Source organism: Dufourea novaeangliae, unplaced genomic scaffold (assembly GCF_001272555.1).
Source record: "Dufourea novaeangliae isolate 0120121106 unplaced genomic scaffold, ASM127255v1 scaffold321, whole genome shotgun sequence".
NCBI lineage: Eukaryota > Metazoa > Arthropoda > Insecta > Hymenoptera > Halictidae > Dufourea > Dufourea novaeangliae.
In genome coordinates, this window is record NW_015374197.1 from 211,568 (window position 1) to 283,656 (window position 72,089).

The 72,089-nt window shown below is 35.7% G+C and overlaps 3 protein-coding genes across 4 annotated transcripts; all 3 read left to right on the forward strand.

Moving 5' to 3' along the window:
• The first annotated feature begins 13,659 nt into the window (after positions 1–13,659).
• Positions 13,660–29,949, forward strand: LOC107192273 (glutathione S-transferase 1-1-like). The gene is made up of 5 exons (XM_015581490.1): positions 13,660–13,815; positions 16,976–17,034; positions 17,099–17,240; positions 23,633–23,800; positions 29,794–29,949. The coding sequence occupies exons 1-5, from the start codon at positions 13,675–13,677 to the stop codon at positions 29,947–29,949; spliced, it is 666 nt and encodes a 221-aa protein (XP_015436976.1). The 5' UTR covers positions 13,660–13,674.
• Positions 29,950–38,312: 8,363 nt separating this feature from the next.
• Positions 38,313–49,576, forward strand: LOC107192272 (glutathione S-transferase 1-1-like). 2 transcript variants are annotated; one of them, XM_015581488.1, is made up of 6 exons: positions 38,313–38,378; positions 43,961–44,106; positions 44,188–44,246; positions 47,685–47,826; positions 47,943–48,107; positions 49,417–49,576. In XM_015581488.1, exons 2-6 carry the CDS (start codon positions 43,966–43,968, stop codon positions 49,558–49,560), a joined length of 651 nt encoding a protein of 216 aa, XP_015436974.1. In that variant the 5' UTR covers positions 38,313–38,378; positions 43,961–43,965; the 3' UTR covers positions 49,561–49,576. The 2 variants fall into 2 exon arrangements, with proteins under 2 accessions (XP_015436974.1, XP_015436975.1); XM_015581489.1 differs by lacking the exon at positions 38,313–38,378 and adding an exon at positions 42,733–42,769.
• An 8,100-nt stretch (positions 49,577–57,676) lies between these two features.
• On the forward strand, positions 57,677–67,092 carry LOC107192270. Its single transcript, XM_015581487.1, has 6 exons — positions 57,677–57,739; positions 59,790–59,935; positions 60,018–60,076; positions 64,659–64,800; positions 64,917–65,081; positions 66,507–67,092. The coding sequence occupies exons 2-6, from the start codon at positions 59,795–59,797 to the stop codon at positions 66,648–66,650; spliced, it is 651 nt and encodes a 216-aa protein (XP_015436973.1). The 5' UTR covers positions 57,677–57,739; positions 59,790–59,794; the 3' UTR covers positions 66,651–67,092.
• Positions 67,093–72,089: the final 4,997 nt, after the last annotated feature.

The following is a 72,089-nucleotide window of genomic DNA, read 5'->3' on the forward strand; positions in this document are numbered from 1 at the left end:
TTTTAATGAAACTGCAATATGTTGTAGTTTATGTGAAATAATGATGAGTTTGTATCATCATTTTGCTGGCTTCAAAGTTATTAACAAGTTGCGGGTTTTTAGTCATACATGACTGTATAAACAAATTTATATTTCGTAAACTATTATACTTAAAGAGAAAATGTTATTTCATTCGCATCGCAAAAAGTAGAACTTTCTAGGTTTATTTTTAATTTCATTGTACGCACCCTTTTTCAATATGAAAATTATAAATACATTTTTATTTTGCAAAGACGAATCTCTCTGTTCACGTTTTTAAAAATCTGAAAAAATATATATTCTTCTTTGAATCTTTCTGAATAAGCGAACCAAATTTCATTAGTATCATTTCATAATTGTACTGAGGGTGCGTGGAGCTTCAAAGACATCCAAGTGCTGTCCCGATGCGCCGCGCGGTCAACAATTGCTTGCCATCTCTAAACTTTCACTAATCTGTTTCACATAAACAACTCTCGACGTCCCCGATTCCTGAAAGACCCAAAGTGGTCTCCCGCTATCATGTATCCTCTTGCAAGACCGCACGCATTCTAGAAATCCTATCATAAATTCTCCAACGCTCAATAAGCGACAGGCCATCTGCTTTCGACACATATGTACACGGTGTCCCACCTAACGTACACACCTTAAATATTTCACTTACTTTTGATTCGCAGAAAATTTATTGTAACAAATTCTTAAGGTGATGTCCATCAGCTTCGACTCATTTTTGCATTAATCCCTTTATTGTAGTTGTTTTATTATTTAGACTAACTCCCATCAATTTGTGGATTTTTCGTTTTTGGGCTAACATGAAAGTCACACTACTATAGGTCATTGCATTGGTCTTGATCTGAACTATTACGCCATGATGATGAAAATATGCTATCCCATTTAAAAAAACATCGATGACTTGGACATTTCGAAAAATATGACTCTGAGAAGATTTTGTTCAAAATGAAATATGTTGTAGTCCACGTGAAATTAGGTGGAATTTAAATCATAATGTTTCTGTTCACGAATTTGTTTACACAACCATGTTTGACTAAGAATACGCTTTTTCGCGATTTTCAACATGTTATAACATGTTAATAACTTTGAAGCCAATAAAATGGTGATATAAGCTCGTCATTATTTAAGACAAATTACAACATGTTACAGTTTTATAAAAATCGACAGACATACTGCCAGAAAGTGATAAATTTGGCGTGGAATGGCCCATGTAAACAGGTTTTACTTTATCTGGGCGCTTATCTACTTCACGGGATGCGTGACGCCTCGGTATTTTTTTGTGAAGTGACTGCTAAGCGGAACGTCATGCCACTGACGGTCCGTGTCGTGACGGAACAGTGTAGACGCGCGCGTAGGGTGTCGTGCCCGAAACGGTCCGTGCCGGACACGCTACGCGACGGTAGTGATGGGCACCATCGACTAAAAACTATCGACTAAGTCGATAGTAACCAACGACTACTTTCAGTCGACTAATTTTTTCCATCGTCGACTACTTTCAGGCGACTAATATTAGTCGCTTGAACTACCGAGCTATTGATCACTATTGACTGGATCTTGATTATTTTCTTCGCGATGCAAACCAATTGCAATTTTTTCATATATTTTTTTATGCATTACCAAGAACTGAGCAAATTATTGCTTATAACCTAATTGATTTTCATAAAAAATTTAGAGTAGTTAATTTTTTAAGTGCCAATATTAAATAGCTTACAAAAAATCAAATATTAGTAATTGTTTAAAAAATCTTGTTTACCACTTATATTTTTGAAATCCTATCTATGAACTAATACATTTCTAAAAGGTAAATACACCAATGGTGCTGAAAAGTTGACGACATAATCTATACATAACCTATAAAACAGTATTTCAGTCGACTAAAAACTATCGACTAAATAGTCATTACTCGATAGTTTAATTTAGTCGATGGTGCCCATCACTACGCGACGGTCTGTGCCGTATAGTGTAAACCAACCTTTAGTCTCCAGCGACGATGGCCGTATTCGGCACGATAATATACTTAAGCGGCAACAAGCGCGGTACATGCTCGCCGTGACGACGCTGGCTTGTGGACGCACACGACGTCATGCCGCGACCCAGCCAATCCTGAACAAATTCCTTCCTCGGGAAGAAATTAAAAAATTTTAATGGAATTTGTTCATGTAAACTTTCTAATAAAATCGAATTAGCAAAATTAGTCATGTACACATGCTTTAGGATAGAATTCACACGACGTGTCTGCTTATTACTTACCGATTCTACTAACTGTGAGTACGAATACGTGCGTATGAGGAAGACTGTCAAAATAAATGTGGAAGTACAATTATATCACATAAACTTACATTTAAATTATAAATACACTAAAAATATACTAAACAGGATACTAAATAATATAGTATAAATATACTACAATATACCACAATATACTAAGAACATATTGTGGCAAATGGTTAAGATATCCCAAATTATCATACTACTACCACTGAACCACTACATTAATTTATGTTACATAATGATTATTGTTTATATGTTCGTTAAATTATTATATGAATTATTCAAGATCTCATTGTATCTTGTATTATAAGCATTATGAAACACATTTATTACAATAATGCTACATACTAGAGTATGCAATTACAGAGATCCACAGTGAGTTTATATATTGTGTATATTTTAATACATATGGAATCTAAATTAAAGTAGATATGGAATCTAAGTTACATGTCCAAACAGCTATATCTAACGCGTGTATGGTAAACAATCATGTAAACAAAATTTCATTAATTTAGTCGATGGTGCCCATCACTAAGTCGCTTCAAGCGACTAATATTAGTCGACTGAAGTTAGTCGACAATTTAAAAAAGAAGTCGACTGAAGGTAGTCGTTGGTTACTATCGACTTAGTCGATAGTTCTTAGTCGATGGTGCCCATCACTAGCGATACCACGTTGCGCGATCTCGGCGCCGTCCAGACCGACACTCTTGAACTGTTTAGGTTAAGATACAGCGTTGGACTGTTTCGTTTTAAGGAACTGTGTGTGGTATGTGTGTGTTTCGTGCGGAGGGTGCGAGCTCGACGTCTTTTTCTTTGTACGACGACGAATTAGTCGAGAGAAATACGTGCGTAAGTGAACTTCGACCTGCAAGGTGCGGTCGAGATCGAGTAGAGTATTGCGTTGCAATTGATCCTGCGAGGTGCAGTCAGTTGCGTGTAGATCTGTTTCTTTTTATGTTCTTTTTCTTTATTTTTAAATATATATGTATATACTGTTTTATTTTTCTCGCGAGTGGTCAATTATTTTATCCCACAATGGAGTAAAGTGAGCCTTTTGGTTTTTTGTTTTCAAGTTGAATTTTAAAATACTTCAAGTTTGTCTGAAGTATTGCTACTCGTAATTTATCAATAGTAATGTTTACATTATATTATAAAATTATCCGTACACATTTTTATTGAAAAGAAAAAATTTTATTCTTCTTTAAACTTTCTTCGGGCCACTTTGCCCCGGTCTCCCCTAGTTTAACATGTTAGAATCGTAAACAATTATCTAAACACACTTCGAAACAAATAGAAAAGCAAGGTTCATGAGTAGAGCGTCGACTATTTCAATTTTCCCGCACATCAGGGGCCCATAGCACAATAATTTACCAATGAATAATATTAAAGAAATTGCAAGGTATAAGTTGTAACTTGTAGACATCTGTTGCATAAGTAGTTTTTACAATTTTCTAAGTTACAAGTTAAATCACCAATATTATTAGTACATTTTACAAGTATTCATTGCACAATGAGTACGATTTTACAAGTTATACAAATTTACTCGTACCATTTTTACGAATCTTGGAAAATTGATAATTTGGTTTACGGATCAATGTTTCTGACTATTGATTATTGAATGTTCATTAATTACGTTAATTTTAGATATTTTAGTAATTATTGAAAATGTTCTACTTACATTATTAATTGCTAAATTTTTCACATAATAAGTGTTGGTGATCTTTAATTTTCCTAATCATGCACAACTTCAGTTTCCGTTGATCTTCACGTTCACCCATTTTCAATAAAGGAAACTAGACTTATTGTTAACTGTATTAGTCAGTAATTCATTTCTATCATAATGCCCGTTACCTCAAAAACGTGAAACGGGACAATCAGCTGACTTGTAATTTGAAATACTTGTAGAAACGCTACTTGTTTTATTAAAAATATTATACATGTTACTATTCTGCAACAGAATTTATTAGTACTAATATCACGTAGCTTGTGATATGTAAAATTTCACTAATAATGTTATTACAATTGTGTAAAAAGGATTCAGGCCTATTGTAGGAGGTACCACAAGAACATCCGACTATGATCCCCGCCGCGATAGCAAACGATCGAATAATCCGCGTCCAGCGTCCGCTCAGAATTTGTTACAATCCCATCGGCCGTTTATCGTAAAATATAGTTGGTGTTTTCAGTTTTAATCGTGACCAGGCTTGGTCAGTGTCGTTCCGTGGTGTCCACGTTGTTTCGCAATTAATACTATTTTCTCTGCCCCCGATCCGTCAAACGTAGGACCAACGAGCCGTAGCACATGAGTTTCGCGCGACACCAGGCAACTTTCTAGTTCCGAGATCGTAACCACCCGAGGGATTGTTTTCATATCGATCCCCGCCCTGGCGGACGCTTTTCCCCGCGAAGCCTTCGAACGCTCGTCGGACAATGTCATCGTTACACTTTGATGTTTATGTTTGGCATTACCGTATCGCTATGGCAACTTGATGTACTATTCAACGATGTGTTTGCTTCACTTCTGAACACGTTTGTGCTCGGCGCGATTTCCTGCGGCGACGTTTGGCAATCGGCAATACCGCGATCGTAATCGGTGAACTGATTGGAAAATCGTATACACTCGTGCTTTTCATGTACTTGGTGCGACAAATTTGCATAATTTCGTAACCAATCGTCGAGTTGTCGTATGATAGAACATTCAATCGACTGATGTCAATAATTTAGGATTCTTGGGTAATTGTCTGTAAGTGTTAATATCTGGGTATTGCAAGGGTGCAGGTGATAGAGACAGTAAAGTCGATGTACACGCCAGCTCGTAAGTATCAGGAAAGATATCGAATATGCTGTAAATATTACGAGGCATTACAAAATTTCAAAGAGTCTATAATAAATATTGTTTAGGGGATATTAAAGCTGGATGGATAACGCTTGCGATTCTTTAATGTAAAAACATTGTCTTGAAGTTTATAATTTCTACGAAATATCACATTTCTTTAGATAAACCAGGTGTCCTAATAATTATAAGCATTAGTGTATGTAATCTAGTGCAGCATGGACCTAGTGTATAATATTATTGCGTTCGAATCAACGTCTTACTAAGAATTAAATTTTCATTGTTAGTATCACATTTCTGGAGAAGTACCAGCACAAGTCTTTGAAGTTTGTACTCGCAGTGTAAATTATTTTTATGTTTATAGGAGTAGAACAGCTTTTTCAATACAAACTGTCGGATCATTTTTTAGGAATTGCGGATTGTATATAATTTCCACGAAAAATTTTTGATAATAATCCCTGTGTCCAAATGTAAAATTAGTATACCGTTAAAGTTAAATTCTATCATAATGAACAGAAGCATGATGTTAGAAAATGTCATTTCGTGATTCATCGTTCAAAAAATTGTTAACCTTTTTAGTTGATATACACAAGTTTAAACGTAATTACAAGTATGTTGCAAACACGCGAAAAACTCTTACGAACATCACAATACAAGGATCACAAAAATTTCACACCTGCAATTATTCAATAATTTCCAGATTGTCTTGAATGACTTATTCATATATATACATAAAAACATATTGTTCTAACATTGAACTAATTGATCTCTAACGTGTTCTCAGCAAAAACGAATCAAACATTTCACATGAATTTCCTTATAAGAGTCCAATTTTGCTTATGAAAATTTATTTCATAATTTATATCACACATAAATCTGTCGGAATCAGTGCTTATAATAAATAAAAACGGTAAGTGATTAGCAGAAATATTACACAAGTCGTATTCCATAACACAAACATTCGAGTTCAATTTATTGTCTTAAAAAGGAAGTCATATTGTATAAAAGAAAGTTCATAGTATATTTTCGATGACTTTTTGTATAAACTAACAAAATAATCGATTTTGCATGACTATTTCAACAACACCTTGTAAAAATATCATTTTCGAGGGTCATTTAAAATCGCTCCCAGAATAAAAAGAATGGCAGGCATGTCTAGCGAAATACTAATTAATTAAAAATAATGAAATCGACTGGGAGATAAGTACGGTAAGTCGTATTCTGCGTTTGACGGTTCCAACCCCCAACGGCTGTTAAATTATCGCAGGAGGATGTCGTTTTTTCGAGAGCTCATTACATTTACCTTTTTTTACGTATTTTACTCACGATTTTTTGTACACAACGAACCCCGAGCAACTGGGAAATTTTATGATTACTACATTTCAGGCTGCTCTGTGCACAATTGAAAATTCGTGTCCAGATCGTAAATACTGAAAGTATAATAACAGCGGTATGGTTAGTGCGATGATTATAAGTCGTGAAATTGAAATTTTCTGAATATAATTAGAATCTGTTTTATTAAAAATAGAAGGATTTTTAGGTTTAATTGTACTTTACTGTATTTGGTTGTTTGAATTACTGATTCGTAAAGTATGTAATTGTTTATTGATTACCTTATGGGGTTAGAATGGCTTGCGGTTCTCTTCATTACTCTACTTTTACTTATCTTAACGTCGCTTCCATTTTTTATCTACTATTTCGCATGATACCTTAATTTACTTAACTCCTAATCTTTATGTTACTTCACTCACTATATTAGTTTAAAAACTATATTTACTAATCTGCCTCGTCACCCTTTTCCACTTTCACCCTCTTTCATCTTTGTATCTCTCTCGCTCGCTCGCTCTCTTGTCCTATACTTACATCTATGCTTTGTTCTATACATACATTTTCTTTTACAGCACTGTCTTCCACTTAGTTTCGCATCCAGATTCCTTCCCTTCATTCTCTTCTTGTCTTTTTCATTCACACTTTCCCTCCCTTTCTCCTTCCCCCGCCCTGCCACACCTCCTTTCTCTATTTCTCCAGATCTTTCATCCACTCATCTCCCTCTCCCTCATCTCCTAAAATCTCTGTCACTCCCACCTGCCAACTTCTCTCCTCCTTTTCTGCACCACTCCCACACGTGGTCCCATGTCTCTGTCTCTTCTTCACATACCCTGTAGGTCCGGTCGTGCTCTTTTAGCCAGTACCTCGCCTCCTTCACCTTGTTCTCTAGTCTGAATCTTGCTGTCCTTCTCTACCTTACCTCAGCGCACCCTTTTTTCAAGTACTTTGGTACCCCCGTTCCCCTCACTACTCTATACCACCTGTTGAATTTGGAGTCTCTTATTCTCTCCCATCTTTCCTCTTCTTGTATTTGTCTATCACAACCCTTCTTCCTATCACTTCTTCCATTCCTATTCCTCTTTCTCTGAAGAATCCCCTTCTCTTCTCCTCCCAGTTTGACAGCTCCCTTTCTTCCCCCTCCCTCATTGTCATTTCCTCCCAGTAATTCATTACTAGATCGCTTCCCCTCCCTTCCCATAATTTCCTTTCTAGTCCCCATGCTCTTTTCCCGGCTCTCGTTCTTAGCTTGTCCCTCTGAGTCTCGTCCCTCACCATGTAACCTGGGATACACCAATCTACTCCTAGCGTCCACCTCAGGTACCTTTCTTATAGAGCCGCTGTCTTCCTCTACTCCCTCGAACCCCATATCTCCACTCCGTACGCCAGTATTGTCCAAATCTTCTCTTTCCTCTTCCCCGTACCCATTTCATTAGAACTCCTGCCGTCCTCACCCTTTTCCTTACATGTGCTTTGTTTTGTCCGTTGCGCATCAGCGTGTAACCCAGGTACTTATATTCCTTGACCTCTTCGATCATCTTCCCTTTCCATCTCCATACTGTCTTCTTCCACTTGCCCCCTCCTCTCCTAAACCTCATCACTTTTGATTTTTCCTTATCATATCTTCCATATGCTCCTCCTCCTCCCCCAGTAGCACGACATCGTCTGCATATGCGAGCGTATCAATTTTCTTCATACCAATTTATACACCACCCTTTTTTCCCTCTCCTCATTTTTTCCTCCATATCAGCCGTCGTCAGGTTGTACAGGTACGAGCTCGAAGGGCACCCTTGCCTAATCCCCCTTGCTGTCCAAAAAGCCCCTGACACCTCTCCATCCCTGCCCCCCCCCTACTCTGCTCTTCGTTTCCCACAACACCTCCTCTATCATTTTCCTTACCCCTTCGTCTTCTCCCTTTTTTTCTCTTTTCCATTTCCAGAAGTCCTCTATGTTCTCCACACTCATGCTTCTCTCTCTCTTGACAGCCACTCTACATTTACCGGTCTCTTGCCTTTTTTCTCTACCTTCTCACACCCCTCTATTACTTCCCCTATTTTTGCCCCCTCTATTCTCTTCCTAACTTCACGTTTTTCCTTGCCTTTTCTTTTCCCCTCAACCTTATCGATTTCTACCTTATCGATCTTTCTTCGTCCTCTATTTTCTTTCTCTCCCCACAGGTGTCTCTGCACCTTAATCCTGTCGATCTTTTCTCTTACTTTCGCGCCTCGTGCGCTCTTAACCTCCTATGTATCCCTCCTTGTCATCCACTCTCCTGCTCTGTTCCTTTCCCTTTTTACCGGCCTTTTCTGTCAAGCTCACTAAACCTTGTCCCTCACTCCTTCTTTCACTCCCTTTGACTATTCTCTCCTCTCTTTTTCTCCCGCTTTACCACTTTTATCGTCACTCTATAAACTCCTGTCTACACCTTATCGCACCGGAACCAGAAGTCCCTACTGATTCGTAAAGTACAGAAATGATTTTTTGCACACTGTGTACCTGTGTTACTTTTTTACATATTAATTTACACAAATTTACATAATTATTTTATTCATTTTCGTTCACTATTATTGAAGCCAACGTCACACCAAAGATACAAAGAACTTGTTTAAAGACGTTTTATTTGTACCAGTCAAATATAAAGTTGATGTATAAATTCCATCAGTTTCACAAAAGATGAAACTATGTTTCGTACACCCTGAGAAACTGTTAAAACATTGTTTGTAAAACATAAAATAGTGTAATGCAGAATTGAAAGTATTCTGCATAGAGTGTAATTATTAACTAATGTATCTTACTATTAGGCAGGGTAAGAATTTCTATAGCAATCTAATACATTTAACCAGGGGTTGCATTATTATCTCTGGATGCTAGAATCTTGATAAATACTATGCTTTTTATTTATTTACCAAAAAATACAAATAAATTTCATTAGAGCAATGGATTGGGTGGGCGAAAAAGTAATGTTGGATTTCTGGAATAGATGAAGCTTTCTTTATTTTAATACAAAGTACTGCTCTTAATTAATAAACTCCATACGTATCATAAAAGCTGACACTTCAACTCGTTGTTTAAAAAAAAATCATTGCGATTCACTTAAATTTTCTTGAATTCACCTTGTTTTGAAATTTACTGACGAGAAGGCGCACTTTCAAATAAGTACGCTATTTTATTTCCAAAACATGAAAAACGCGAAACATACAATAAAAAATGATTCCCATGTACATGGCAACGGTGCTGTAAACAAATCAGAAAAAAAGAAACATAATTGCTCGTAAGTATACCTTTTCTTTGTTCATTTTCAAAACAAGGTCACTTCAAGAAAATTCAAAGCAATCGCAATGGTTTTTTCTTCAAACGGCGCGCACAGTAGTTGGAGTAATATATGCTAGGCGGACAAACCTAATTTTCACAAATTAAACAAAAACTAATTGTTTCAATGTAATCTATAATAACCATATATTAAACCTCTTACACATTAAAAGCTTAAATCTTTTTTTTTAATGTGTACAGACTAGGCAAACCACGACTTAAAGGTAGTGATGGATCTTCGAGTCGGCTCGAGGCCAACGATTCCCCAGCTCGGCTCGGCCGACTTGAGCGAGCCGAAATGACAGGCCTCGGCGAGTGGAGATGTTATCTGATACCCTATAAACCACCGGCGACCGACGCTCGACTTACAATATAACACTCAGAACGAATCACCCATGAATAAAAATTTAAACTTTTACTCCTTTCAGTGTACTTTCCTAAAAATGTTATGAATAAATGTAGGAGATTCTCCTGATGAAAATAAGTCTAAACCCGATATAAATCAGACTATATGTAATAACATACAATTCGTATCGCGACATAACGTATGCATAAAAATTGTTTTCGCTACATTTCTCTGTTCAGAGACTCGCAAAAATTGTGAAAAAATCTTATACATTGCAAATACCGGGGCTTCTTCCGTGAAAAAGTAACTTATACCTTGAATGTTTGTATTTTCTTTAGTAAGTGAGCAGATAATCTTATATGAAATATTTTTATAATACGGTATTTATTATATTGTAAAGTATTTACTTCACTACCAACAGCACTGTTGCTTGGTGCAGCTCTAATTTGATATTTAACTCTATTGTATTTTTCTTTATTAGTTTTTATTCTTTATTAATTTGGTGTCACATATTCAATTTCTTAAATGAACGGTATTGCAAATAAGATGTAAGGATGTTATAATAAGTGTACAGCAAAATGCATAAAATAATATATAGTGCTATCTAACATTAAGACATAAACTTAATTCAATAATTTTCCACCAATTCCTAACATTTGATAGGAATGAATTGGAAAGCGATAAGCCGCTTATTGATCTACTAGCATTTTTCTCGCGGTTCCGTTCGTGTGGATATCGAGATTTGGTAAAATTCTTTTTAAACAAAATTATAATTAAAGAAGTAAGTGGAACTTCTTCTTTTATGTATACAGACTGAACATTATTCAAAACATTATTAATGAATAATTCCAAATACTTTATTCAACTGTGGTTAAAATACAAAATTGCATTACATAGTTACATAAATAAATAATTACGTATACAATCAAATGTAAGATGCTTGCAGCCACTTTCCACAAGTTATCACCAGCAACAAAATAATTTAGTTTCAAGGAATAAATGAACCATCACATCAGATCTCGAGTCTCAGTTGTTTCAAACATCTAATACTACATCAGCATAGTAAAACAATGCACGAATGGCACCTAGTTCAATACTTAAAAGTCATTTTTCATTATCGAATGCTTGCAGATTACAATACTACAAGAATACAGACTCCTCTCGATTATCGTCCCGAACTCGGGTCCGCGTCGGGACAATAATCTTATAGGGAGAAATGCTTCAGACCCTCGCAAATTCGTTTTTTTTGTCTGAAACCCGAGCCTCGGTAACAAAAGCGGAGGGGCAACAATGTATGCACTTGACAGGACAATAATCGTGTAGAACAAGCTAGACGATAATCGAGAGGAGTCTGTACTAAGAATTTTTATACAAATGATAAGATATAAGTAAAATAAACAATTACTTTTACTTCAACGAAAAGGCAAAACTGTGATCAATTATCCCACCTGTTCTCTTACTGTTGCGAATCGAACTACATAAGTAATACTGAAAACAGTCGGAATTATGTCATGTTTAGATTTATTTTCATGAGGAAAAAAAATCTCCTCAATGAATTCATACCCTTTTTTATAAAGTAGTAAATGTTTAAATTTTTATTCATGGGTGATTCGTTCTGTGTGTTACATTGTAACTCGAGCGTCAGGCGACGGAGGCTTATAGGGTATCAGATAACATCTCGACTTGCCGACGCCCGGCGTTCCTGCCTTTGACGGTAACTCGCCGCCTCGCCGCCAGCGTTGATTAGGTTGGCACGGTAATTCCAGCCGGCTTCGAGTCGGCTCGACCCGGCTCGAGCTTTCCGTCTCCGGCTCGGCTCGGCTCAAACGGCTCGATTACCCATCACTACTTAAAGGCAAGAAATAAAGCGGTAGTTAATCGATCACGTTTCAGGCATCGATAGAAATATTTTGCAAGCTTATTAAGGTGCACTTAAATTTCAAATTTATGATGGATATAGCATCTCAAAGTATGTATTTTAATTTTAATATCATTAAATTGTAAATAACTTTTTTGTATTTTTGTAAATTAGACTTCGACTCGAGTAAGTAATTCTTATTAGAAATTTGCTCTATGTAAAATTTGTCAATGCTTTACTATGTGTTCCACGTCATTCCACGCAACAAGAGTTGACTATACGAAAAGTATAGATTTTCTAGTTTCTTGTAATGACAAATTCGATTTACAAAACTATACTTACACGTTAAAATTACTTTTAAGGCTCACATCCGTGATATAGCGATGTATTTAATTCAGCCGCTGATATTTGTGGACCAATATTATGGCATCCTAGACTAAAACACATTTTCCTCACCTCTCGATCATTTTCTTCCATTTTCCATCATAAACAATGATAATATTCACAGTTTCTGCCGTCAAATCTTATTCGTTTCTTCAGTCCTTGAGCGTCCAGTGTGCAGTATACGCCTCTTTATAGTGTCTTTCTTTTTATAATTTTCAATTTTTTTGTTTCTACTGTGGTTATTATTATTTTTTTATATTCATTGTTGTTGTTGTTGTTTTATTTTGTTAAATTATCTGGTTATACATATATCAATACATTTCAGATACATTGATAAATAGTTTTCGTGAAATTCACAAAAAACACAGAGCTCATAAAGTCATGAATTAATCAAGTTATTCGAAAAAAATACGGAAGATAATGGTTTGAAATAATAAGTTACTAGCACGCTGCTGATAAAGATGAGCAACCAGTACGAACTGAATATCGTGTATTGATTATTCGAGTAATGAGTAAGATAAGCATGTAAAATAGTTTAAATAATTATAGTTATAGTGCATAGTTAAGGAGAAATACTGTTGTTTTGTTTTTTCCTTTTACATATTAAATATATTTTTTATCATTGTTTATTTTCTTGTTTATTTTATTTTAAGTTATATTTGTCCGTCTATTTTTTAAGTATTTATTATTATGAACTTTTCTTTTTACTTTATTTTATTTCATTTTATTTTATAGCAAAAGTGCAATACTGTAATTATGTTTTTTTCTTTCATTTAATTAGTCAGATAATAGTTTCAGATAGTTTCAGATAATAAACTATAGTAAGAAGTAGGGTTGTTTTCCAGCAGTACCGTGAAAAAATAGTTTTGTTCACCTAGCATCTAGAACTCGAACCACTGTAGCGGCGGTCAGTTTTCAGAATATGTATATACTTTTCATAGTTAGAATCAGTGTTTTGTCCAACATTACTTTTTGACCAACCCAATATTATAAGGTGAGCATCACTTGTTCGAATGCAAGGAGCTTGTACGTATGGTTGATCGACACACCTCAATCCGCCATATTTCTAGAAGAAGACTCCTATAAAAATCCGAGGTAACCAGTTGATGATCTTCCAATCCATAGAATCGCAAACACAGCAGTGAGATACATTTGTATGCGAACAAGGTACACGGGGATACAAAGCCTAGAAGATTCGAACGTTTCCCTTTACTTTTGGATCTGCTGTATAAAAATCTCGTTTGTACAGTAACGTTACGGGGAGTGAAAAGAAGAGGAAAACCTCCGGAAAAAGGGGAACTGGCGAGGGAAAACCGCAAGATGCCGATTGATTTTTACTACTTTCCGGCCAGTCCACCGTGTCGGTCGGTTATCTTGCTATCGAAAGCCATCGGTGTTCACCTAAACTTGAAGACGATCAATCCTTTGAAGGGAGAACAAATGAAACCAGCATTTCTGAAGGTCTGCCAGGGTTTATACAGAGTGTTTAACGTAAAATTTTTATTTCGACAACCATTCCATAAACATAGAATATTTTGGTATTTTATTTAAACAGAATTTAATGCAAAGAATATGTGAAGTATACTTTCTTCATTATATTTTAAATTATAATATACTAAACATTTTCGGTAGGTTAGATTTTTTAAAGAACGACTAATACCTTTCATTTTGTAGGTTATTGCAATACCTCTTATTACATAGTATTGTTGCGTGGGCGCTGCATTATCTTTAATAATAATGAAAAAGCAGGATTAATAAATTGAAGAATTATTTATTCTAGACAAGGAGTACTTATCTATGATGGGCGCCGTTAAAATTTTTAACTTTATACAGTACGTGCTACCTATCGGGTAACACGTAATAATGTATACTTCGCTATTTTTCGTATAGTAGAGACATTTACAGGTAGCCTCCGTATAACACTGTTGTTATGTTCCTCAAAGTTGCCGTGTTATGCGAATCCGTGTTATACGAAACTAAGAACTACATAGTCCAAAAAATGTGGTTATGTTTCAAAAATGAAAGAAACACAGTATTATGTTTTGATGATATAATTAAGAGAAATTCTTTATTAAAGCAATTTTCATGAAAAGTATCACATAATAATATGTATTAAATAATGTTGTCGTCATTACTATTAACAAGGAGAGTATCCCAGGTAACCGCCCTCGATTGCTTTGGTTTACAGATATGTTTTAGAGGACTGACAAATAAGAGATACTAATTTTTTTATATCAGTCCGTTTTCATCTTTAGGGAGTGAAACCACCCCTCAACGTTTCGACCCAGAAGTACTCTCTCTCAAATCAGAGGAGATATACGAAAACATTTAGTGAGCGAGTTTCATATTTTGTTTAACTTTTTACAACTTTATTTTACAATTTAGAGCATTTTATTCCAAATCTATTGGTATATTTTTTTTTAAATTGCCTCCTACAGTCTCGCAGTTTTTTATTATTTATATTCCACGGGTACGCCTGCTATTTCAGCTTCCGGTTGCTTTGGATTTCGGAAAACATATTAATAATAATAGTCAACTTCTAAAGATCAATTTTGATTTCTCAAAAAATGTCTTTTCTGTGTTTTTTTTGTTGCAATTTATTTTACATTTTAGAATATTTCAAATGTTGCCAATAAAGCGTAAATTGACCTTTGTACTCGTGTGAGGACATTCAGGTTATCTACACTCAAAGCAGTTGTATAATGTTTCTCTAAACCTATTTTCTAATATACTCGTATTTACTCTGATTCACTTTATGAATAACTGCCACCGTGCTGCTCTCTCCCAAATAAGTTAGTCGCTCTTATTTTCTCTAAAGTCCGAATTCCTACTTTTTCCTTTCCATCACAGACGACAGTATATGAGACCGTATGCTATTTCAGAAATACTTTAATTCTGGTTCAGTCACTCTGACGCTTATTGTTATTGTTCCGTTACGAATAAAAACCTCTTGTTGGACTTGTAACTACAGTTTTTGTGAATGAAAATGATTATTAATCCAATGAACGTGATGTTTATCGGATTTGTTAATAGTAATATTTCAAACAATGTACTTGATGGAAATTCCTAAAAATTCCAACTGAAACTCCTACACACTCTAACATTGGAAACTCCTAGAAATACAATTGAAAGAATCTATACAGAAAATGTTGCTTGATAGCATATTTGAATTTAATGAAGTCGAAGATTCAGAAGAGTTATCACTGGATTTTCTGGATCAATTTAAGGAGTATGAAGTTGAAGCTGTTGATGAGGATGATGAAAATGAAAATTCGTCTAAAGAAACATATGCAGGGGTTTGTTCACAGCGTGTCGAATATGTTGATGTTGAGTATAAGCGGAGAGCAACAGCAGGCGTACGCACGGGACATAAATAATAAAAAACTGCGAGACTGTACGAGGCAATTTAAAAAAAAATATCCCAGTAAATTTGGAATGAAATGCTCCTCACTTTTTGTCATTATGTAAATTTCAATAAGTTGTAAAATAAAGTTATGAAAAATGTTGGTGTTGTAAACAAATTGTGTTTTTGACAAATTGTTAGCATTGTATTATTGTACGTAAAAAACCATAAAACTCGTCCATTGAAAGTTTTCGTGTATCTCCTTTGATTTTCGAAATAGTACATCCGGGTTGAAACTTTGAGGGCTGGTTCAACCCCTTAAATATGAAGACGGGTCGATATAAAAAAATACTTATGTGTTATTTTTCGGTCCTGTAAAACATATCTAAAAACCAAAAGAATCAGAGGCGGACATCTGGGATACTCTTCTTGTAAGTATCACTAACCGAAGGCGTTTTTTTTTTGACAAGATGTCATCATCCTGTGAACTTTCTTCAGCATTATCTTGAGTTCTATGCTCTAGTTTTTGCAAAATATCTGTTATTTTAGATTGCTTGCTTTTAGCTAGGAGATCTTTGTAAATTTCGTTACGTAGTGCTTGCAGTTGTGAAGTGTTGTTCGGGGATTTCTCTAATTCTCAAACCGTGTACACGTGTAATATTATCCGGAAGTTACCTGTATATTATTATTTTATTCAAATAGTACCGATTCCTGGAGATGCCGGGTCAAAAAGTGCAATGAAATGAGTTTTTTGGACTGTCTAGTATTTATTGTAGTTATTGCTACAGAAATATGTCATCTGTTTAGCACAAAGCTGTTGATATGTAAATTATTACAAAATAAAACTTTGATGGATTTTATTGCAGTGAATTTCTAATATTTCAGAACTGCTTTATTTTTAAAATAGGCGTTACGCGTTAGAAAGTCCAAACAGTTTATAGTTTGAGTAATTAGTCACTCTTTAATACAATCTAAAAGAAACCGTTTATTTTAACTGAAAAATTCCCTTGTGTCCCCTTAATAACGATTCGTTATTAACGAACACAATGATCAGGTGATTCTTACTACAGTCACTATGTTTCTTCTATGTGCTAGCGAGAAGATTTGCTACAGTATTTTAAATAATATACATACCTTCATGCTGTGTTGCAAAACTTACTTTCGTATTGAAAATAACATATTATAAAATAATATATTTATAATATCTTAAATAACTCCAATGGAAATAATATACTTTAATATACTTTATTTGTATTTAGTTAAAGCATTATCTTTCAGATAAATCCACAGCATACTATACCAACAGTAGACGACAATGGATTCATTTTATGTGAAAGGTACGTAATAACCTTTTTTGATTCCATTAAGATGTAATTTATTTGCATAATTATGTGTCCGCAGCCGTTCAATTATGGGATATTTAGTTAGCAAGTACGCGAAAAATGATTCTTTATATCCAAAGGACACAAAAAAAAGAGGCATGGTGGATCAGAGACTGTATTTCGATCATGGAATTCTGTACGAAAATATGGACAAATGTTATGTACGTATTTCCAATTGAATTGACGGTAATTAATATTATTGACATTTTAATCGAACTGAATATTTCAAGCCACAAAACTTTTTGCTCGTAAGATTAAGACCCATTAGATACTATCGTCGCAAACAAATGATGAATTTGTACATGCTTTTCTGGACTTAAATTTTAAGAACATAAACTCGTTGCATATAAGAAATAATTTAAGCAATGAACAAATTTTCATCCGTAAAGGGATACCTAATAGGTTTTGCATGGATCACGGAGAATTTCTCATTAAACATAATTTAACTTGCCACGACTAAATTGAAAATACATATTATAAATACACAATGGGAATTCTCAATTTTTGTAATATTTGGAAATGCAACTTTTATTTTAAAATTGCCAAAAATACTTAAAATATTGCAATGTTTCATAGGAATTGTTCCTTCAAGAAGCTAAATTGTGAAAATTAACATTTGTTCCCAATGGTTGTTTTACTTTCTTTAAAACTTGTTCATCAAAACGGTTATAACGTATACCTAATGGTTTAGTTAAAACTATATCTATACAGTAAAATTACACTTCATTTACTCTGTACTTATACATTATACATTAAATTATACATTACACAGGTATACAAAAATCATTTGTATTTCTTATAAGTTTACAATATATAAAGTAGCATAGGAAAATGATTGTTACTAGCACTAAGTTACTATAATTGCAATATTTCATGTATTTTTGTACTGAAGTGTCAAATTTTCTGCGTACACATATGTAAGAGTGAGCACATAGATTATGATTTCTCAATACATCGTTGAATAAAAAATGTCTGTATACATAATAATGTATGTAGGTTTTTAAATAATCTTTATGTATGTATAAGTTTCACACATAATATGACGAATTAACTATGGATCGGACAGAAAAAATTCAATTTGTACTACAGACCGACATCTCTTGTTAAGCTAGAAAAATAGCTGCACGATAAATTGACAAGAGAGAATTGCGAACAACATGCACACCTATGTTTTCCGTAACAATCTTGAATGAAAAACAAACAATTTTTTGATCCGACTACTGTATGCGATAGAAATATTGACACTACACAACAATACTGAAAAACCTATGTAAAATAGTCGAATGGTAGTAAGAACAGATGCAAAATTTATTTATGTATTCCCACAAAAATATAATAATTTTCACATAAACTAATACATAAAATGTGTACCATAAGAATTTTAACGTTCACGAACGGGTCCAGTGGTATTTGATAGATCGTCACTTACTAAAAAAAAGTATATTGCGACGAACCTGTAAAACTTGAGGGTTTCAAGATATTGACATTAAGATTTTTATTTCCACAAATCCGATTTTTTATAAGTTTTTAATGCTTCAACTTATTGATCTCGAACTACGTTTAATCTTAGTGCTTTGACATGGTTTTTCTTGAATGACAATCATTTTTAGCTCTCCATGTCTTGTAGAGGGGACACATTTTTAAAAACTTTTATAAAGGAATACCTATTTTTGCATATTTGACGTAAAACACATCGAGTCGTAAGTTATTAGCTACCTACTTTGTAGTGTTTTAGGACAGAGGTATGGTAAACGTCATTTTTGCAACATTTTATTATGATACATATATATATATAAAGGTGACCAACTATTTTTTGTTCAAAAAGAGTACACTTTGCAAGTATTTCATAGGTGAAAAAAAAGAAGAAAAAACGATAAAAACTTTATTTTCTTTTAAAAACATATTTTTCTTCGGAGTGGATTTTTTTTGCTAAATGAGGATGTTCGTCTAATAATGTAGCCACATCCGAACAACTTTCATTTTGCATATTAAATTTGACTGTTAAGACGGCAGATAATGTTTTTACAGAAAGTTGCGACTTCTCACTGCTCCAATAATCATTCCCTAGTGAAAATACCCTTTCAACAGCAGCATTAGTGCCTGGACAACATAAGGAAATTTCTATTAAAACTTTTAAATTTTCATAAGGGAAATGTTCTACTCTAAAATGCCGAAAGATTTCTACCCATCTTTTGTCAAGTTCTATTTTCTCATCGTTCCATTTCTTCAATTTTTCTTCATTTAAATATAAATTTACTCTTCGAATTTCTTCAAAGAGAAAATTGTCATTAATAACAATATCTTTTACAATTTTATACAAATGAGTACTTTCAGAGAACAGGATTTGAAAAGAGTACGGTTTGCGAAAAAAGAGTACAAAACTCAGTAAATGAGTATAGTTGGTCACCTTATGTAAGAGAGCCACGCACACCGGTGAAAACAACGCTCGCGTGCCATCGAATAAAAATTCGAGAATGCAAACAAGAATGCGCAGGCCCGACAGATTACATTCTGTTATCGTTGCATAGGCGTCGCTTCCGTCAATTCTACGTGGTTCATTCTGTCAAATCATTCCATCCTTGAAAATATTGGGTTGAGTCATCCATGATTAAAACACTACAGGGCCGCACACCTTTCGAAATTTGTTTCGTGCTAGAATAAGTTCAGAAACGATAAGACATGCACGTGATGCAGCGATACGAAAATTGAAACTTTGCATTGACGCAAACGGTCACCACTTCGAGCATTTCCTGTAATGTTAGAAAATTTATTTTACTAACACATTTGACCTTGCATGACCTTCAATGATAGCTCGGTGAAGTCGTCTCAACACCGGCTATCACATAGCGATAAAAAAACATAGCATTCCATTAAAAAAAATAGAGATGACCCTGAAATCTCCTCTATGCCTTTACCCACGCAGAAAATGTTTATGTCGCAATATGCCCTCCTCTATACCGTGTAAGTATTGTATATAACATTTTTTCATATTATTACAAATATAGGATCAGAGGTAATAGAATTATGAAGAAACTGTATAACAAAATTATTAAATACTTTAACTTTGTAATTTATAAATACAATACGAAACATTATAATTAAATCCGTTAATATAGTTCGTCGAAATTATGCCGTCCGTGTTTTCTATACCGTCCGTCTCTATTACTAGAAAAACACTACCAAAAATACGATCGGCACTGACATAACCCATTCTCTTCTCTCTCACACTCACAACCAAATTATTGTCCCGCAGTCTCTCTCACAGTTGCAACAAACTACCTCTTGTTATAAACAACTCAACTCTTCACGGCGGCAATGAACACAAAACGACACGACGTTCATAATTAATACAAAACGACCAATATCACATATATATAAAATTACCGTACACAAATAACGGCAATATTCAAAGTGAACGTAGTTATTGCCCCACCCTGTATATACATCTTATATACATATATCATGATTACTATTCGAGAATGCATGAAATACAGAATTATTCTCTCGCTGTGTAAGGCATAGACTGTGCCGCTCTAAAGAACCGCCGCGTCGGCACGTGTAATCTGTCGATTGGTCCTCACTGTTGAGAGGAAGCCCCGGGTCCACACATACACGCGCCGATATGGCGGTTCATTAAAAGCGGCACGTGTCCTTTGATTTGTGCAGCGAGGTTTTCACCCTGTACATCAAACATTATACATATAAAAAGTGGATGCCAAGTAGAGTTCTGCATTGAGCGGACAAACCCGGGTCCTCCCACCCGTTACCCGTAGCTCATCGCTTCGCCCAAGCCCACCCAAACCCGTAGTGGGCCAGGCGGGTGGACATATACAGGGTGTCCCAAAAATGTCCTCCGACCCGGAAATGTGACACTCGGGAGGTGAATCGGAACAACTTTTTCCTTAGCAAAAATGTAAACTGAGGCTTCGTTTACGAGATATTAACGAAAAACCGCGACCAATCAGAGATATTCGAGATTTTCGATGGATTAACCCGGCGGCACTTGACGTTGCAACTCTTAACGTCGGCTGGTGTCGCATACCTGCGATCACCAGTGGCATGGACTCTACCCTGCCATAAACCATTTCGTCCGTCGATGCCCAGGCTCGGTACACTGACCTACTGACGCAGGTTTCTACGCTGCAGGTGAATTTCCGTAAGGGTGAGTTCTATTCAGTTTATTGGTCATTATTGTTTTATTAATTTCACCGAACTACAATCACTTCTCGATTATTCTTTGTTACATTACCTTTTCGTTCACACATTATTTGAAAAGGAAATTTACAAATTCGTAAAAAGGAATTTACAAAAATGTAAATGTGCATTCGTCTTTTTACGTTAAACATAATTTGCCTACATTTACGTTTCATTCATTAATCTCTTTAAATAACAAACGACAAATGATAAAAAGTATGATTTTATTTGTTACGTCTTGTTTATTTGCTATTATTATACGCGGTTTCCTGCGATGCATGGTGACCTACTTGTTCGGAGCATCGTAGTACAAGCGTAGCGCGTAGCCACCGCTAGCGCGGGAACTCGGCTGGCAAACTCGCGCTCTGATTGGTCGCGGTTTTTCGTTAATATCTCGTAAACGAAGCCTCAGTTTAAATTTTTGCTAAGGAAAAAGTTGTTCCAATTCACCTCCCGAGTGCCACATTTCCGGGTCGGAGGACATTTTTGGGACACCCTGTATATCTAGAAATCAAAGTTATCGCAGTGTGTGATCTTTCCACCCGTGCCCGAGTGCCCGCTAGAGTTCTGCATTGAACGAGCTGAGCGGGCCTAGCGGGCCTAGCGGGGATTATACGGGTCGGGCGGGCTAGCACGAATCCGGGCGGGTATGGACGGGTTTGCGGCGCGCATCGTCGGGCCTGCGCGGGCTGGGCCAGCTCGGGTAGAGATAAAACAGCCGGGTGACGGGCGGGCTCAGCCCGCCCAATGCAGAACTCTATGGTCTGTTTTTCGAAAGATGATGCCTGGGACGTTGGCCTGCCTCGGCGCGTGGCCTGGCGGGGATCCAACGCGAGGTACGTATTCCGTGCGACGTTGTGACGGTCTCAATGCCACTGTTGTGTCTCTTTCCATCCTCCAGCACTTCAGCACGAGAGCCTCTCGCTCAGACGCTCGGTAAACCAACTTCCTTCTTTACCCTGCGATTTCCATATGTAGCGTTTAATAACCTACGTATTAATTTAATCTCCTTTTAATATGTTGCTCAATATTTGGGTACAATACATTCTTTTAAAGGAAATAAACTTTTTCTTGTTCATGTATTTTAACTCTCGACGTGTGAAAATGTTCAGCGTCTCATCAACATTCTCCGCCATTTCCAGACAATGAATGATTGACGGGCGCGTGCCGAACGCAGTCCCCACTTCTTGAGATTGTAGGTAGGTCCTTTTCAAGAGGTTTGTAATACGTGCGATGGAGACAGACGACCGTAGGCGAGGACTCACGTCGACGGTCACACGTCATTGGCGAAGATGCAAAGAGTGAGAGAGACACGAGTGCCGTAGGTGTCTCGCGATCGCGGCAACACCGCGAAAACTCGGGCCTACCTCCCAGGCATCATCTTTCGAAAAACAGACCATAGTGCCAAGTAGATTGTTTTATCGGTGTCATTGTGGGCGTAACTACGTCAGTGGTGCGTCAGGCAGGCGAGTAACAGCCACGTGGTCACAAAACGCCGCGCACATGTTCCGAACGGATATTTTCTCGATGTCTGCGAATACAAAACCTTTCCCATACTGTTTCTGGATGATTTCTTGTTCAGAAATGTCTGCAGAATCCGATACTGTGTAGCGAATTCGTGCTGGATAAAGAACTTTTCGTAAAAATACAAACATGCTGCATAGAAGTACGCGCAGCAATTCTTTTTTAAATTTTGACGTCCATTTACAACCATTCAAAATTACCGAATTTAATAACTGTATACATTAATGTATTCAGGAAACTCTCCTTTATCTTCTAAGACTAAAATGAACGATCTAGCGGTTTTAATTGTCACGTAAGACACCACGTTTGCCCGGAATTGTATGTTTTAACAAAACTTCGTGTTTTTCGAAAATTCAGGATGATAGAGCAATTCTACTTGCAGATTCGTGTTTAAGGCGAGAAACTCTACAAGATCCGCCCAGTGGATATTGCAAAACAGAACTAAGGTTAAAATTTGTTGGACAGTGTAATTAACGAATAATTTCACTTCACAAAACATTGTTTTCTAAAAGTTCCTAAAATTATACCCTCGTTACAGGGCGCGGAGAGTTAAAAATCATTTTCACCCAAAAAGGCCATGTCAAAGCAATAATATTAAAAAAAGTATCAGTTCAATAAGTTAAAGCATTAAAAAAGTTATAAAAATTTACATTTGGGAGAATAGAAATGTCAATATCTCGAAACCCTCAAGTTTTACAGATTTATCGCAATGTATTCTTTTGTTGTGTAACCATTCTGAAAGCGAAAAAGGAGGGCCACCCATAGTATACACACGCATTTGTGTTGCTGCGTTGGATATATCGTAATATATGATTATTTATCGTTAATATGTTAGTTCCCTGTAATATTTTACGGAAGGGATTTCATAAACGAGGATGACGTGCAAGCAATGGAAAAGTCCTGTGAATTATTAAACACCTTTCTGGAAGACAGCGAGTTCGTTGCTGGGGACACACTGACAATTGCCGATTTGGCCATTAGCACGACCATTTGCGTTTTACAGGTGGGTATTTAGAAACAGTATAATTTTAAGAGTCGTATAATTTTTAACGATCGATGAAAAATAAGGTACGTACGACGCATATTGTAACCGTCCAAATTGCATCACATTTAGACGATTAGATAGGAGTGAGAATAGCTCGATGTAATTCGAATTTCCCACCTCGGATGTCGTCACGTGATCCGCGAGCATCGTACGAGCGTTCCCGATCATTAACGAAGATCTACGCGATCGCGATATCCCACCTAATCACCGCCGAAGCGCGCGCATCGACCCCCACTCGATGCTAATTCAAGGAGGTCGATGCGAGCTCGTCGATCTTCACTCTACGACTGGAAGCGATCCAGTGGCTGGACTGTCCAGCCTGGACATTCTTATGGAACCGATTGGCACAGTGTTTGTAGCGCTACCATAGTTAAAAAGCGGAAGTGGTGAACTAAACTGCAATATGGCGTACCACGTATCAGGCAGTGTATACGACGCCATGATGCTATTCGTGTATCCACGTATTATCTTATGTGCAGTTTGTATAGTATGAAGAAAGTGAAAAAGTTATTGATTATTGTACACTAATTTCCAAGCAAGTAACTCTTTTATGTTAATATGGTTTAACAATCTTAGATTATTAATATTAGATAAAAAATTGATACAATATGCATTGAATTCAATGATTGACTTTCTTGCAAAGCAGTACGGGTCATTCCACGCGGAATCGAACATTTGTTGGAGTAATATTTCAGATTTGTTTGAAACTCGGGTATGTGTAGTCTTTAGTGATAGATAAACGTATCGTAAAAGGTTTTCAATTGTTAATTTTAGAACTGTTTGAAATGTAGTGTTAACCTTTTTTGACCAAATCATAACTGTTTGATTAATAAACTAACCACGTATTTTATTTATAGTTATTTTAGATTGAATAGAACAAAATTTTATGTTGTAGTATCCACAATGAGCGACATCAAACATTAGTCCACGTGTGTTGTTCCTCAGTGTCCATCTAAATATAAAGATCCTTCGCATCATTTTCCTCAAAAGGAAGATATAGCACAAAAATGTGTTGCTGCGGTCAAAAATCAAAAATTTCTTTCTTTGAGCCATCAAGAATTGGTCAAGCGAGTAGTTTGTTAGAGACACGTTGCAGAACAGAATTATAAATGTTCATCCCAACGCAGAAATTTTTCTTTTTTTCTTTTTTTAATCATGAATAAATTTATTTACTACCACATATACATTGTATACAATTATTTCTTTCACTTTGTATGAATTTCACACATTTTTCATATTTTCTCTATGAATTTAGACAATATGAAAAATCATGAGATTATTTTGGCCAGACTAACTTTTTAAGTATTCAATTTTTATTTGAATCACCCGCCATATTGCAATTTAGTTCACCACTTCCGTTTTTAACTATGGTGGCGCTACAAACTGATCAATTCATTAACACGGGAGTGCCGATCCCCTGAAGCGATCCAGTATAGTCGCAATTAGGAAATAGAGTCCGTTAAGCGAAAACCGGTCCGTGTGGTGAAGTCAAATCGACTAGGAGACACAGCAAAGCGTCTTTATCATCCTCACGAGTGCGCACCTTGGTACTGCCTAGACGAGATTCAACCCGGGAACAGGTTCCTGGAAGCCCAGCGTAGTAGTCACAAAAATTTATATAAAATCAAAATTAAATTCTCACGAAAACTAAGTATTCGTCATTAATTTATTTGAAAAGAAAGGAAATATATATATTCAAAGGCAGTATTAGAGGACGCACCGTGAGTGTGACATTGAACAAAGCTAACAAATAAACAACATAACTCCAAGTGAAATTATGTGTAATAAAATCTGAATAAATACATCAAATTATTTAAAGTCGGATTGACTTGGGCACAACCGAGTTTCGCCTATCGTTAGTTTATAAGTATTAATTTAGCTGCCGCTGCTATAGTTCCGGTCCGTGCGAGGTAAGGGGAATCACTCTCAATTTCGAACTAACGAAGAAGGAACTGAACAGCCAGCATATTTTGCTCTGCCAGTTTCCTTCTCGCAATTCCGGTCGGCATTGCGAGTGAATTTAGTTAGGTGCATAAGTGCGATCGGAGTTTCTCTACCAGTGCTGGAAACGAGTGGCGGGCCACGCTTGCGTACCTGTCCCTCGTATCTTTTGTACTGCCGATTAACTAAGGTTTTGTACGCGTCTCCAACCGAAAAGTTCTCCCGAGCATTCGGCAGAATCATCGGTTGTCAGACATATGCATCGGGGACGTAGTTTCCGAGAACTATGCTAGGTTAAGCCATAGACATACATAGACGGAGCATGAACTGAGAGGGGGAGTAAGATTCGCGGTAAGGGGGTGGTTAGTTATAAATCGGGTAACTTCGTTCCTTTTCGGTGCTATTCGGGTATACAATCACGTTACATAAATGTATTCTATGAGAGATGAAAAGAATATACTTATTATACGTTAAAAATTCCGTACGTCATGTAGTTTGTATAGATATATGTATTTAACAAAATTAATAAATAGTATAAAGCATTAAATAATAGTACGGCACACAGCCCACCAGCCATTAATAACGAGCCGAATCGAACCGAATGCATCCGAAGCTAACCGACGTATATCTAACGACCGCTGCCTTTGCCCTCCAATCCTACGGTCCCCTCGCCAAAAGTGGTAGCTTATGTTCCGTCTATACATCCGTCTATGTATATGTCTATAGGTTAAGCAGGATCTAAGTTTCTCTTTCGGTTCTGGAAACAAGTGTTGGGACCACGTACGCGTATCTCTCACTTGTATCTTTTGAACTGGGGATTGACTAAGACTCTGTACGTGTCTCCACCCAAGAAGTTCTCGCGAGTTATCGGCAGAATCATCGGCTGCTGCGACAGATTTTAAGGCATCTCTAGATAGGTTCGCGAAACGAGCAGTTCCCAGAAATATAACAGTGAACGCGTGTATTGCACGTCGAACGAGTGTGCCAATAGTGTGTATTTGTTGAGTACGCGAGATTCCGAAACGTGTCGCGAAACGATATAAAACCACGTGTATCAAGGGCATCTTAGAATATACCATACTTTTACCAGAATTGTTTGCCGTTCTCTGACAAGAACCTATTCCACTCGTGGTCCTTCTGTGCCCGAAGGCACGAATCCTGTCTTCCTACGCGATTCAGATCAGACACATTGAGGTTGGAAGTAGAGTAACCGCCCTCAGATCTGGCGGAGTAGAAAATCAATAAATCTTTTCTTAAAATATTAAAGTTAGCAAAAGTACGGTTACAATATCGACACACTTGATGGTAAAAAAAGGTACTCAGAGTAGCTTTTCTACCTTTATGACGAGAGAGGGTGGAATATACTGTGCCAGTAGTAGATTACGAACGATCTTCCTTTTTGAGTTGTTTCTTTAATGCAGATGATTATCGACAACGAATAAAAAAACTGTTCGAGGCAAACTTACGATTCCTGTTTTATATAAATTTGAAATAATTAGATTCATATTACTCGTCTTTGATATAGTTTTCTATGTGTATACGTATTAAGAACTATGTTCTTTCTATGAATTAAAAAATGAAATCTTTAGGAAATAATAAATAGAGCGTATAACAGTTTATCAGTGAATATTTCTGGAATAATACTTTATGATTACATATTATACATCACAAATTATAGTTATAAAAGTACTTACAGTTTAATAATCCATAAAATATTATTTTATTATTTTTATACAATTTTTGAGAAATCATTTCAATTTAGATTACTAAATTTAATATTTCTTTTGAGAAAATCAAGAGATTCCTCGTTGTTATCTAACACCTTACGCTATTAATCTTATTACGGTTTAAGGGATTGCTGATTGATATATTTAATATACAAGGTAAGTCATTTAAATAAATCCCCTCGAATATCTTTGAAACCGTTGATGATACCGAAAGATATTTCTAATAAAAATTGAATGTTTTCGGGTGGAGGGGGGGGGGTGGTGGATAATTTAACCATCATATGTTCGCTACGCATCGAACTACAAAAGAACTACTCGCATCAATTTATGTTTTTCCTCTCAAAACCATTATACTTTTATCTGAAATACTTTTCGGTATCATCAACGGTTTCGAAGATATTCGAGGAAATCGATTTAAATGACTCGCCCTATATAACAGTATTTCACAATACTGTGATAAACAAGTAATTTACGTAGACATTATTGAAAATAATATGACCTGCTTGTTGATTCTGTTACTTGAATAATCATTTTATAAATTGTCGCTAATATAGACTAATTACACCTTGAACACCCTCATTAGGCAAGAATACAGAGACGGGTAAAAGTGTAAGCGTGTAGTTAATCCATTCATATTTCCGTTTATTTTCTTCTCCGATAAGCAGTGTGAGATCATATACGATTTAGACTAATTCACGCTGTCTGTCTTTATTAAAAAAGGTTCTGTTCACCTTAGTCACGATTGTGCATGGTCACATTACTTCTGAAAACGTAAAATACTTCAGTATGTATAAAGCGTAAAGAAACATAGTTACTATGCATATGCATGATAATTCACATGCAAACAATATTAGAGCAAACAGATTTGAATGGTTTAAAGAAATTAATTATGTTTTGATAAAATATTTTCTACAAATGCATCAGTACATCTAGAATGTGTAGTTGTGTCTTTCTTTAATGGAAACATATATTCTTCTTATGTAAATCCATTTCTGTTGTCGTTTCACATTAAACAATATTAACATTCGGTCGGCGGATCGTCTAACTAGTGATAGATATAGTCCATTTGATGACATTACAGAAATGTTATAGTTACACATATAGTGAAACTATACTTTTGACAACACTCTCATCTTTCATCTCTCATTAAAACTGTTTAAATAAAGAATACGAAAATATTAGAGTATACAAAAGGGATGCTAAAATACTACAGTACAAGTGAACAGAAACTCTTTTGTAGAAATGATGTTCAAATTATAAGTTTCATGTTCGATAAACATTGCGAATATATTTTTAAATATATATATATTACTTTATATAAATACTATGTTATGCAAACTACTGTGTCAGCCGAATGAACTTCCTCTTCGTCGAGCGAAAATTAAAGTATGACAGGCGGAAAAATAGTATAGGTCTTGACTAAACTGTGAACCATTATGCAAATGTGGGTTTTTACGGATTCAATTACAGACTCTGGAATTAAACCAAAGTTTGCGCATTCTCTTAAGGGTCCTATTGAGATCAAAATAAAATAAAGACCTCATTTTATTAAACTTTCTATTTTATTTGTATTACAATTTTTTACTAGACAATTGTAGGTATTACGAGTGCATAAAATCCGCAGAGGTGTCACTAGGTATTTCAATTACTATCTAAGGAAAACCATTATGAGTCGACGTATAAAATGATTATAGAGCATTAAAGAATCATTCTTTGTAATAACATGAATTTCAAAAATATCACGATTTATTATTTCTTTGTCCATTTTAGCTTTCGATTTTACAGAAATATTTATATTGTAGAACTGTTAAAGAGGACTGAATCCTGTTCACAAAGAAAACAGTACATATTTTATATTTAACCCTTAACTGGTCAAGTGGACATTGAAATAAACAAGTATCTCTTTAAGTAATTATTGAGTAAAAAATATTGATAGGGTCCCTCATACCCTACCTAACAAGTTAAAAGTTAATATAATAATATTTTCGCTATTCATTTACGCAACTCAAGAATTTAAAGCATCTATCGACAATAATTGATTAATATACCTGATCCTCTACTTCTTTCCAGTAGTGTATCTTAACAAATAAATAATTTAAAAATAACTCCTTTTTTCGACAATAGCTAAACCTCACGTTATTCAATTACTCGTACATAATTTTACGGTAAACATCAGTTTTATTTTATCGCTTTTAATCAGCATTCCTTTGTAATATATTATATATGTATTATGTATAAACGATAGAACATTCTCAACAAAAAAGTAATATTCCTGTTTCACAGTGTTTTGGGTTCGACATCGGCAGGTATGATAACATAGCAGCGTGGTACAATCGTTGCAAGGAACTTCTAGATAAATTCGGGTTCGAAGAGGTGCACGCTGAAGGAACGAAAATGTTTACTCAGATGTATCGGGCAAATTTACAGGAATCCACTTAACATCGATACCACGGCGATTGTAAAACGATAGAATCGATAACAGTGCACCGGTGATCATAGATTAAACGTGTCACTTGTAATTTATTCAACAAGGAAATCTCGTGTAAAATCGAATTTAGTATCTTCTAAGTAGCATCTAGTAATTAGACTAGTAAATAATTATTAACATATCATTAGTAATTAGTCTAGTAATTAGATTATCTGTGTACGTTAAGATGTAACGTGTGTTTCGACTACAAGAATTATAATAGATGGTATTCAATATTCTCTAATTTTTAGAAACAACATTTGTGCGTAAAAATATGAAGACCTTATAAAACAACGTATCTAATTGGTTGATAAAAAATTTCATTACACTGTTTAATACACGTATCCGTCTATCACTAGTTATCCATTGCTCTTATTTTTTATAAACAAAGACAGTGACGTTTCGTAATAAATTTATATGAACTGATAATTGGAAAATAATTTAAGCTGTGATATTTTCGTAAAAATTTGATTCTATCTTTCAATCTGTTTTGTATGCAAATTCATTTCTATATATAATTTTTTCTACTATTAATTAATTGACATTAGTCATTCTTATAACAATTTGAGTCCATGTGACTTCTTTCGTTTTCCAAAAATCAGTACCTATCTCAAGGGTCGTCATCTTGGAACCGTAGACAACATCCATTATAGATTATGACACACCGACTGAACGCAGTTCCAATTGAAGACTTCCAACACTGTTTCAAAAAATGAGTAGGTATGTCTCCAGCAAATTGTGGCTTCCCAAAAGGATTATCTTGAAAAAGATAATGTTGATTTATAGATAACTTAACAATACAAAATTTTACGCTATTACTGCCGTTAAGTTTCTGATAGACCTCATACGCTCGACATATTTGGCATCAGAGACATTTGACTCGAAACAAGTTCAATCTAAGTTAATTATAATCGTAATCGTACTCACGATACACTTTACACTGCATAGACGTGATACAACTCGTTTGATAATTTAATATCGATAATTTAATATAAATGAAGGATGGATAACAATTGGATACAACTTGGTAGCACACTTTCTGATTTTCATAAATATAACACTCTGTGATGTTTGTACTTATCTCCTGCTGACTGCGTTCTCTATGAGTGACGGACGTATTCTGGTAAATATTGCTGTAACTATTCGCTTGTTAGTCTTGTTTGATTTCTTATTAGTTATATGTATCCGTGTGATAGCGGAACTAAGGATTTCTAATTGGTGTGCGTATGTTTGCCGATGGTAAAGAAATGGGGCTTGAAATGTATTGTTGCTAGAATTCCTGGAAATCAACGTTGAGTTGTAATAAATAACTGTTTTAAAGGCATATTTCGCGTGATATGCGACTGTTCAGGAATCCCTGTTCATAACAGTTTGCCGACCATATCGATTACCCCAAGGCGATAATCGTTGTAACGTTTGGCTGGCTGCACTGGTTCGGAACATAGGTATACACCAGGGGCTGGACATTCTTATGGGACCGATTGGTACAGTGTTTGTAGCGCCACCACAGTTATCTAGCGAAAGTGGTGAACTAAACTGCAATATGGCGTACCACGTATCAGGCAGTGTATACGACGCCATGATGCTATTCGTGTATCCACGTGTTATCTGATGTGCAGTTTGTATAGTATGAAGAAAGTGAAAAAGTTATTGATTATTGTATACTAATTTCCAAGCAAGTAACTCTTTTATGTTAATATGGTTTAACAATCTTAGATTATTAATATTAGATAAAAAATTGATACAATATGCATTGAATTCAATGATTGACTTTCTTGCAAAGCAGTACGGGTCATTCCACGCGGAATCGAACATTTGTTGGAGTAATATTTCAGATTTGTTTGAAACTCGGGTATGTGTAGTCTTTAGTGATAGATAAACGTATCGTAAAAGGTTTTCAATTGTTAATTTTAGAACTGTTTGAAATGTAGTGTTAACCTTTTTTGACCAAATCATAACTGTTTGATTAATAAACTAACCACGTATTTCATTTATAGTTATTTTAGATTGAATAGAACAAAATTTTATGTTGTAGTATCCACAATGAGCGACATCAAACATTAGTCCACGTGTGTTGTTCCTCAATGTCCATCTAAATCTAAAGATCCTTCGCATAATTTTCCTCAAAAGGAAGATATAGCACAAAAATGGATTGCTGCGGTCAAAAAACAAAAACTACTTTCTTTGAGCCATAAAGAATTGATCAAGCAAGTAGTTTGTTGGAGACACTTTGCAGAACAGGATTATAAATGTTCATCCCAACGCAGAAATTTTTCTTTTTTTCTTTTTTTTAATCATGAATAAATTTATTTACTACCACATATACATTGTATACAATTATTTCTTTCACTTTTTATGAATTTCAAACATTTTTCATATTTTCTCTATGAATTTAGACAATATGAGAAATCGTGAGAAAATTTTGGCCAGACTAACTTTTTAAGTATTCAATTTTTATTTGAAACAACCGCCACATTGCAGTTTAGTTCACCACTTCCGCTAGATAACTGTGGTGGCGCTACAAACAATGTACGATTCGTTAACATGGGAGTGCCGTCCCCCTGGTATACACCATGTTCAATAAAAGCGTGTTGACGCTTTTTCAATAACGGGACTTAAAGGACAGGAGTCGTGGCGGAGTTAGGAGGGGAAAAGTGTCAGCTAACATGCAATGCAGGAATATTGGAGGTCGTCAACGAAAGATAGTGAAACAAATCAGTTCTTCACAATGAGTGCAACGTACGCTACTCGTTTCGAAGCTGAGTTCTTATACACGCATTCTCGCGGACCCAAACTTTCGTATGCAGCGGCAGCCCGATCCATGCAAACGTTGGTGGCGTTTGTGAAGAAGTGGGTGAAGTAGTGGCAGAAGACTGAAACCGTCAACGTTCATCCTGAACGTGGTAGAAGTCAGGGCACTTCCATTGACTAAGACTGAACGATACTGCGATTATTTCGGCGAGTTATTTCGATTATTTCATCCAGCAAAAACTAACAGAGTGAGGAATACGCGTGTCCTTGGATGTTTGCGGGAACACAACGTGCAATATTGAAGTACGAAACCGTAGTTGACGCTGCCACACGTTGAACAACACCTGCAGTGGTTGCGGGATCCCGCGGGCCTAGTCGCAAAGTAATGAGAAATCGATAAATTCCGTGTGTAAAGTATCAATAACAAATTCAGTTTCTAAAATTACGTGAAAGTGTTCGAAAATCTACCATTTGATACCACATTGTGAACATGACTTGAATCTATGTTCAAACGTTACAACGAAAACATGGAATTTCTGCGGTCATTCAGACCGCACGCTGCAGATGGAGGCGGCACCTCCCTGGTAACACATTAGCCGTCGCCAGCCGTCACGATCGAGTCCCGACGGTGAACGACTGGGCCCGATCTCTCACGATATGTGCGTGTAGGACAAACGGCAAGAGGCACCACGTGCGCGCTCGACGATACGGTCTATTCTCTTTGTAAAACTCACGTGCATTTTCATCCGGGGATACACGCAGTTTTCCTCGTAAAGATTCATCGTGCATTTCTGAGTCGGTTACACTCGTAAGGTGAATAAATCACTTTGACCCATTAATACAATCGCTCAGAGAGTTCTAAATCCTACGGCTACACTCACTATCTCACCAGTATCACCACGTGCTCTGTAGAGGTTAGACTTCATTGTCCGCACTCATTACAACGCCATCGTGACTAGCATCAAGTGGATTTTCCAAATTACAGTCCACTAGCTTGTTCAATAACACCTTTTTGAACAAAACTAGACCGGTCGTTTAAATCCGCTACTCGTGATCCCGATCTCCTTAATAAACTTGCGATGGATAGGATTTCGTGGATTTTCATTCCACACACAGCCCCACATTTCGGCGGACTCTGGGAAGCAGGTATTAGGGTACAGGTACACGTTGATATACGAAGAATTTCCCACCGTACTGTGTCAAATTGAAGCGTGTTTAAACTCCCGTCCGATCGCCCCTGCATCTGATAATTTTGACGACTATTCCGTTCTTACACCCGGTCACTTCCTCATCGGCTCAGCGCTCACTGCCGTTCCGGCAGCTACGTTACGTGATATTCGCGAATCCCGCTTATCGAGATGGCAACGTTTGCGCCAATTGTTCGAAAGTTTCTGGCAAGCGTGGTCAAACGATTACCTTCACACATTACAACAGCGACCGAAATGGCGTGTCGCTACCAATCTCGCTCAACCAGGTCGTATAGTGTTACTTCGAAACCCGTTAGCGCCACCCTGTAAATGGGAATTAGGAAGAATCGTACAGTGTCATCTCGGTTCCGATGGTTTATCGCGTGTCGTCGCCGTCAAAACGGCACACAGCGAGTACAAACGACCGATTACGAAACTTTGCTTCTTACCAATGGATCTTAACAATCAAGAAGAGAGAATCGCGTCGACGGCAGGCGGTGAAAAGCGTACTTTATGTAAATAGAATTCCGCAAGGCGAGCGGTCCCTAGCATTATCAATTATTTATCGTAAATGTATATTAGCTTTTAAGAGATGTATATAGTAGTGTGTAGAAATGTAAATATATAGTTTACTTTGATTCATCGGATCTAAAGATCCGAGGCTGGCGGTATGTTTTGGAATGAAAATCTAAGAGACGCGCTCGTCAAAAGTAAATAGGACAGGGCGCTCTCGCACTATACTGCGAGCCTGCCAACGATTGCGTGCGCCCAACGCCGATTTGCTAGTTTCATCCCTGAATTTCGCGATCGTGGTACGCTTGAGCGCGTGCGGTAGCGTATTTATGGAATCTGCACAACTCCTTTTAAAATATCGATCATCTATCGATAGTTTTGCGGTGATCTAATGAAAAATCCTATCGAATTTTGAACTAAAACCAGTAGTAACTTTGCTGCTCGCCGAACATTCTGTCGTGAACGTTTGTAGTAATCGCAGATCTTAACAAACTTCTCATTCTTCAACTCGTGCGTTAATTCTCGCAACACCACAAGTGTTATGTTTATCGCTCTCGACGCTCGAGTACAATTGTGGCGAAAATCGGCGATTAGTGTAAACGATTTTCGTGATCGCCTAGATTTTTCGTAGACGGCACTCTCGATCATCACTTCGAGGCTCTCCAGTGCCCACCGAGTGTAATCGTGTTTTCGTGCGACATTGTTAAGACTCTCAACAATAAACAATTCCGGCCAAACTCTGGTGTGTTTTTTCGCTGCAACTCCGTATCCTTTTCAGGATAGAACTAGCTATCCTAGGGCAGTCTTTTCAATCCAATGATCGACGCGGCCCGCGATAAACTTGCAACATAAACAATATGGTTTATTGTATTATTGTCGCTGATTTTTTAGGTGTGAAACCAATCTTCTATTTTTCTATAAATACAGTAAGTATATTCTTTTACTTGAACTTTTTTCGTACACATTCTTCCAGGACGTATCTATCGTGTAAAAACAAAATATTATTTTGAAGCATCAAAGTGAGTGTATTTGTGAAAAATGTAATTATATATGTATTATATATTGTGATTTGAAAAAAGTGACTTTTTCGTCAGGTTTAACCTCGATAGCCATGCCATTCGAAGAAATATGTTTTATGATATTTATGAAATATATGAAATATACTTCAGGGTGCGTCACAATAATTATTTTTTAATTACTATAAAGAGGAAGGTTTTGGCTTTATAATAGCACAAAACTAGTTGCGCAAACCGTGCGGTATTGCATGATGTAGACAAAATAAGTTTCTTTTTTTTCTAGTTGAAGATGACATTCTCTTAGGAATGTTTATACCTGATTCAAAAGTTATAGTTCTAGTTTCCGGGCAATCAGGATTTAAAATAATGACTCGGGAACGAGTATTTAAGATTATGCAACGATGAAAAGATTAGAATTTTAATGAAAAATTTACTTCTGTTAAAATTTGGGAGAACAGAAGTATCAAATGAGAAGAAAAAAATTCAGGAAAGTAAACACAAGTTTTCGTACGTAAAATCTTAAATGAAACTGCAAGAATTTCTGAAGTCAGTTATAATTAACTTATTATAGTAGCACCCGTGAAAAAAAACCGTCTTGAAGAAAACGTATATGAAATTGTTCTTTTCGTGCTCAAGTTATTGATACATATGTAAGACAATTACAAGCGTCCTGTTTTCAATCAGCTATTCCTGCGCTATACGACAACCCTACCATAACTTCATATTCGGCTTTCAATTCGCTCTTTCCTTTACCCCGAGCAACTCTAGCTTCTCTTGACGATGCCGAGCTTCGATGTGGGTAAGTTATTTGCTCAATTTAGCTGGCCAAAAGTCCGTTTTGTCAAATTCTACACAATCACCATTACTACATGTTTAGGTATTCAATTTATATTATTTATAGATATTTAGTTATATACTTCATATATTGTATACAGGGTGGGGCAATAATCATATTCACTTCGAATATTGCCGTTATTTGTAATAATATGAAAAAATGTTATATACAAAACTTACACGGTATAGAGGGGGGCATATTGTGACACAAACATTTTCTGCATGGGTGAAGGCATAGAGGCGATTTCAAGGTCATCTCTATTTTTTTTAATGGAATACTATGTTTCTTTTATCGCAATGTGATAACCTGTGTTGAGACGACTTCAGCGAGCTATCATTGAAGGTCATGCAAGGTCAAATGTGGTTAATATAAACTTTCTTACATTACAGGAGATGCTCGAAGTGGTGACCGTTTACGCCAATGCAAAGTTGCAATTTTCGTATCGCTGCATCACGCTGCATGTCTAATCGTTTCTGAACTTATTCTAGCACGAAACAAATTTCGAAAGGTGTGCAGCCCTGTAGTGTTTTAATCATGGATGACTCAACCCAATATTTTCAAGGATGGAATGATTTGACAGAATCAACCACGGAGAATTGAAGGAAGCGACACCTATGCAACGATAACAGAATGTAATCTGTCGGACCTGCGCATTCTTGTTTGCATTCTCGAATTTTTATTCGATGTTCCCTATTTAGATAACAAATGTGAAAAAAAAATTTGTAGAGTCGCAAAATTACGAGGAACTAATTAGTTTTGACATATTGTTTGGTACCGCGGTTATTGACTTGCTCCATAGTGCCACTTATGTAGAAATCGGTAATGTTCAAGCTTTCATATGGATCCGTATTGAAAAATACAAGGTGTCATGTAACGAGAACTAAAATGGAGGTGATCCAGCTATATTTAATTTATCGGCAGCTGTCTAGGCAGTCGCTGACGATTGAACGCTTCGACTAATCGTCGTACATTTCCCCGCTCCGTCCGTCGAGTCAATTGAGCGCATACATTGTTGCCCGGGGCGCGAGACAATGCTCATGCAACAATGAACCTTTTTATTTTTGATTCGTTGTTAATGAAACGTTTACTAGTATATGAATTTATTGTTCCCCTAAGGGTTACAATTCTTTTACCTCTCGTCTCTTACTTCTAGACTTAATCTACGTATCCTGCATTTACAAAATTTCGCTCTCTTAACCTACCCCCGCTAGTACACACACACAGAGTTTTAATTTGTTGAACAGTGCTTTGGACGATGATATTTTTTCATCCATTTTTGTTAAAGAAAAGAATGACATCGATGAAGCAATATCACGCACACGAGTACTATTTAATTGCATAGCAAAGCTACAAATACATTTTATAATACCAGTATAATTATTATTGCATAGTATTAATTGCAGTAAGACTGACGCAAACACAAAAAGAAATGCATAGATCTTATTCAAATATTTATTTTAGGTGAAATACGGAAGCTAGCTGTATTTGAGAATGTTTAGCTTGCTTTTTCTATTAAGTTTATCACATATGCTTCTACATAATAAACATCAATCGCGAGTACCAACAATTTCTAATCGTTTTACGATATATATTTGCAACTTTTGTTCTCCTGGACCAATTATAATATCCGAAACATCGTATATCAGAACTGATTTATCTCCCTATTGGTACAAATAATCGTCGTTCTGCTGCAAAAGAATAGAATTAAACTTTTTCTCTGATTCTGATAATATTACCAAAAATATGGAAATTTTTGAAACACGGAACCAATGAATCAATTCTCTACACGCATTAACATCCGTATTACACGAAACAAATTTAGAAAGGTGTGCGGCCCGGTAGTGTTTCAATCGTGGATGACTCAGCCCAACATTTTCTAGGATGGAATGATTTGACAGAATCAAGCACGGAGAATTGAAGGAAGCGACGCCTGTACAGCGATAACAGATTTTAATCTGTCGGGCCTGCGCGGTGACGTTTATCCCAGCCGTTTGAAAAGCAGGTTGTGTACAGCCTACCGTAGCATTTATAGACAAGACTCGAGGTCTAACTTCGTCAGACAGTTCACGATTATTCCGTTGTTGTGCCGGATCTAAACAGTACGTAACCATATTTCCATCACGTTCTGTCGGCTATCGTAAATCATCTTGTGTGCATTCTCGAATTTTTACAGACTGTAATTCGGTATTTCGTCAGTTCGCCGTTGTACAGTTCACGCTAAAATGCATCTATCGATGGCACGCGAGCGTTGTCTTCACCGGTGTGCGTGGCTCTCTTAGATCGACATTCTGTTCAGATAACGAGAAATTACGAAGAACTAATTATTTTTGACATGTTGTTTGGTACCGCGGTTATCGACTTGCTCCATAGTGCCACTTATGTAGAAATCGGTAATGTTCAAGCTTTCATATGGATCCGTATTGAAAAATACAAGGTGTCATGTAATGAGAACTAAAATTGTGGATTAGGTGAATCTGCGCGTACAGATAAGTCTGGAACATTGAGTAAAATGTTTTCTTTCTTTTTTAGAACGAAATAATTTTTGTAGATACGTACACATTTACGTGCGTATTAAAGTATTACTTTCTTTTGAGATAACATGAGCGATGAAATCATGTCTGTTGACAATAAAACTTTGAAAGAAAAAAAAATAGACCGGTATTTTATTCATTCATAATTTTGTGTTGAACTATCTTCTCCTTGGTTCCAACACTTATTGTACGCCACCTGTATGGTAAGGTTGTTGTATATATTGACCTACTTCAATTTGGATCTACTAGTAATGAAATACCGCTAATGCATGTAGCTGACATATAGCTGGCGTTTAATATCATACACTGTAGCACGTAATGTTTATAACCTTAACACACTCATTTTTATGTAATGTTTACAAACTTGACACACTCAATAGTAACTGTTGCTATCGCGACGTAATCACGCGTGTATGCATTCATACTGTAGCTATTGGCCACGTTTCTCTTGTTTGGTTGAAAGTTAATGTAGAATGAGATGAAACAAACTATGACCGTCATCAATTATTTCATAGACTCTCTTATTGTTCTTAGAAACACGTCAGGTTACAAATCTTAAAATCAAAGCAATTAATATTGGAAGCTCAACCGGCTTCTGGCGAAGAAGTTTTCATTTGTCATGCACTAACGGTCATAATTTTAAGATGAGGAAGCCAATTTATTATAATAATAATAATGATAATAATAATAATATTAGTAATAATAATAATAATAATATTAATAATAATAATAATAATAATAATAATAATAATTCAATGCCATTACATAATATGGAATTATTGCATCACATTTCATTAACAATTGAATCGATTCATTAAGTTAGTGATTTGAAATGACGAGGTAATGCTTCAAAACGCTTTATTCCTTCATCATCTTATCCTAAGAGGCTGCTGCTCTTTTAGAACTAAACATTAGTGCTGTTCATAGGCGTAGCCAGGTCATCAGTCAAAGGGAGGCAATGTAATTTTTTCCTCCGTAAAGGAAGTGAGGGCAAAGTCCAATTTTTTTCTTCTCAAGTAATGCAAAATCCACTTTTTCCGTCCAGGGGCGGGGGGGGGGGGAGGGAGGGCCCTGTATTTATATTCGTTCACTGAATTATTTAGAACTTTGTAAAATATTCATTGCATTTGAATAAATAGCGTCATGATTAATATCTTATTAATACAATAATCATGTTCAGGAAAATAAAAATATAAGTATATATTAAATATAAATTCAACGTTCAAGTGCACTGTTCAACGCGTAAAATACTTCATAACCGTCAATAGGCGTTTCTGGTAGACCTTTATGAGCTGAATACGGATCTGCGAATCGTTACTTTCTATCGCGTTCAGTTTTTGAAAAAAGCAATTAAAAAAGAATCGAAAGTTATCAACTTTGGAGACGCGGTGTGCTTTTACAATAATAGTTATTCAGATGCTTTTGACAGGAAAAAATCTCTGCATTCTCCCGAACAAAATGATGTAAATTTATATTGTATTATAGACATCTAAATAGGTTTAAATAATGATCAAATTTAAAAGGACACCGAAATAACGCACCAATTTTTGCTGATATATTTCAAGTTATTTAAAAAATTATGGGTCTAGCAGAGAAGTTAGCTATAGCATGCTATAGAGCAGAACTTTCTGCCTAGAAATATGTGAAGGAAAGTTGCAAAATCTATTCTGTTTTCATTAGAGCAGCGAAATAGTTCAGCAGAATACGCGATGACGGCAATGATACTCAATGACGGCGGTTGCTTTGCCTGTGCGCATTTAGCGCTTCTGTTAACCCTTTGCACTCCGAGAAATTTTTAATATGACCTACCAGCAACTCCGATTTATTTTTAGTATGAGCAACGAGCTACTCCGGGACTATTTTACGTTGGCGCGAGCGCGCCTCTATGAAAGATTGAAAATCTTGCTTTGCCATTAAAAAAAACAAAATTTACTCTTAGAAGCTCATTCTCTGTAATACTGACCCAATTATCTTCTTCCGTGGAGATGCTAGCGTTATCATCAGTGCCAGATTCAATAGCGGCGTTATAGGCTATCTTACAATATCGCCACAGTAGCGACAGCAGAGTTATAGGTTATCTTACAATGTATGTAAACATACTATGTATGCAACAGCGGCGACATCGGAGTGCACAGAGTTAAACTGAGCGTCAGGCAAGGCAACCGCCGCCATTGAGTACAACTGCTGCCTCTGCGTATTTTGCTGAACTATTTCGCCTCTTTACTGAAAACAAAGTAGTTTTGTAACTTTCCTGAACATGTCCCTTAACAGAAAGGTTTGCTCTATCACATGTTATGGTTACATTTTCTCTTAGACTCTTAGTTTCTGAAATAAATTAAAGAATTTCAGCAAAAATTGGTGCATTTTCAGTGTCCTTTTCACTTTGATCTTTATTTAAACATATTTACATGTCTATAATATAATAACAATTTATATTATTTTGTTGCCAAGAATACAGAGAATGATTTCGTGTAAAAAGTATCTGAATAAGTATTACTGCAAAAGCACAACGCGTCTCCAAAGTTGAAAATTTGTAAGTACGCTTTTTAGAATTGATTTTTTCGAAAATTGGACGTGCTGGAAAAGAACGGTTTGGGATTCGTATTCAGCTTATAAAGTCACATCAGAAACGCCTATTAACGATTATGAGGTAAGGAAAAAGTTCAAATTTGATGTACAATGTTATTGTAAATAACACAATTATTTACAAAAAATATATTTATTTATTTATTTTCATTGCTGTGCACCATTAGAGGTTTATATAATACAGGGGTCTCGCGATTATGGTCCCTAACTCGGGTCCGCGAGGGGACGATAATCGTGGACTACGCGAAACGCTTCTGACCGTCGTGAATACGTTTTTTGCCCAAATTTCGAGCCTCGGCAACTCGCCATTGTAGTGTTCCGAACATAGAAACGGACAAGCCAGTGAGAAACAGAGAGAGAGTTTCGTTTCCTACTCGACTCGGCTACGTGGCCCGCCTGCGACGGTCTCGTCGACCAATGGATACATTATAGCTGACCACACAGTCCGATTGTGTATGGACCGTTTCGGCCAATAATAAAAATATGTGGGACTGGAAGTGATCCAGCTACATTTTATTCGTCGGCAGAGCTCTCTGGGCAGTCGCTGACAATTAAACGCTTCGACTAATCGTCGTATATTCTCCCGCTCCGGCCGTCGAGTCCTTCGAACGCATACATTGTTGAGACGACTTTCCATTCACGAGCCAAAAAAAGATTACGTTCCCGGGTATCGGCGAGACAACGTTAATGCAACGATGAAACTTTTTTATTTTTGATTCGATGTTAATGAAACTTTTACTAGTATATTGGTGAGATTTTTCTGATCGAAATGACATCAAACACGACATAATTTGGATCATATTTACTCATGTAGAAAGTGTTAATAGTTCATATTCGTTCAGTATGGGCTTCTGATAAATCATAAGTAAACAACAAATTGTGTCGTGTTTGGTATCATTTTAATCAGAAAAATCTCACCAATATGTTCATAAAAGTTTCACTAATGAAAAACCAAAAATAAAAAAGTTTTACCATCGCATTAGTATTGTCTCGCCGACACCCGGGAATGTGGCCTTTTTGTGGGCCGCCAACGTTGAGTCGTCGGCTTGTGAACGGGAGAGTCACCTCGGCGCGCTGCGGCAACAAAGTATGCGGTTCCCGAGTTCCACGGCCTCCCCCAGTGGTGGGAATGATCGTGTGGACAATAATCGTGGATCAAAAATCAGTGAATAATCGCGAGGTCCCTGTATTATACAATAAATATCCATATTTCAAAATTACTTTATTTTTAATCGTTTAATGATGTGCATTATGCGATTTCATATCTTCCTGTATTTGACTAATGAGTTTCCTTAAATTTCTTGTCTTGATGAGGACGAGTTTCAAAAGGAATTTGATAACCACTTACCCATGATAGTACTGTGTCATCTGAGGTAAGTGTTTTCCATTTTTTCTTTACAAATGTAAGCCTACCGGCAAAAAAAACCTCACTGCACTCGATCACTTTTTAATAGAGTCCATATAAAATTGAGATCCATATTAAATATAATGGAGTCCATATAAAATTAGGGGGAGTTTAAGTCACAATTTTACTGGTACCGCATTTGTTTAAAAAAAAACAGGCGGTCAAAGTTTGCAATTTTCGCCAGGTTTAGTGAAACCAAGGTATACTTATGAATTTTCATCTCGTAAACTATTTATCGTATTCATCCCTTATTCCTTTATTTTAATCTGGAAGGTTTGGTTCATTTAAATAATTTTTTAAGTTGAAGCTTCACTTTTATAATGTGGAAAATTATTAAAAAATTTTGTATTTGCAAATTTCTCCTGGAGGGGCGGGTGTCTATAAATTTGAAAAAATATAACCGAGTTCCTTGAAATCCTACCTACCAGATAAACTCATATCAACAAAGAATCAGTAATCGCGAGGCCCCTGTACATGGTTAAAGTATTATACATTTCATGATTATTCAACAATCGTGTAAAATATTCGACTCTGCTAATCTCCACATCTCTATCTGTAGACACCTGCTATTAAAGTAAACGCGGACTCGTATTATACATATTTCATGTAAATACTATTTTCCCATATACTTTGTGTTTACCATGTAACCAAAAGAATTTAACTCTTTATTCCTTTGGCTCTTAAACTTGTGTTTCCTACTGTATTTAGTGATTCTATGCATTCATAATGTAAAGTAAGACCGCGATTATGCAAACTGGTGAAAACAAAGAAAGACTATTTATTATACAATATTCACATGTGTATACAATGTTAACAACAATCCGTTTGAAACGTGTGTCTGCCATCCACAGAAGTTTGGATAATGAAACGTTTCATTAAGCGACGTTCAGATAAACAGCGTTCCGATAATCGAGAGTCTATACCCGATCGTCTGAAATTTAGTACCTAAAGAAGCTCGATATATTTTATTACGGTTTTCATCATATCTGGGACCAGGTAAAATCTTCCATGCAGTAAAGAAGTTTCTACATTGTTAATTTTTACAAATGTATCACTAAAGATTGATACTTCCTTAAAGGTCCGCAGCCTAACCATTGCCAATGCATTCGATATTTCCTGGGAAAATTCTTGACAATATAAGTATCCCGTGTTGTTGCAGAAGCCATGCCGATCGATTTTTATCATATTCCCGGAAGCGCTCCGTGCCACGCCGTTGCTCTGACAGCCGCCGCTGTTGGAGTTTCATTGAATGCCAAACCTGTAGACTTGAGGAACGGAGAACAGATGAAACCTGAATTCCTGAAGGTACGAATACTGCAACAAAAGAAATTACCGGCTGCCATAATGTAATCGAAATTGGTGTTATTAATGTTTCTTTATGCATAGATGAATCCACAGCACACGGTTCCTACGATCAACGACAATGGTTTTATTCTGTGGGAGAGGTAAGACTATTTCAAAGTTAACATTTAGTTGCACAATTGTGGAGAAATAATTTCACTAATAGGGAAATAATTTGGGAAAATATTCACACTCTTTGTCATGTTTTGTTGACGATGCGGTAAATTTGAAAATGTAATTATTTAAAAATATACTTCGATGATAGCTTCTACTTTCATGAAAGAATTGTTGAGTGAATGTATAAGGGAGAATGGCAACCATGATCGTTGAAAGATAATTTATCATTAATTTTACGGAATCATTAATAATACGGAAATGATATTAGATACAAAAAAATTATTTTAATTGTTTAGTCGTTATTACTCATGGTACAAAATAGTTCATCAACGAAAGTGACATTCGTCTATTTGTAAAATATAGCCTGCTCGAAACAATTTAAACATTAGATAAATAAATAAATCAGGATGGATTGTGGGGCAATACTTTTTCTAGTTTACTAACAGAATGTTCGCGAAGTGTTACACCCCCCAAGTGTGTCCCTTTTATTTATTCGCTTGTAACTCGTAAACTTCAAAAGATATCGAAAAAAATTTAGATGAATATTTTGTCTTTAGTTGTCCATGCAGGGTGTCTTAAAAGTGTCTCTCTTCCGGGAAATGAGGGGTTGCTGGGGTGATTTGAAACCACTTTTTCCTTAGCGAAAATGTTAGCTGCGGCTTTGTTAACGAGATATTAACGAAAAACCCGGACCAATCAGAGCGCGAGTTTGCCGGCCGAGTTCCCGCGCTAGCGGTGGGTACGCGTTGCGCTTGTACTATGACGCTCCGAACAAGTAAGTTGGCATGCGTCCCAGGAAACCGCGTATAATACCAAATAAGAAAAACATAACAAATCGAACTTTTTATCATCTTTCGTTTGTCATTTAAAGTGATGAATGAATGAAACATAAATGTAAGAAAATCATGTGTAACGTAAAACGACGTATACACAATTATTTTAAATTGTAACTTTCCTTCTGAAATAACGTATTAACGAAAAGGTAATGTAATAGTGATCGTAGTTCGTTATTGACATAAAAATGCGTAGTTCATTAACGAGCTACAGTGATACTGATTACAAATAATTGTCTTTAAGAAACCCGAAGAAAAATGTACGTACGGAAACTTGCAGAATTATTGCCGTGAAAAAGTTATAGGTTGCGTTAAATTAAAAAAATAATAATCAAGAATAAATTGAATAGAACTCACCCTTTCGGAAATTCACCTGCAGCTTGTAGACCTGTGTCAGTAGGTCGCCGTACCGATCCTGCTCATCAACGGACGAAATGGTTTATGGTTGGTGAGAGCTAGTGCATAACTGGTCGCAGGTACACGGCACCACCGAAAACCGTATTGACAAGTGCGGTCGAGTCAACGCACTAAGTAGTCACGTCATTACACAGTCACTAACACTGACCACTTAACACTCTTTGAAGTTTTGAAAGAATGTCAACCCTTTCACCAGGAAGTTTAATTGCTGCGTGAAAACATATGTCAGTAGGTCACTGTGTCGATCCGGGCTGTTGATGACCCAAGTGATTTCTGACACAGCTGATCGTAGGTATACGGCACCACCGAAAGACGTAATGACAAGTGCGGTCGGGTCAACGCACTGACGGTGTTTGTTTCACTGTACGATCACTAACACTGTCCACTTGTCAGAATCATATTATTTACTTTAAATAGTTTTGTTATTTATCGTATTGCTCCTACGTTAATTTATTATTATAGAGGAATGTGTTGTTCCTACGTTAATTGATTGTTATAAAGGAATGTGTTGTTCCTACATTAAGAAAAATACCAAAATATTCATGCGACGAATACATGTTTCACTGTCACTGAATGTCACGAGATTCTGTCTGTGATTTTTCCTAAGGAGCTTCTTCTACCCCCAAAACTCCGTAGTAAAACTTTAGGTGGGAATATGTTAGGACCAATGACAATTTAGGACGGTTTCCCGATTGCGGACCACGTACGTCACGCAACTCGCAAGATGCGAGCGGGCAAAAAACCAATGCACAATAACTGCTTTTCTCAAAACAGTAGTGTATAATTACTGTAACAAACAAAACAAACAGTTGACACGATTTCTACAATTCATATACTGTTTTACTGGATATGGAAATATTTAAAATAGTATGATATACTTACTCAATAAAGGTAATATAAAAATTCAAAGTATAGGTTATTTTTTCACGGAAACGACTTCGACAGAAACGGTTTTTGATTTTTGAAACTACGGCGCACCCTACTGAAAAATCTTCAAAAAACTGGGGACACTACTTATGCTATGTCGCTACTGTGAAAGGATAAATGTGGTGCCTTTAAAACTTCAACAAAAAAAAGCTTTTCATAACTTTTCAGTGTTTTCATTTTTTTACAACTTGATTATTCAAATATAAAATCACTGAAAATTGTCGAACGTATGCCCCGGTAGATACTATTTATCGGATTTTTTACAGACATTTTGCAAGCCATTAAGCAGGAAAAATGATAGATAAACCGACAATCGGATTTTACCTATTACTGCTATCCTGGTCCAGATGGGGGGTTGAAACTGGGTACAAACTCTGTTTTTGACAAGCTATCGAAAGGCAATCGCTTACCTGCGATGGGTCGCAACACTGCTCGTAATTAATAAAATATGTACATATTCTGAGTGCTGACACTTTAATGCGTCGTTTAAAAGAAATCATTACTATTAGGTTCAATTTTCTTGAATTGACCATGTTTTAAACATAACTGACGAAAAGGTTCAATTTCGAGCAGTTATACTTTGTTTATTTTCGTTCGTTTACGCCACCATCACCATATACATAGGAAATTTGCTTTGTTATCATCCAGACCATCGTCTTCTCAACACTCTTTTTCAAAAAATGGTCAATTCAAGAAAATTTAATGCAATTGTAATCATTTTACTTTCAACCACGCGTTGAAGTGTTAACTTTCAGAATATGTACATGTCAGATCATCTCATAAGTAATACGAATTTTCTTTCATGTTTGTGGAAGGAAAACTGGAACTAGGTATTGAGAAGTAGATATGGAAGATGGCGAAATGTAAAAAATAGGGAAAATATATAGAGGTAGAAGATTAATAGTTTTAATTATTGTATTGTACTTAATCTTCTACAAACATAAAAAAATCCCATTACTTATAGGATGACCTGATATTTTATTACTTAAGTGCAATGCTTTGTATATGAAAACAAAAACAAAGCATTGTCTAGTGCAGACATCCGAAATTACATTTTGGCCACCCTAATGGCTACTTTCTATGATCAAACAGACTTAATAGACCATAGAGGAATTTCTCATTTATCAATTCAGGAATTTTTAATTCAATACTCGTGTCACCGACAATTAAATACTTCAGTATGCTCGGAATTTGTGTTAATAAGTTCAGAAATTGTGATCTTTGTACGGTTCTTCCTTTCTCTTATAGCCGACCTATTATGGCGTACTTGGTAGAACAGTATGGCAAGAACGATTCACTGTACCCAAAGGATCCCAAAAAACGCGCGATGGTTAACCTGAGATTGTTCTTTGATGCTTGCACCTTGTACAAAGCCTTTGGTGACTGTTACGTAAGTCATCACATTATTGAGCAATATTTCTGACGTTCACTTGCAATACGAGATAAGACTACCGTTCAAAAGAGTGGAATATTTCGTTGACTTTCACTGAAAAATCTTTATTGCAGTATCCGACGATTTTCGCCAAGGCACCCATGGATCAAACCAAATACGAGGCTGTCAATACGGCCCTTTCACTACTCGACAAATTCCTCGAGACAGACGAGTATGTTGCGGGAAAGAATATGACAATTGCCGATTTAACCCTTACTGTCACTGTTTCCGTAATTGAGGTAATTTTTGCATACGCATAATCGCAACTATTTTCTCATATATGTCCCTTAAAAATGTTTTCGACTCATTTACCATTAAATATTAACATAATTTGCATGATTCTATCACTAACTTTCACTGTTTCTGTTTTGCGACAAACAAAATGAATATCAGTTAATCATTTTTAGTAATTAAAATGCACAATTAAATTGATATTTAAATACATATCTCACACAAGTTCTACTTGTTGCTAACTTTTGTAAAAAAGATTAGAATTTTTAAGGAAAGTCAAGACATTTAGTTAACAATAAGATTTAGTTTGTATACGGGGTTATCTAGAAATGAATTGTTCTATATTATACGGTGCTCGATATAATGAAAGATGCACAATCATGAACAATTAAAAAAAAACAATCAGATTTCAATGCTTGACTCTCTCACAGTTCCTAAAGCGATTACTATACAGTAAATTTTCGTATAATGATGAAACAATAATAATAGTTTCAAAGCTCTAGGGTTGCAATAGAGGACACAAAGAAATTAATATTCGTGTAGCATGAAAAAATTATGTCCCAAAGTCATATCGACAAGTGCTGCAATATGCAGGGAGTTAATAAAACTGTGGGACTCTTTCACAGGGTGCATTCTCCATGCCAAACTAAGACGAAATATAAAGAGTGACGAAATTGCGTTCGAGGTTTCGTGTTCGAGTTATTAATTTGTGAAAATACGGGCGAAATACGCCTAAAATATATCTGACGTGACCGGTTATTCTACTTGAGAGGCACGTTCTTCAAGTGTTCCACGAGTTCGTTTTATTCATTTCATTTTATTTTATTCATTAGGTTCACTGGGTCATCAATCAAGCCTGTATATCAGCTAAGAATCGGCTGTTCCAGTAGTAATATAACCCGTTGCGTCAAACTATTTCACCATACTTTACCCATATTTTCAACAATTAATTACTCGGAAAGAAGTCTCGAACGCAATTTCGTCGTTCTTGATTTTCATCTTAGTTTGGCATGTCGAATCCAATCTCTGAAAGTGTCCCACATTTTTATTGGCACTCTGTCTAATTAAATCAAATCGTATTTTTATTGATAATAATTTTTATACCACTAACCGCCTCTGATATCCACCATAGCGTTAATTTGTAATCTATTCGATTGATATTACGGTTATAGTTGAATTACAATTCCTTTGTATTTTTTATTACTGGCTGGTCATACATTTTACTTAAATATTTCTATCCGATGTTATTTATTTGCTGCAATTGAACGTTAGCAACGCCTCCATGTTGATCATTTTTATTTTTGTTTTTTGTGACAGGTTGTCGATCACGATTTTAGCGAATTCAAAAACATAAGTAGGTGGTTCGCGAAAATGAAGGTAGCCGCGCCAAAATACGAGGAATGCAACAACGTTGGTCTCAAAGCCTTCAAGGCCGCAGTGGATGAATTAAAGAAGAAGTAAACAACGCGTTATGAGGTGTTTGGTCAATGTGTATTTATAAACCGCGTTGAGACATTTTTGTACACTGTAGCGACCTTGTCACTACCATTCCCCGTGTATTAGGTACTTAGTATGCGTAAGCGGCGATTTACCGGGTTTTTCCATAAGATCTTGTTCGAGGCTGGCTTTTGTTGATGTACCCATCTGGCAACCAGACTCGTGCAGGTCCACAGTTTTTTACGTTAGCGATGAAAGTCAGCGAACGTTGGGATCATTGTCTGGTCACTTTTCCTACGTTTGGTTTCGTACGTTTCGATCTTCGAGGGTGTTGAACAAAGTCATATATATATATATATATATGCATATATAGATGGTGATTCACTGTTGAGGCGTGTAATATGTGAAAGTGGCTGTGAGCTGAGTATGAGAGAGGACGCGTCATCGTCACTGTTAAAAAGAATGATTTATAGAGTGGCAGTATTAACAAAGAGAGCATCTTACGAAGTCGTACGTGATGTTAGAAAATAAATGTAAAGGCTTCTTAATTTAGTCATTAAAGAACTGTGTTCTTGCTAAAGTGCAATTGGGTTTATTGCGATACATTTCAAAAACCTCATAATCCGAACAGAGGGCATTCTGGAAAGACTCACGGAAGCGTTCACTTCGTTCCGCGTCAGCGCACATCTTCTAGTGCATTTTTTATCCGCGCGTCATTATAGATATAGTGTTTATGTATCGCACGATTTCAATTGCGTAACGTTCACGTCGTATTATTAAAAGAGTGTGGACGAACATTGACTACAAATTATTATACCTTTTATCCCCGCAATACTATCGATTGTTACTATCGTTCTGTGTGTAATTTAATTTACAACAGACTCACATATTCTGCTTGTGCTCCAATAAAATTCTTTACACTCGAATTAAACACAAATTTTTAATATTATTTAATATTTAATGTGAACGTTAATTGTATGTGATCTGTGTTACTTGCCAACTTAAACTCGATACAAAAATGTTAATAAACATGTTGAAAAATGTGAGTGATATGTATTCATCTATAATCTTTAGACTGTGGACATTTATGGAAATACGTATATTTCTTGTCAATTTTACAAAAACTGACATTAAACAGAAATTCCCTTAGCCTGTTCAGGATTCTAGCAGGTCGCAAACAAAACGAAAACCTCATCTAACTTCATTAACTATGTTTATTTAATCAATTACATTTTAAAATATGTAATTGAGTAATGAATTCTTTGAATCCATAAAAGATATAGGCCCTGGAACATATGTATAGAGTGGGGTCGCAAAATCGTTCAGGAGTTAAAGTTTTCAAGTTTCGGGTGCCAAAACCGCAATTAGAGGAAAAGAAAGAGATTGAGCCTAGTTCAGGCCGGTTCGATGAAAAAGTATGCATCCTAATCTTTAACAATTGCAGATTAATATCTATTTACTCATACGGCAATTCTTAACATGCAAGAGGCCATTGGGGCTTAATATCGTACAGTCTTAATGAAAGCAGAAATTTGAAACATTGACAGTCAAAGTGTTACTTCTGTGAAACCGGTACGATCATGGGTGTGGCTACATCTATCGATGTCTCCACTTAAGGCTTTTATTTACAACCTCGCTATACTATAGGTTCCAGAATCTATACCATAATTAAATATAGGGAATTTTATCAGTCAAAAAAGAAGTCGTTTTAAAAGGACTGTAGAATTTCCTTTGTAAGTAGAACCACAGACAAAATTTGTAAACTCAGACATACATATACGCTAACGTGTAATTCGTGCTACATCGAAGACGGGGTCAACTTTTTGTACGAATGAGAATGAAAAATCTAAAATAATTTGTTTTCCTTAGGGGCCTTCATTTTCAAAAATATAGTGTTTGAAAGTTCATCGACATGCGTACTTACTATGTGAGTCATATTGCCTGGTCATTATTGGTTCATTCTACTTGCCCGAATGATTAGATATAAATTACTCAACCTCAATGGAAAGCCGATAATACTGTTAATATTTATTACAATTAGAAATAGTTGAGAGTGGACAGACATATTAGACTTATAGAAAACTATTATCCAACATTTCCGTTTTGTTTTCGCATGTAGAACCTCCTCCTCCAATCCTGTAAAACACTTCAGTTACAAATTTCCAGAATAATAAGAAAATTCATTCAAATATTGAAACCCATGTGCTATAAATTATTAAAAAAAATTTTCTTTCTCTCGCACGTGGACACGAAATTCACTAATCTTGTATCACCCATTTTGCAACCCGCACTATATGAACGATGACTTGATGTTTTTTACACAATGAACAAATTTTAATAAGTAAGAGTACCGCTAGCACCGGGATTCATATTATATTTTTAAAGCAAAAAGTCATAAATACCCTTACATATTCAAAGTTCCTACAATTGATTCAGGATTATTCTTTTATACTGCTGTGCATGAAAATTGCAACAGCCCGGGAATATAAATCTCTATATTTAATATTAAACAATACTTTGTACCAATAAATAAATAAGCACATGAAAAGTAGCTTGTAAAGAGATTGTTGAATATTCATTATTTATTAGACAACCGATCCAATAGGGATTCTTTAGCAATCACAGTTACTGTTTTCAAACTTGGAAAATACACTAGTGTTCTCAAGTTTGGAGAAAGAGTTGAATTATCTGTTATTTAATTTTCGAATTAATCCGTTCAGGGACTTCTCTGATAGAGATCAACAAAGTACCGGTATGCAAATGAGACAGCGCTCGGGAGCGGAGTGGGGAGAGCTGGCCGTGCGAATGAGCTCAAGACCCCGAAATTGATCTCGTGCGTTATATCTGGCGGAGTTGAAAAAATATAGGTTTTCTCTGCAACAAATGACCGTAGAACGATGATTTTTTTTTAATTTGGAGTAACTCGACGAGGTATTAACAAATAACGTGGCCAATTTTAAAAAAAAATTAATGTAAACCCAAAATTTTTACTTCTTAGATTTTTTATATTTTAAATTGATTCGATTACCCGAAAAAATTTTATTTGGCCCACGCATCCTCTCAAAGTTGACCAACATTTTTTAACATTCGCTTGCTGCGCTTCATTTAAAAAAAAAAAAAGGAAGAAACTACATGAAAATAATTTTTGAATTCCCGATTCAAAAACTAGAAACTTCAGACTACAAAATGGTCGTATACAATATTGTTTATAACTATTTTTCGTGGAGATATAGTCTTTTGAAAATGACGCATATTTTCGGCAAATTTTAGTGGTCCCTTAATTTTGACGCGCAGTGTATATACCTAGAGTATCGATACTGCAACAGTTAACATCTTGTAAAGGATGTAATATTTCATTTCATTTAACACAATGTAAACTGTTAGAGTCGAATTAGTAACCATAGGTGAAGAGTGGGAGCCCTGGACATTTAAATAAAACACAAAAACAATATATGTATAATCAATAAATTGTAATGAAATTACTCTTTCAAAAAATAAACACAAGAACTTCTTGAATCATTATAAATACAAAAGTAGAACACATTTCTTACATAATTAAAAAAAAATCAGTAAACGATTTCTATCGATTATGTAGGAGTTCGCGTATACATTGCAGTAATAATACAAATTTGACAGGTCAATATTTGCACATTCTTCGTGTGCCAATTTTTTGCATGTATTGCATTGTTTAAACAGGTAACACTACCTACTTACATTTAATAGACTACAAGCATCGATGAAATTCAATAGTCTCAGTAATGTCACTCCCAGCGGGAAGAAAAGTAACTATAATATCCACAGTAAATTCTCGATGAGTGTTCGAAGGCTCCTCGGCGCCGAAAAGAAGAGGTTCCTCAGGTGTAACGTTGATTTTTAAATGAGGTCTAGCGTAGTGGTAGAGCTTGGAATTCTGAAGCCAATGATATTTGTTTCAGTCACATATGACAATTAGTTTATGAAATATTTAGTGTTCAGTGTCGAGGAGCCTCCGAACCCTCGTCGTGAATTTACTGTAATTCGCTTGGCGTGCACGCTACTACTAACTTGCAATTGCTGCTGGACTCAAGCAGACATCTTATAATCTGTCATTTATTTTTCTACATCGTTAAGTAATGATTCATTACTAATGAAGATATTGAAATGTTTAGGGCTACCCACAATCAGGCGCTACCCGCCTTTCCCCTAACCAAATTCCACTAAAACGCCATTACCTATAATTGATTTATATTCTCGGTAAGTTTGTTTCCGTGGTTGTAACCGCAACTAATTAGAACTACATTTCTACTGGCATACGCGCGCAGGCTGCCGTTAAATCAAAGGATTTGCGGTATTCTTAGATTTCCAGTTTCCCATGAGGCAAGTCCTGCAAAATAATTCCGCTGGGTGGAATGTGGCCCTGAACTGAAAAATGGGTCGCAGCACTTACAAGGCCATGATCGATTCACGTTTCACCAGCCGCCGTTATAGCACATTGAATTGTTTTCCTCGAAAGCGAAGGCACTCAGTTAACGATTTACTGATACAAACTGACCTGAATTCGTTTCGAGGAGCACATAAATCCTTCTGAACCTAAACATTTTTATCGTTTCGTGTATAAAATCAATTTTTCGAATTTAAACAGGCATTGAACATTTACTTATTAGATGCTACGTTTTAATTGTCAAAAGCTACATCGTGTAGGACCTATTATTAGTAGATCGTCGTACATCAGGTGAGCTATCTTACCGATAGATATATTTGACGCTACTTTCATGAATTAAAATGATTAACATGATTCTTTTCTTTGTTGTAAAATTACACAGTGTACTCTACTTGTTTCAAGGTAATACTACTATTTAGCGTAACAGTAAAGTCAATTATGTTAAACACTAAAGTTAATGTAAGGTAGAGAATCAAACTTAATTAAATTCATTCATTTCTTCCACGTGCATTAAAAGATGGACATTGAAGCCAAATTCTTAAATATACTTTATAAAGGTGCATGTAAATTTCTGGTAGAAAATACTCTTTAACGATGCTAAACGATGCTAGCTATAAAAGCTAGAAGTGTCTTTGAAGGATCACTTTCAAATCCTTGACGAGTGTTCGAAGGCTCCTTGGCACTGGCAAAGTGAAGTGACTAGGTGTAACGCTGACTTTTTAATGAGGTTTAGCATAGTGGTAGAGTTTGAAATTAAGAAGCCACTGATATTTGTTTCAGTTGCATATGACCATTAGTTTATGAAATATTTAATGTTTAGTGCCGAGGAGCCTTCGAATACTTATTTAAGATTTATTGTAAAGAGTCTGTTTAATAATACTTTGCCTAATAACATTCATGCAATGTTCAGTGTAATATCCAGTGCCTCGAGTAAAACGATTATACCATGTACAACAGCCTAATACTTGAATGTTCGAATTGTTGGAGAGCTAAGAACGTTAATTATTATGCAAGCTACAGTATATATTTAGTTTCGATTTACTGAGTATTCCTTGCTCTAGTTTATCGCCGAAACCAACAGCGTTCCGTATTCTTCAGACCTTGGATTTCCATGTTAAGGCTGAACAAAGATCTCGACCCTTTCACTGCAGGCTAGTTACACGACTTGTTGCGTCGGTTTTAATAATCGATGCCGTGTCGCACGGCAAATTAGTATTGTGCGACTGATGACAAAACTTTTTCTTTCAGAATAACTGATTACTCCTTGAGGGTACTATCTAATTTTATTTTTGCAGGTTATGATCACAATTGACAAGTTTTAAATCGAGTGTTTTACATCGAGTGATTGTTATCTAGTGTCGCGAGTCGTGCGAACAACGCTATACATATATACGTTTGTCAATATTCTGTCTCTCTCTCTCTCTCTCTCTCTCTCTCTCTCTCTCTCTCTCTCTCTCTCACTCACTCTGCCTGTCCTGTATGTCGCGAGCTGCCGGTAGATCGCTGGTTAAAATTCTTACTGGGCCATGGCCTTTGATTATTTGGTGATCTATCGGTCAGCTATCGATACAAATAGGGCACTCACACACGCAAGCATACCGGACACATACGTCTGAACCGAGCGACTAATCTCCGAAATGTTTTTATTTTGGTTCGTTGACACGTTGCGTTGCTCGGTCAGCTGCGCCTACAGAACGTATCTAAGGTTGCGGACGACAATTTTCGTATTATAGTAAATTCCTGTATGCAAAAACATGTTTGTTCTGAAAAAAATATAGGTGGTAAAGACCCAATTTTTATAACTTTAGCATTTTTATAAAAACGAAAATAGCGAATTAATTTTTTTCTACAAAATATGAAATATTTATCGATTTGTTACACATACATAATAATGAGTAAAGTAGACTGCCGATTATTCAAATGTTGATCATTGGAAACGTCAATCATCTCAAATACTGATTATCGGAACATAGAACGAATCACGAATGTTTTCTGAAGGAATTAGTTGAAAAAAAAACACGGGAAAACATATAATCTATTATTTTTAAGCGCACTTAAAGTAAATAATGGAACGCATTAAATAACAGTATAGTTTATTGGATTTGAAATATGTAGAGATAATCCAAGATGTAACATTGTAGACAAACACGATATTACTTCATCTATTTTTATTGAAGAACGTAATGACAAAGCTGAAGAATTTGCCGTTAGGTGCCATTCAAATATATTTTTGTGTTACATGGGTTTCGCGATTATTGTCCCGAACTCGGGTCCGGACTGGGACAACAATCGTCGACTACGCGAAACGCTTCTGACTCTCGTGAATACGTTTTTTACCTGAAGCTCGAGCGTCGGCAACTCGCCTTTGTAGTATTCCAAACATAGAAAGGGATAAGCGATTGAAAAACAGAGGGAAAGCTTCTGTTTGCACTCGACTCGGCTGCGTCACCCACCTGCGACGCTCTCGCCGACTAATGGTTATATTATAGCCGACCAGACAGTTCGATTGTGTGTGTCACGATTCATTGTTCTGAGTCATTGTTCGGCCAATAATAAAAATATGTGTGACTGGCGGAGATCCAACTATATTTAATTCATCGGCAGCTGTCTAAGCAGTCGCTGACGATTGAACGCTTCGACTAATCGTCGTACATTTCCCCGCTCCGTCCGTCGAGTCAATCGAGAACATACATTGTTGCCCGGCGCACGAGACAATGCCAATGCAACGTTGAAACTTTTTTATTTTTGATTCGTTGTTAATGAAACTTTTACTAGTATATGAATTTATTGTTCCCCAAAGGGTTACAATTCCTTTACACCTCGTCTCTTACTTCTAAACTTAATCTACGTATCCTACATTTACAAAGTTTCGCTCTCTTAACCTACCCCGGCTAGTACACACACACACAGAGTTTTAATTTGTTGACAGTGCTTTGGTCGATGATATTTTTTCATCCATTTTTGTTAAAGAAAAGAATGACATCGATGAAGCAATATCACGCACACGAGTACTATTTAATTGCATAGCAAAGCTACAAATACATTGTATAATACCAGTATAATTATTATTGCATAGTATCAATTGCAGTAAGACTGACGCAAACACAAAAAGAAATGCACAGATCTTATTCAAATATTTATTTTAGGTGAAATACGGAAGCTAGCTGTATTTGAGAATGTTTAGCTTGCTTTTTCTATTAAGTTTATCACATATGCTTCTACATAATAAACATCAATCGCGAGTACCAACAATTTCTAGTCGTTTTACGATATATATTTGCAACTTTTGTTCTCCTGGACCAATTATAATATCCGAAACATCGTATATCAGAACTGATTTATCTCCCTATTGGTACAAATAATCGTTGTTCTGCTGCAAAAGAATAGAATTAAACTTTTTCTCTGATTCTGATAATATTACCAAAAATATGGAAATTTTTGAAACACGGAACCAATGAATCAATTCTCTACACGCATTAACATCCGTATTACACGAAACAAATTTAGAAAGGTGTGCGGCCCGGTAGTGTTTCAATCGTGGATGACTCAGCCCCACATTTTCTAGGATAGAATGATTTGACAGAATCAACTACGAAAAAGTGGAGGAAGCGACGCCTGTGCAGCGGTAACAGGTTGTAGTCTGTCGGGCCTGCGCGTTGACGTTTATCCAGCCGCTTGAAAAGCAGGTTGTGTACAGCGTACCGTAGCATTTATAGGCAAGACTCGAGGTCTAACTTTGTCAGACAGTTCACGATTATTCCGTTGTTGTGCCGGATCGAAACAGTACGTAACCATATTTCCATCCCGTTTTGTCGGCTATCGTAAATCATCTTGTGTGCATTCTCGAATTTTTACAAACTGTAATTCGGTGTTTCGTCAGTTCGCCGTTGTACAGTTCACGCTAAAATGCATCTATCGATGGCACGCGAGCGTTGTTTTCACCGGTGTGCGTGGCTCTCTTAGATCGACATTCTGTGTAGATAACGAATGCGAAGAGAAAATTTGTAGAGTCGCAAAATTACGAAGAACTAATTAGTTTTGACATGTTGTTTGGTACCGCGGTTATCGACTTGCTCCATAGTGCCACTTATGTAGAAATCGGTAATGTTCAAGCTTTCATGTGGATCCGTATTGAAAAATACAAGGTGTCATGTAATGAGAACTAAAATTGTGGATTAGGTGAATCTGCGCGTACAGATAAGTCTGGAACATTGAGTAAAATGTTTTCTTTCTTTTTTAGAACGAAATCATTTTTGTAGATACGTACACATTTACGTGCGTATTAAAGTATTACTTTCTTTTGAGATAACATGAGCGATGAAATCATGTCTGTTGACAATAAAACTTTGAAAGAAAAAAAAATAGACCGGTATTTTATTCATTCATAATTTTGTGTTGAACTATCTTCTCCTTGGTTCCAACACTTATTGTACGCCACCTGTATGGTAAGGTTGTTGTATATATTGACCTACTTCAATTTGGATCTACTAGTAATGAAATACCGCTAATGCATTTATCTGACATATAGCTGGCGTTTAATATCATACACTGTAACATGTAATGTTTACAACCTTGACACACTCACAATCAGTAGTAACTGTCGCTATCGTAACGCATCACGCGTGTATGCATTCATAGTACAACTGCTGCCACTGCGTATTTTTCTGAACTATTTCGCTTCTTTACTGAAAACAAAGTAGATTTTGTAACTTTCCTTAACATGTCCCTTAACAGAAAGGTCTGCTCTATCACATGCTATGATTACATTTTTTCTTAGACTCTTAGTTTCTGAAATAAATGAAAGAATATCAGCAAAAATTGGTGCGTCTTCAGTATCCTTTTCACTTTGATCATTATTTAAACATATTTACATGTCTATAATAAAGTACCAATGTATATTATTTTGTTACGAAGAGTCCAGAGAATTTTTTCGTGTAAAAAATATCTGAATAAGTATTACTAGAATTTTTCAAAATGTTTAGGTTCGTTCTTTAAAATTGATTTTTTCGGAAATTTGGCGTGCTGGGAAAAAACGGTTTGCGGATTCGTATTTTGCACATAAAGATACATCAGAAACACCTATTAGTGGTTATGAGGTACGACAAAAATTCAAATTTGATGAACAATGTTATTGTAAATGACACATTATTTACAAAAAATGTATTTATTTCTTTTCATTGGTATGCACCATGAGAGGTTTATATAATACATGGTTAAAATACTATACACTTCATGATTATGCAATAATCATGTAAAATATTCTGCTATGCTAATCTCCACATCTCTATAAACACCTGCTATTAAAGCAAACGCATACTCGTGTTATACAAATTTCATGTAAATACTATTTTTCCATATATCTTTGTGTTTACCATGTAACCAGAAGAATTTATCTCTTTATTCCTTTGGCTCTTAAACTTGCGTTTCCTACTGTATTTAATAATTCTATGCATTCATAATGTAAAGTAAGACCGCGATTATACAAACTGGTAAAAACAACAAAAGCCTATTTATTATACAATATTCACATGTATACAATGTTAACAACAATCCGTTTGAAACGTGTGTATTAACGTTGGATGAAACGACGTTCAAATAAACAGCGTCTGAAATTCAGTACCTAAAGAAGCTCAATATATTTTATTACGGTTTTCATTATATGTGGGACCAGGTAAAACCTTCCATGCAGTAAAGAAATTTCTACATTGTTAGTTTTTACAAATGTATCGCTAAAGACTAATGCTTCCTTAAAGGTCCGTAGTCCGCATTACCAATGCAATCGATATTTCCTCGGAAAATTCTTGAACAATATAAGTATCCCGTGTTGTTACAGAAACCATGCCGATCGATTTTTATCATGTTCCCGGAAGCGCTCCGTGCCGCGCCGTTGCTCTGGCAGCCGCCGCGGTTGGAGTTTCATTGAATGCCAAACCTGTAAACTTGATGAAAGGAGAACAGATGAAACCTGAATTCCTGAAGGTACGAATACCGAAAAAAAAAGAAATTACTGGCTGCCATAATGTACTCGAAATTGGTGTTATTAATGTTTCTTTATGCATAGATGAATCCACAGCACACGGTTCCTACGATCAACGACAATGGTTTTATTCTGTGGGAGAGGTAAGACTATTTCAAAGTTAACATTTAGTTGCACAATTGTGGAGAAATAATTTCACTAATAGGGAAATAATTTGGGAAAATATTCACACTCTTTGTCATGTTTTGTTGACGATGCGGTAAATTTGAAAATGTAATTATTTAAAAATATACTTCGATGATAAGCTTCTACTTTCATGAAAGAATTGTTGAGTGAATGAGAATAAAAACCGATTCTTTCGACGTTATTTCTATACGTATATTCTATATATTTCTTTGAGAGAATATGTTATATGATTTAAAATTTTTCCATTTTCAGTAAAACAGTATATTAATTGTAAAAATCGAATCAACTAAATTAAAACGGTACGGTATCCATTACAATTTTTTTTCTATTATTGCCCAGAACTCGGGTCCCGATCGGGACCTGCATCACCGAGGGGCAATGTTTTAGGCCCTCATAACTTTTTGCTCGAAGCCCGAGCCTCGGCAGCTTGCTTTTGTATTTTAGGCTCGACGGCAATCGTTCGATTCATAAGGTGTTTCGTCCTTTACATTCGCTGCCCCTGTCGGCGCAGTGCCGATGCAGAACTTGTACGATTTTCCAAATGACAGCAAACGTCTTAAAGGAACATTGGATAAAGTTAGACATTTTCGCACCTTCTCATAAGAAAGATCCGTGAATGAAACTGAAAGGGGGACGAGAATTGTGGAAACCATCCCGCGAAATTCGTTTACATATGGTTCCAGTAATATGGAATATAACGTAATTAATTACATGTTTACGATTTTCTGAGAAACAGTTAATATTATCAAAGGAGTATACATACACAGTATATCCGGTTTCAGTGTGTACACGCTATTGTATTTCCACCTATTTAAAATACAAAAAAATGTTTAATTTGAAAGTTGTTTGTTTTCATGATGCAAACTTCATAGAATATTTGAATTTTTGTAAATATTGTTATTTACATAAATTTTAATAACAGTGTAACTTCTTAAGTGGAACTGGATATTGTTATTATTACCATGTTATTAAGCATTTCAAGACGAATTCAACATGATATTTGGAAGTTCTGTTTGAACAATACTTTCTCGGATAACTTTCTCTTCCGAATCACACATTATGGATACAAGATGCTAACCTAACTTGACATTTTCCAGCAACATCGAATTAAGTTATTATTCAAATAGAACTTTCAAATATGTTGTTGAATTTGTCTTGAAATACTTAATTACATAGCAATAATAAAAATACGTAGTCCTATTTAAAAAAATTGCATTGTTATTCAAATCTCTGTAAGTAACAAATAAAGGAAGAATTTCAATATTTTTTGTTAGGTTTTCTCTATGAAATCAAGCATCTTTTATATAAAACATTTCTTTGTATTTTCAATAGTTAGAGAAATAATAGCGTATATACAATAAAACCGGACATACTATAAAAACTTTGCAATAATTATTCTAAGGTATTGCACTTAACTTTTTCTCAAATACGGTATATAAAGTTATTATTTAATTATAAATATTTTATGTTTATATGTGTTATGTTACTGTAAACGCAACTCAAAATAATCGTTTTTACAAATAATTTAGAATATTGTATAACATACTAAAAACACTATACCATTATTATTTTGCATAAATGTGTCTAGCAACCGGTATTTGTAATTTATCAGTAGCGATAATAAGAGAATATGAATTGTTTATACTTTCTACATAAGTAAATATAATCCAAATTATATCGTGTTTGGAATCATTTTAATCAGAAAAATCTCAACAATATAGTAATGAAAGTTTCATTAAACAAAATCGAAAATAAAAGAGTTTCATTGTTACATTATTGCTGTCTCGACGATATCTGGGCATTTAATCTTTTTTAGGCCACCAACATTCTGTCATCGCGTCTGCTCCTGAAAGGGAAGCCGCCGTGGCGCGCCGGGGCAATAAATTATATGCCTGACTGGTTCCACGCCCCCCCCCCACCCTGGCGCCCAGCGCCAGTCCAGTGGTGGGGATGAAGTAGGAACTCTCACGAGAAACTTCCTATCCAACTTTCATGGAGCCTTTAGTGCATACTGAACTATTTACCAAACTTGTAAAAGCAGCATCATTGGTGTAGCGACTAAACGTCTTAACTACTGAACCACTGAGGAGTTTTTGGGACTTGTTTTAAGCTCCGTACAAAGTAGAAATTTTTTATATTACATTCCTTATATATTTTTTAATTTGTAACTAAATGACAACAAATTGTATTTATTCAAGAATATTTTAACCTATAATATAAATAAAAATCTTTTGAACCTCGGCTTCATGGTATGCTTAACAATAGACTATCTTACCCTATGTTCTCAACAATTTATTGTCATTTAATTACAAATTAAAAAATATGTAATGAATGTAATAAAAAAACCTAGTATGTGTATAGGGGGGCGAACCACGGCCAAAAAAACCTCCTAGCGATTCCGCGGTCGAGACGCATAACCGCTACACCAACGAGGCTCCTGGAAGTTTGATAAATACTTCAGTATATGTATACTGGATAGGACACAAATTTAATAGACCCTTTCGCCCTCAAGGCCAGCTATAGCCCGTCACCATAAAGTAACCCTCGGAGCCGAAGGCCGGCTATAGACGGCATAGACATATACATATAATAGACTGCGCGGTCTTATGGTATTGAAGAAGTCGGCACTAGAAAAAGAGCACAGTACCTGGAGTAACTTTCCCCTCTTTCTAATGAGGCTGTTGGTGGGGGTTTCTCCTACGGCTGTAGTGGAGACATGACATGCGTACAGCATTCTTTCTCCTCATCGCCCTCCAGTGGCTTTCTCCCCTCCCTTTGCGATGTGTGATCAAAAGAGGAGTTACTCTAGCGCTACTTCTGTCCTTCGTTCTCGCTTCATTCCTACCATAAGACCGCGCAGTCTATTATATGTCTATGATAGCGGCCTCCATGAAGCAACCCGTGGATACGAGCGCCGGCTATAGTCGGCGGAAGTCGCGAACTACTCACTTAATTAGTGGATAGTAGCGCCTGTTGTGGCCGTTGCGCGAATTATTTGACCAGGAGTCAACCACATGATTCGAAACATATTTTTTCGTCTTTTGTTTTTTGGATTAGTTCCAGCGAAATTCGCCGAACACTGTCCACGCGTACTGTGTACACTTTTGGCGCGGGGTTCCGTTCAACAGCGGCACTCCGGCGGATCGGTCCGCTGTAACGAAAGGCTTAAGTTGATACGATTTCTACAATTTATATATTAATTTACTGGATATGGAAATATTTAAAATAGTATGATATACTTACTTAAGAAAGGTAATATAAAAATTCAAAGTATAGGTTACTTTTTCACGGAAACGACTTCGACAGAATCGGTTTTTGATTTTTGAAACTACGGCGCACCCTACTGAAAAATCTTCAAAAAACTGAGGACACTACTTATGCTATGTCGCTACTGTGAAAGGATAATGTGGTGCCTTTAAAACTTCAACAAAAAAAAGCTTTTCATAACTTTTCAGTGTTTTCAATTTTTCATAACTTGATTATTCAACTATAAAATCACTAAAAATGGCCTAACGTATGCCCCGGTAGAGACTATTTACCAGATTTTTTACAGAAGCTTTGCACGCCATTAAACAGGAAAAATAATGGAAAAACTGACAATCGCATTTTACCTATTACAGCCCTTCTTGTCCAGATAGGGGGTTGAAACTGGGTACAAACCCTTCTTTTGACAAGCTATCGAATGACATACGCTTACCTGCGTTGGGTCGCACACTGCTCGTAACTAATAAAATTTGTACATATTCTGAGTGTTGACACTTCAATGCATCGTTTAAAAAAAATCATTACTATTAGGTTCAATTTTCCTGAATTGACCTTGTTTTAAATATGTATAAGTGACAGAAAGGTTCACTTTCGAGCAGTTATACTTGGTTTATTTTCGTTCGTTTACGCCACCGTCACCATATACATAGGAAATTTGCTTTGTTATCATCCAGACCATCGTCTTCGCAGCACTCTTTTTTAAAACATGGTCAATTCAAGAAAATTTAATGCAATTGTAATCATTTTTCTTTTAACCACACGTTGAAGTGTTAGCTTTCAGAATATGTACATATCAGATCATCCCACAAGTAGTACGAATTTTCGTTGATGTTTGTGGAAGGAAACCTGGAACTTGGTATTGAAAAGTAGGTATTGAAATGTAAAAAATTACGAAAATATATACAGGTAAAAGATTAATAGCTTTAATTATTGTATTGTACTTCATTTTCTAGAAACATAAAAAAAAATCCCATTATTTGTAGGATGACCTGTTATTTTATTACTCAAGTGCAATGCTTTGTATAAGAAAACAAAAAACAGCATCGTCTATTACAGACATCCGAAATTACTTTTTGACCACCGTAATGGCCACTTTCTATGAAATAATATACCATAGAGGAATTTCTCATTTAGCAACCCAGCCATCGTCAATTAAAACTGGCTAGTAATGGAAATTTTTTATTACATCAGGAATTTTTTATTCAATACTCGTATCACTGTGTATTAAAATTTCAGAAATTGTGATCTTTGTACGGTTCTTCCTTTCTCTTGTAGCCGACCTATTATGGCGTACTTGGCAGAACAGTATGGCAAGAACGATTCACTGTACCCAAAGGATCCCAAAAAACGCGCGATGGTTAACCTGAGATTGTTCTTTGATGCTTGCACCTTGTACAAAGCCTTTGGTGACTGTTACGTAAGTCATCACATTATTGAGCAATATTTCTGACGTTCACTTGCAATACGAGATAAGACTACCGTTCAAAAGAGTGGAATATTTCGTTGACTTTCACTGAAAAATCTTTATTGCAGTATCCGACGATTTTCGCCAAGGCACCCATGGATCAAACCAAATACGAGGCTGTCAATACGGCCCTTTCACTACTCGACAAATTCCTCGAGACAGACGAGTATGTTGCGGGAAAGAATATGACAATTGCCGATTTATCCCTTACTGCCACTGTTTCCACACTTGAGGTAATTTTTGTCTATGCATAATCGCAACTATTTTCTCATATATGTCCCTTAAAAATGTTTTCGACTCATTTACCATTAAAAATTAGCATAATTTACATGATTCTATCACTAACTTCCACTGTTTCAGTTTTGCGACAAACAAAATGAATATCAGTTAATCATTTTTAATAATTAAAATGCACAATTAAATTGATATTTAAATACATATCTCACACAAGTTCTACTTGTTGCTAACTTTTGTAAAAAAGTAACTCCAAATTCTCTAGTAACAGTTTGTATAATATTAATTTCCTGTTACGTACTTCCGTGTATGTAAATGTGATTTCTACATACAAAATTTATGTCTTCAGAAATTAGAATTTTTAAGTAGAGTCAAGACATTTAGTTAACAATAAGATTAAGTTTGTATACGGGGTTATCTAGAAATGAATTGTTCTATTTTATACAGTGCTCGATATAATGAAAGATGCACAATCATGAACAATTAAAAAAAAACAATCAGATTTCAATGCTTGAGTTTCTCACAGTTTCTAACGCAATTACTATACAGTAAATTTTCGTATAATGATAAAACAATAATAATAGTTTCAAAGCCTTAGGGTTGCAATAGAGGACACAAAGAAATTAATATTCGTGCAGCATGAAAAAATTATGTCCCAAAATCATATCCACAAGTGCTGCAATATGCAGGGAGTTAATAAAACTGTGGGACTCTTTCACAGGGTGCATTCTCCATGCCAAACTAAGACGAAATATCAAGAGTGACGAAATTGCGTTCGAGGTTTCGTGTTCGAGTTATTAATTTGTGAAAACACGGGCGAAATACGCCTAAAATATATCTGACGTGACCGGTTATTCTACTTGAGAGGCACGTTCTTCAAGTATTCCACGAATTGGTTTTATTCATTAGGTTCACTGGTTCATCAATCGAGCCTGTATATCAGCTAAGAATCGGCTGTTCGAGTAATATAACCCGTCGCGTCAGACTATTTCACCATACTTTACCCATATTTTCAACAATTAATTACTCGGAAAGAAGCCTCGAACGCAATTTCATCGTTCTTGATTTTCATCTTAGTTTGGCATGTCGAATCCAATCTCTGAAAGTGTCCCACATTTTTATTAGCACTCTGTCTAATTAAATCAAATCGTATTTTTATTGATAATAATTTTTATACCACTGACCGCCTCTGATATCCACCATAGCGTTAATTTGTAATCTATTCGATTGATATTACGGTTATAGTTGAATTACAATTCCTTTGTATTTTTTATTACTGGCTAGTCATATATTTTACTTAAGTATTTCTATCCGATGTTATTTATTTGCTGCAAATGTGTCCGGTACAAAACTTTTTTCAAATTACAATTGAACGTTAGCAACGCCTCCATGTTGATCATTTTTATTCTTGTTTTTTGTGACAGGTTATCGATCACGATTTTAGCAAATTCAAAAACGTAAGTAGGTGGTTAGCCAAAATGAAGGCAACCGCGCCAAAATACGAGGAATGCAACAACGTTGGTCTCAAAGCCTTCAAGGCCATGGTGGATGAATTAAAGAAGAAGTAAACAACGCGTTATGAGGTGTTTGGTCAATCTGTATTTATAAACCGCATTGAGACATTTTTGTACACTGTAGCGACCTTGTCACTACCATTCCCCGTGTATTAGGTACTTAGTATGTGTAAGCGGCGATTTACCGGGTTTTTCCGGAAAGTCTTGCTCGGGATTGGCTTTTGTTGATGTACTCATCTGGCACCCAGACTCGTGCAAGTCCACAGTTTTTGACGTTAGCGATAAAAGTCAGCGAACGTTGTGACCATTGTCAGATCACTTTTCCTACGTTTGGTTCCCAAGATTTTCGATCTTCGAGGGCATTCTGGAAGGACTCACGGAAGCGTTCACTTCGTTCCGCGTCAACGCACAATTTCTAGTGCATCTTTTATCCGCGCGTCATTATAGATATAGTGTTTATGTATCGCACGATTTCAATTGTATTAATAAAAGAGTGTGGACGAACATTGACTACAAATTATTATACCTTTTATCCTCGCAATACTATCGATTGTTATTATCGTTCTGTGTGTAATCTAATTTACAACAGACTCACATATTCTGCTTGTGCTCCAATAAAATTCTTTACACTCGAATTAAATACACACTTTTAATATTATTCAATATTTAATGTGAACGTTAATTGTATGTGATCTGTGTTACTTGCCAACTTAAACTCGATATAAAAATGTTAATGAACATGTTGAAAAATGTGAGTGAAATGTATTCATCTATAATCTTTAGACTGTGGACATTTATGGAAATATATATATTTCTTATCAGTTTTACAAAAACTGACATTAAACAGAAATTCCCTTAGCCTACTCAGGATTCTATCAGGTCTCAAATAAAGCGAAAACCTCATCTAACTTCACTAAATATTTTTATTTAATCAATTCCATTTTAAAATATGTAAATGAGTAGTGCATTTTTTAAAGCCATAAAAGATATAGGCCCTGGAACATATGTATATAGTGGGTTTGTAAAATCATTCAGGAGTCAAAATTTTCAAGTTTCGGGTGCCAAAACCACAATTAGAGGAAAAGAAAGAGCTTGAGCCTAGTTCAGGCCGGTTCGATGAAAAAGTATGCCTCCTAATCTGTAACAATTGCAGATTAATATCTATTTACTAATACGGCAATTCTTAACACGCAAGAGGCGATTGGGGCTTAATATCGTACAGTCTTAAGGGTATCCTCCGATCAAAATTTCTGAAAAAAATCGATTTGTTTTCTTGCATATTTTCATTATACAGCATCTCAAGAATGCTATGTTAAAGTTTCAGTCAAAAGTTCGTAAAAGTATAGATTCTACAAACACATATTTACAATACGGTCATTTGACCCTCACTTACAGCATAAAGTGACTAAACAAAAATACTCGTACAAGCCTCCATTAGATCCAGAAGTACAAGAAATTGCAAAACCAGTATACAAAAGCTTGACTGCTAAAGAACTTTTAAGACGTTGCATAGAAAAAAATATGGCAGTGTATACGGCAGCTCGCTCCGAAACACATGTTTTGTGGAAGAAACGTTCTTAAAATTTCGGCCTGGGTTTCGGTATGCGTGTTTAACAAAGGATGCGAACCTTTACTAACGATTATGGACTTATTCGACCTTAATATCGGCCGCCACGCTAAACATTTTTCCGTTAAGGGAGACCTAGAGCGTATCGCGGAAGCCAACCGTCGTAGTACGAGCGCGTCAAAAGAAAGTAAAATAGCTCGAAAAAAAGAAAAAAGCGAGTTGAAAGGAAATGGAATATGAAGTCACGGAAGGGTTGTTGTATGGTGCAGTAATAGCTGATTAAAGGTAAAAACCTTTAACATTGATCTATGTACGTATGATTAATTCGAGAATGAACAAAAAAATTTTAAATGTGTTTTTTTCGAAACACGATTTTTCTCCACGGGCGCCATAATAAAAAGTTTAATTATAGGCCGAGTTTAAAAATTCTTGCGACATTTTGTTCACAATTCACGTTGCTGTCGTGTTACGAAGATTAACTTTGGATCACTCTTTTTTTTTTTATAGACAAATTTATGCATGAAAAAGTCCGTATTTTTGTTTACATTCTGTTTAAACAGGTGCCAAAGATCGCTGAATTGTTTTTTTGGATTGAGGATAGGTAAGGCGATAGCTATTAACATGTATTTTAAGAATATTCTTGCTTTTTTTACTTAAGACGACCCTATCATGAGTTCTGATGGCGCTCGTCAAGACCTTCAATTTGTACAGTAGTACAATGAGTGCTATATATTTGATGGAAAAATTGTTAAAATTTAAACAATAACATTTTTTTTGTATTCTTCAAATATGTAATAACAAGGATCAAACCGAGTATTTATCACATGATGTTCCATTGTCTTTTTATAAATTCATGAAAATCACGTACTTTTCGAATGTTTTGACCGGAGGGTACACTTAATGAAAGTAGAAATTTTAAACATCAACTCACAGATGACTTTTTCAGCTTGACATTCAAAGTGCTATTTCTGTGAAACCCGTACAATTATGGGTGTGGCTACACCTATCGATGTCCCCACTTAAGGCTTTTATTTACAACCTCACTATACTGTAGGCTCCAGAATCTTTACCATAATTAAATATAGGGAATACTATCAGTCGAAGAAGAAGTTCTTTTAAAAGAACTGTAGCATTTCCTTTGTAAGTAGAACTACAGACAAAATTTGTAATTCGTGGTACATCGAAGACGGGGTCAGCTTTTTATATGAAAGCAAATGAAAAATGTAAAACAATTTGTTTTCCGTAGGGGCCTTCATTTTCAAAAATATAGTGTTTGAAAGTGAAAGTGCATAGGACACGCGGACTTACTATGTGGATCATATTGTCTGGTCATTATTGATTCATTCTACTTGCCCGAATGATTAGATATAAATTACTCAACCTCAATGGAAAGCCGATAATACTGTTAATATTTATTACAATTAGAAATAATTGAGAGTCGACATACATATTAGACATGTAGAAAACTATTATTCTATATTTTCGTTTTGTTTTCGTATGTAGAACCCTCTCCTCCTCCATTCCTGTAAAACACTACAGTTACAAATTTCCAGAATACTAAGAAAATTTATTCAAATATTGAATCCCATGTGCAAAAATTGCTAAAAAATTTTATTTCTCTCGCACGTGGACACGAAATTCACTGATCCTGTATCACCCATTTTGCAACCAGCACTACATGAACGATAACTTGATGTTTTTTACACAATGAACAAATTTTAATAAGTAAGAGTAACGCTAAAATCGGGATTCATATTTTATTTTTAAAGCACAAAGTCATAAATACCCTTACATATTCAAGGTTCCTACAATTGGTTCAGGAATGTTCTTTTATACTACTGTGTTTGAAAACTGCAACAGCCCGGGAATATAAATCTCTATCTGTAATATTGAAGAATACTTTGTACCAATAAATAAATAAGCACATGAAAAGTGGCTTCTGAAGAGATTGTTTAATATTAATTCTTTATTAAACAATGAATCCAATAGGGATTTTTTAGCAATTATAGTTACTGTTTTCTACTTAGAAAATACACTACTGTTCTCAAGTTTGAAAGCAGCTAAATAAAATCTTAATAGTCAACTTACAGATTTTTTAATACATTCAAAGGCCTATATGTATACTATAAAATCGTATGTGGATTATACAGGGTGTAACAAAACTGTCCTTCGACCCTGGAAATGGGGCACTCAGGGGGCGAATTGGAACAACTTTTTCCTTAGCAACAATGTAATCTGAGGCTTCGTTACCGAGATATTAACGAAAAATCCCGACCAATCAGAGCACGAGTTTGCTAGCCGAGTTCCCGCGCTAGCGGTGGCTACGCGCTGCGCTTGTACTACGAAGCTCCGAACAAGTAGGTCAGCATGCATCACAGGAAACTGCGTATAATAGCAAATAAAAAAGACCTAGCAAATAAAATCATACTTTTTATCATCTGTCGTTTGTTATTTAAAGAGATTATTGAATAAAGCACAAGTGCACGAAAATTATGTGTAACGTAAAAAGACGAATGCACAGTTACTTTTTTAAACAAAATGGAAACTAATAATTATTTGAAGAGGGAGGCTCAGGAATTTGTAAATTCCTTTTTCAAATAATGTATTAACGAAAAGGTAATGTAACAAAAAATGAACGAGAAGTGATCGTAGTTCGATATTGGCATAAAAATTCGTAGTTTAGTAACGGGCAACAATGTTACAACTAATGAATAAGTTCTTTAAAAAACCAGAAGAAAAATTTAGGTACAGAAACTTACAGAATTATCGCCGGAAATAAGTCATAGCTTGCATTAAATAAAAAAATAATAATCAGCAATACACTCTGCGACAAAATGATAGGACACCCCTGGATTTTCCGTATTTCTCAAATTCAGTGGTATTTGCAAACATTTGGTATATACATCTGTAAACAGTACCCCCTCCTTTGTAACATACGAAGAATCGACTACTATTTACGTTGTCTTTCAGAAATTATATTCGTTTATGTTTAAAACGGGTGCGACAAAATGATAGGACATGTTGAAGAAAAATTATAATTTGATTCAAAAACAAGAATTTTATTCAAATTTCAATAATGTGTACATTTCCCTTTTCTTTCTATGACTTCTAATAGTCTTTTCGGTAGGGTTTTGTATAGATTTTTATACATTTTTTAGAAACTGAATTCCACCCTTCCTCTATAGCGATTTTTAATTCTTGTAGGGAATTAAATTGTTTGGCACCACGATATACATGACGGGTTAATTCCCCCCATATATTCTCAATAATATTTAAGTCAGGTGACCTTGCTGGCCACCGTAAAACCTGTATATTGTTCGTGTCAAAATATGTTTTGACAATTTTAGAAGTATGTACGGCTGCATTGTCATGCTGAAATATGAGTTCTTCACCACTTATGCGTTTTGCATGTATCATAATTTATTCATGAATTGTATTTTGCACTTTTTCTTATGTCATAAATGCATAAAATCTGCAATCTAGTAATTGCTTATAATCATAAGGCAGAACATAATTACCTCGGTATTGGGCGATACAAATTCTCGAAGATAATAAAATTTGTATCGACTTCATTATTTAGTGTCAATAAATTGCTAATGCCCACACGGAATTAGTATGACTGTCCACGTTAACATTAATACTATAAAGTATTAATAATACTGTTAGTGTTGTTAATAAAAGCTGTAAAGTGTTATTAAATATTGACATTATCATCGACTGTTTAAAGTTCGTTGAACGATATGGTATCAGTGTGTCATTCGATTCCTAATGAAGTTAACTGTAATTCCGGCAAAGTTTAAAATAGCTTTTCCATATGAACACAACTTATATTCGAAAGACTTGCCAATAATAATTATCAGATGAAGTTTATAGGATTTAGACTGTAGTAAAAAGTATGTAATATGTTTATGGTTTACTGATATGTA

Coding starts and splice junctions, on each gene's coding strand:
- LOC107192273 (XM_015581490.1), top strand. CDS start 13,675: ATGCCGATTGATTTTTACTACTTTCCGGCCAGTCCACCGTGTCGGTCG. Junction 13,816..16,975: donor TGAAACCAGCATTTCTGAAG/GTCTGCCAGGGT, acceptor ATTATCTTTCAG/ATAAATCCACAGCATACTAT. Junction 17,241..23,632: donor AAAATATGGACAAATGTTAT/GTACGTATTTCC, acceptor TTAATATGTTAG/TTCCCTGTAATATTTTACGG.
- LOC107192272 (XM_015581488.1), top strand. CDS start 43,966: ATGCCGATCGATTTTTATCATATTCCCGGAAGCGCTCCGTGCCACGCC. Junction 44,247..47,684: donor GGTTTTATTCTGTGGGAGAG/GTAAGACTATTT, acceptor TTTCTCTTATAG/CCGACCTATTATGGCGTACT. Junction 48,108..49,416: donor TCACTGTTTCCGTAATTGAG/GTAATTTTTGCA, acceptor TTTTTGTGACAG/GTTGTCGATCACGATTTTAG.
- LOC107192270 (XM_015581487.1), top strand. CDS start 59,795: ATGCCGATCGATTTTTATCATGTTCCCGGAAGCGCTCCGTGCCGCGCC. Junction 60,077..64,658: donor GGTTTTATTCTGTGGGAGAG/GTAAGACTATTT, acceptor TTTCTCTTGTAG/CCGACCTATTATGGCGTACT. Junction 64,801..64,916: donor AAGCCTTTGGTGACTGTTAC/GTAAGTCATCAC, acceptor TCTTTATTGCAG/TATCCGACGATTTTCGCCAA.